The 60,948-nt window shown below is 36.1% G+C and overlaps 2 protein-coding genes across 2 annotated transcripts; one reads left to right on the plus strand and one right to left on the minus strand.

Moving 5' to 3' along the window:
- Nucleotides 1–8,735: 8,735 nt before the first annotated feature.
- Nucleotides 8,736–20,530, minus strand: LOC140165324 (QRFP-like peptide receptor). The gene is made up of 3 exons (XM_072188660.1): nt 20,032–20,530; nt 10,606–11,216; nt 8,736–9,100 (listed from the first exon to the last, which is right to left on the minus strand). The coding sequence occupies exons 1-3, from the start codon at nt 20,270–20,272 to the stop codon at nt 8,870–8,872; spliced, it is 1,083 nt and encodes a 360-aa protein (XP_072044761.1). The 5' UTR covers nt 20,273–20,530; the 3' UTR covers nt 8,736–8,869.
- Nucleotides 20,531–32,370: 11,840 nt separating this feature from the next.
- LOC140169597 (methionine aminopeptidase 1D, mitochondrial-like) lies at nt 32,371–60,587 on the plus strand. The gene is made up of 8 exons (XM_072192864.1): nt 32,371–32,524; nt 37,349–37,543; nt 37,847–38,028; nt 40,060–40,251; nt 47,015–47,178; nt 52,042–52,139; nt 55,211–55,337; nt 56,700–60,587. The coding sequence occupies exons 1-8, from the start codon at nt 32,467–32,469 to the stop codon at nt 56,866–56,868; spliced, it is 1,185 nt and encodes a 394-aa protein (XP_072048965.1). The 5' UTR covers nt 32,371–32,466; the 3' UTR covers nt 56,869–60,587.
- Nucleotides 60,588–60,948: the final 361 nt, after the last annotated feature.

A 60,948-nucleotide genomic window follows, 5' to 3' on the forward strand; every position in this document is an offset into this window, starting at 1 on the left:
TAAAGTCAAGGCCATGTCCGCTTTTAAAAGTTTCACTGCAGGCCTGCCTTTTATTTTTTATTTCTTGTGCAACAATAAAACCTTTAGAGCGAGGACATTCAACGGCCCTTTGCAACAACGGCCAAAACCTCCTTTCAATATAGTGTTTGGCCTTTAGTCTAGAAACAAAAGACCTATGGAAATATAAATGTACCTATTTACTTTTTTTACAAGATCAACGTATTAATAATAAGCAGTAAATGGTCATAAAAAAGTTAATTTAATTAGTAACAGTAAAATATTAGTACACCTATGCCTATGTTATTGAATGCAACATATCTTGGCATAATTATACTGGCTCACTTCAATACTGAATAACTCTGATTTTGGAATCTATCAGTTTATTGATCGCGAAAGCCCGAGTAAAAAAATTCACTTTGGAAGCTAACAAACAGAGGGAGTACGGCGACTATCAATTGCACACAAATTAATCAAATTAATACAAATCAGAGTTTAAAAATGCTTAAATGTAATAGCAAGAGTATGCACAATGGGCAAGTGGACTACGGAGAAGTCTAAGATAATATCAGGTGTAAACATCTGCTCCCACCAACTCGTTTTGAATCTCATGGCAGGAACCTTTGTAATGCAAATTCTGTTTCCCAATTTAAAAATCAGAACATCTCGTTTTTGTAACAGCCACGCATGGCGATTTTGTTCCGCCATGAATTTAGGTATTAAAAACTTTGGAAACCATAGCACACTCTATGTAGGCTAAAAAATTAAAATATGGAAAAATTTGGTAATTTTCAAAAATTAAGAAATACATAACTCATTAATTCAAAAAGTGACACCAATCCTACATTCAATCATTGTTTGATAATAAACAAGCATTCCCATATTTTTTTATCACTGCTACAGCCCTAGCTACAATCACTTTCGCACTACTTTTCAGATTCACTGTAAAATATGCCCTAGCATTTCCGTTGATACCCTACATACAAATTATGCACCCCGTTCGCCAAAAAATCAAGTTTTCACAATTCTTTTATTCTTTCCTGACCACAGCTTACATTCATCTACGTATAATAAATTACCTGCAAATTTGCAAATTGCATTTTTGCAAAGCAAATCATACACCGAGACACCTCATTTTATTTTTTAATGTTAGCGATTAACGTCCAAAAATGAGCAAAAAAGCCTAAAATACATTATCAAGGGTCCAAAAAATATTGTACGGCTACAAGCTATCACGTTTATCTAAGCATCGCTGTTGTTTTTGATGATTTCTCCGGAAATATACAGATTTGGAACGCCTAATTTCAATATGTTAATGAGAAGAATATGAGCTTTCACCTGATACCAAAATCGGCATTTTGATGGGGTAAAGTGAGAGATGAGCATGTAAATCATGTTACCTTTAAAAAATATTGACTGATTAATCTTTCATAAATTAGGGAGTTGGTGAAATGTTTCGCAATAAAAACTCGAAGTGTGGTGATGCATTTACATATTTCATTTGTGTAATGAGGTTAATAACTTTTAATGTTTTTAATAATGTTTAATCTCAGTACATTTGTAAAGTATAAACATCCAGCATGTCAAGTCATCTTGGTATCATATCACTCATATAATATTGCTTTACATCAACAATGAGTTAAATATTTCTTAGTCTTTTGCAATTTCATTCCAACATACTGATCTTTGATATGGATACTCACAGTTTTTCAGTCGTCCCATTTTTATAACCGTGCAAACAACATCGCTATCATTAATGAACCGCGAAAGACGGGTGACTAGTATTAATAAGTATTCCATTTTCTCACACGGTGATCGCTCCAGTTCGGAAACCTCCCACAACCTGATTGCTTTAAAAAAAATGTTTTATTAAGGCCTGGGGTATGAGCAAACTTTAAGTACAGGTAACTGGAGAGGGGAAGCGACGAGTTACCCCAAATCACAACAGTAGTGACTGGGCCACCGAGTGCGAATATGTATTTATTTTGGAAGGCTCATGTTTGTTTTAAATCTTAGGACGTTTGTCCAAAATTTGATATTTTGGCTGATATTTCAAAAAAGCGACATGCCAGAGACAAATCTTTGGGCACATATTTTGTTATTGTTAATACGGTTATTTTCCACATACCTATACGTAGACTATGCCATAGTCGAATTTTATTATTAGCCATGATGAACCCATTTCGTTGAACTCAAAATTATACTGATGTTTATTGAAATTAAAGTATTCAATAGTAAAATGGGCATAAAGAGTTAAAAATATCAGATGATTAGTGACAACAAAAGTCACTGAATGCAACATTATCTTGCATAATTATAATGGCTCACTTTAATACTGAACAATTCTGATTTTGGAATCTACCAGTTTATTGATAGCGAACCCCGAAAATTCGACTATGGACTTTGAATTGTAAGCAGAACTTTACCCCCTGGACTTTGCTCTCTAAAAACACACTGTCAAGCATACTTGTTTATCAGTCCATTAACCACAAGTACTAAGCATGTATAGTACAAGACGCGCTAGATGTTTGATGAGAGATTAACTTTCGCGTCAACACAAAAGCGCCGCAAATACCACAGACAGTTGTGTACGGTGTAGTTAATGGTAATGGCGCGGGCCCAGAAGATTTAAACCATAGCGAGATATGGGCGACCAATCACAAGGCAGATCCATTTAAAGATGCATTACATCATGGCCAATTTTAGTTTTAGAAATTGGCCTAACTCTCCATAGAGCCCCGTGTTAAAAATCTTAACCGCAAGGCAAAGTCAGTAGTCTACTTGGGAAGGAAGGAGGAAGGTTTTATTTCAAACTCTAATGGTGACCCGCAGGTCAAATTGCTAGAATTGTACATTAAACACAATTAATACACACCTATGACGTCGCGCTATTGTTTTACCGCTCCATTATTTTCCACGAATGGAGCGATGATCACAATAACACGCCATTCGTAAATGCCTTTCTCTTTTCTCTGAAAAGCAAATACTTTTCAGGGAAAAAGTACTGGCATTTACGAATGTAGTGTTAATATCAATTGCACTTTTGAAAAGCAATTATTTGCGAAAAGTGCGGTATTGTTATCATCACTTCATTCATGCAAAACAATGATACGAAAAACAAGAAGAAAATGATTTTCATTAATACAATAAATTGAGGAAGCGGAAAGCAACATTTGCACAGTATTGTTATGGGACCTGAGAGCACATCAGACATATCGAATTACATGCTGAATACGAGGATTGTCCCTATATCTAAAAATAATAATAATTTTGAATTTGTGAAATTCGCGATATAATACAAATTATTAAAATTTCATATTTTTTATATTTGTCCAAATTTAACAGTCCTCGAAGTAAACTTTATAAATCTAATGATATGTAATTAAACTATAGGCCTATGTAGCTGGGATGAAAAGCCGACTCAATTGAAAATTTGACCTTTCATATTGAACTTAAACATTTTTTTCCAAAAAGACCTACATTTTTTAGTGTTTTGAGAAAAAAATCTATATCTTTAATAATGAAGGTCACAATTTTCATATGATTGACGGCTGTTCAACCCAACTTCCTACTATTTACTGCATATCGTTAGATTTATACAATTTACTTTGAGGACTGTTAAATTTCAAAAATATCAATTTTTAATAATTTGCCATAAAATGTGTATAGTATCGCGAATTTAATAAAAATCTAAAATATTTGATATCAGAAGGATGTGTCTGATTTGCTCTCAGGTGCCACAAAAAAATACGTAAAAACGTCGCTATCCGAGCCCTTACAATGCAATCTGTGAAAAGCAAGTCAAGATCAAAACGGGCAGGTTAAATTGTTGGCTAAGTTGTACTTATTATGCAAGATGTATTTTTACCCTCACTTTGGAAAATGCTTATTTAGGCTTTACTTCGTAGGCCCTTATTTATTTATTTGGACCTTTCTTTCTACGCTTACTGTTTTTTATAACATTTTTTTTCTTCTTTATATTTTTATACGTTTTCAGTGGCTTAGGCCCTACGTATAATTTGTCATATTTTGGGCAACATTGCTACATATACGTAATACACATTCTGTATCAATGTATTTAGGCCTATGAATCTGTTTATTTTTAAATCGTTCTCTTCGGGCATGTTTAATAATGATAAAAGCCACAGTATGTCTATTTTCTGTATAATTTTTATTTGTCATTAGTATATCTGATGTTTCATCTGATGGTATTTTGGCATGCTTGAATATTTACATACATCGATCAGTAGGCCTATCCGATACCGTAAAATGGGGTAACTTTGGGCACTTTTCAGAGTTTTTAAACCACTGCTTCCAAACAAAACCAAATATATTTCTAATTATCTCTTTTTTTTTATGACATTAGGGTTCCCTTCTACACCTTGAAGTTGAAAAAGATTTTTGAATAATTTTGAAAGGGTGCCCTAGGGGTTGAAAATAGCCTGACCAAAGTTACCCCGCATTTGGGGCAACTTTGGTCAGAGTATTACATTCCATGAAGAAAAAAAATGAAAAAAATTGATCTTTGCTGTATATGGGCAAGGTTTTGTTTTTGTGACATTTGACCCTTGCAAAATTAAGCAAGCACGCATCCTTGCTCACAAATATCGATTTTTATTTTGTCTGAAAAAATGTAAAAAATGCTAATTTTTGGTCAAAATGCCAATATTTTCGTAACTTTCAACGAAATTGGACATGAGCGACTTTTATTTCTTCCAAATATATTTCTTAACAAATTGAGACCAAATATGACTAAAAACAATATTGCTGTACGGAAATATGACCATTTAAAAAAATATATTTGAACGACCAAAGTTACCCCGCTTACCGACGTTACCCCCATTTAACGGTAATTAAATATTACAATGTTAGGGACGATCCATTTGATTTCGGAAGGGGGACTGGAAGTTGAGGTGGCTTTTATTTCGCGTCGAAGGCGGCGAAGTTTGTTTTGTTTTTTGCCGACAAAGTTCAGGGACATAATAGGTCTAGGTAAAATGTGTTGTAGTACATTTAAAATTTTCGTACCTTTTCGTACCTGATTTTGGTCCTTCTGCTGCGAATCAACGATATATATCCTCGGAATGATTCCATCACAAAATTATCCAAGATAAACAATAGTGTCCATAATTGCATGGTTGTTCCAAAATCGAACACTCGATTCACAGAGAAGAGTATCATTGCTCAGGTATAGCGATAGGTGTAGCTTTCTTGAGGTACACAACTGTAATGACCATTTCATATGAACCTATATGACCTTTTTGCCCATTTTCCTTATTATGCAAAATAGAGACCTAAACGCAAATACTTCAACAGTTAACGCATTAGAAGTGGGCATAAAGAACTATTGATTGTCTAATCACTTGGATGATTTTACGAATCTACGTTTATTCAATTTGTGTAACAAACATTTTAAATCTTCATAATTCAAGAAGGTGGTTACGGATGATTTGAACTAAACACCTGGATCGTGATATGATGGGTATTTCTATAGAAATTTTACATAAAGCTGAGTTGGACTATGTTTGCACTCGCACCTAAAATTTGTAAAGAGCAGCCTATTTCAATAACACTCCATTCGTGAAAAATAATGGAGCGGTAAAACAATAGCGCGACGTCATAGGTGTGTATTAAGTCGGTTAATGGCCGCGGATTAGAACGTGAGTGGATAAGAATGGCTTCGCCGCTCCGCGGCTCAGCCATTCTTATCCACTCACGTTCTAATCCTTGGCCATTATCCTATACCTAAACAGACACAATGCAATTTGCAGGCAGCAGCTTAATCAGCGCCAATATTGCAACATTGAAACAAACAACTAAACAAACATCCAATCAAACCCAACCCCATCCCCCAGTAGGCAATGAGGATAAAGTGCCTTGCCCAAGGACACAACACGTTGGCACGAGCGGGGCTCGAACTCACAACCTATGTATTATGAGTCGGGCGCCTGATCCACTCGGCCACACGCGCTCACATAGAGAGGGAGTAGGGTGACTGAAAAGATCAGATGTGAAAATCTATCAATTGTGCACACATTAATTAAATCAAGTTTTAAGCTTAAATACAATATCCATAGTATGCACAATGGGCAAGTGGACTACGGGGTAGTCTAACCTATACGTTACCATTTCCTTTGGTGATTTACTAATATTATATTTTGTGTGGATACAATTTGACTTATGAAATTAACGCTGATATCTGGACATGCTCCTTTTAAAATTCATGTCTGATCGTCGGCTTTTGCAGGCAACAGGATGCAGATTGGCTCAGGATAGATATCGTATTCCTCTATGTGGGTCTCTTGACGATTATAATTACTTTCAATTTTATTGTTCCTGGCTGAGTTCGGAACAGCTGTAGTGTTCGGTGCCGTATCATCATCTCATAAAAAAGAGCACGACTATAGCGAGTGTGTTTATATTTCCCGCTTGAAAGCTTGCGTGTACGTCTATATTATAACGCTTTGGATACTTTTATTGACAATTATTTTGATTTATACCAAGGATATACCAAAATGTTAACAAACTTGTGTTGTGATTGGCACTTACATGAGGTATCTCTTTGTATAATGACCTGCTATTCAGCAAGCCGGCCAATGTCTGACCTTGTTGTATGGTTGATTGGGTACTATGATCTGTTATAAAGCATACAGTTTACGACTGAGTTGTTTAGGCGTTGGTCAATACATAATCCTACATGGAACACAGTAGTTTGGCGATGGAGTGAAAGACCAATTATTGATTAGGCGCGGGTATTAAAAGCACAGCCCCTTTGCGTGTACAGCAGAAAATTATAAATAATAGAATTTTTGGAATTTTGTGGCTAAAATACTAAATGCATTCTGCATTATGTATGTATTTATTTATATCTATTTATTTGTTTATTTACTGACTTATTTATTTGGTAGATTAGTAAGTAATTAGCAATATTCATTGATTCGTCGGTTTATTATAGATTGTTGATAACTTAAAAACTTGATTGATTGATCGATTGATAACCATTTCACATATTCCTAGTTTCTATGGAATGTATATTTGAATAGCATCGTACATTAGATAAATATCAGTATTGATTTATTATATTCAGCAATATCAAGGATTACTATCAAACTGCCCACAGAATCCTCACGTTCAACTACGTCCACGCCCAAAGAAGAAACCTGTCAATTGTCAACAACGTCTGCGCCGACTGCGCCCACAGTACATGACCATTAAGCCAACTAACTAAACACAGCCAAATTAAAAAGTCGCTACTAGTTCCATCCTCATTTAATCAGAATGTGATGAGTTTATGGAAAAATAATTTATATAATAATTTTCTATACACTTTCCTTCGAAGGTTGATACCAAATTTGATATCAAAAGTTTAATCATCGTGAGCATAGGAACCGTTTTTTGGAAATTCGTGCCACAAGACGTTACTGACTCCAAGATGGACTTCACAAGTCGGTATTAACGATTTTAAGAGATTTGTGTGCAATCAAGCAAAATAAAGTCACTTACTTCAATCCTCGTTCAACCGTTGTGAACCGACATTATTAATATAAGATAGGATCTCTAGTATCAATAAACACACATAAAGAAAAGAATACATTCAAAGTGCTTTATAAAATGAAGATTTGATTGTGATATCCACCAATAGGCTAATTGTTACCTACAAAATTGAAATGTTACTTACGAATACATCATAATACTTGACATTGTGTAATGAAGTGTAACTATAATACGAATGGAAATCAATTGTCAAAAACCCGGACAATATCATTCCCCATATTCACTCAACAATTATTTATTGAGTAAATTAGCTGTTTAGCTATTTGTGTATCAAAATAAAATGTTCAAAATCTTGCTAAAAGCGTCAATTTGTTTTATCTTGGGTAATAACATTGATTCATATAGGACGTACCTTCTGAAACAGAGCTACAAACTACCATTTTATCCAATCATTAAACTCTATAGATATTGTTAAATCGATCGTGTTACCTACGAATACGTTTCCTCACCTATTATAAAGCGTTAGGTGTATGCTATAAATTCTTAATATTCCAGAAAACAGATATCCCACTCTTTCTTATGCAATATATAAATTGATTCATACTCATTTGATAAACAAAATACAGAAACTGACCTAAACTTCATTTTCAAAAAATAAACTAGCATACATTGAATATGATCATATTGTTCGCGTTATTAAAATGAAAACAAATATTTTCTGGTTGCGCTAGCATTTTCCTGACACCCTGTGGTATACAACACACGATAAAAGCATTAATGGAAATGTACCATTTATTTTAGATTGATTAGTATTGTGATAGTGAAAGCATCCTAGTGGTATTCGTAGGTAACAATGGGTATTGATGTCACATTAACTATTATTTTTAGTAATGGCACTTTTGGTTCCTATAAGGTCAACATGCCCTCAATCAATGGGCAAATTAAGGTTAGCAACTATTTTAAACTGTTGCGATTTGGTAGTTCACAGCATCTTGCGAATGGTAGTGAGCTTTGGCAAAAATTGCATTGATCATTTCATAGCGAGCGTGTAGAAGAATTTAAATATCACAGATATACTTTTGTAGGTCATGTGGTTCTTGAGTTATGTTATAAAGAGGGCTGAAACAACGACACTTTTGTGAAACGTACATAACTCATTAACAACAATAAATCAAGCAAATTTTCAAAGTATATGATTTGTAGAATGAACTTTTGCAAAACATTAAAGTGTTATTTTTCAATAATATATTGATTTAGACAATGAAAATGATTTTTTTTTCTTGGTTGCTTCGACCAACAAAAGATCGCGTCGGAAAAATAATATGGAGGCATTTGTACACTTTTGGAGGGATTCAACCATTATACTTCATGAGTTTTTTTAAGAGTTTGCATCGGTGCGTGATTCTTCCGTCATAGTGGATGCTCCCACTCGGTTGCTTGCTATATCACCACATCGACATGATAAAATTGCTTTGAAACCCTCTCGATATTTGGCATTGAATGCCGCATAGATAATGGGGTTTAGCAGGCTAGAACCAATAGCCATTATAAGTTTCACAACATGTTGTATTGATCCCCACAGTGCTGTATCATCCGCACCGGTTACTTCCTGTTAGAAATAAAAGGGAAAGGAATTAACAGTCAGATTTGTCAATATAGTGTCTTTTTTTTCTTGCAAATTTATGAAGTACATAAAAATTATATACCTCATGGGCTCAAAGCATAATATCCCTCCGTAAAGTCTCAGTATGTCATGTGTATCTCAGAACAAAAGATAATTTATTCTATTTAATAAGTAGAGTACTTGAATATACCAGCTTTAAGTCGTGTTCACACGGTCGGATATTAGTGACTTAATACCGGTAATAAGTGATTTATTACCAGTAATAGTGAATAAGTAACTTGTGTCCGACTGTGTGAACACGACTTTACAAACTGTGCTTACACTCAGTACGTTACTGAACAGCTTCTATTGTTATGCATGGTCGCGCTAAAAGTCGATCGATACATCAACTCAATTCAGAGATAAACCTTTTTACTATGAAATTAATATTCTCGGTAAAATATAAAGCAATAATTATTTTTTCTCCAGTAATGTCAGTTCAAAACATGCTTGGACATACCTTTTTTTTAAATAATCCTGGTGTTAAAATTAGGCATGAAATTGTGAAATTTTATTTTTGATTTTTATAGGCCTTAACTTTGCCCGCGAGCTTTTTTCGGAATTAAAAAACGTTGACCCCAAAAAAGCTCGCGGGGCAAGTTGAAGCCTGTTTTACCTAAGTTTAACATCAAGGTTTGAAAAACTATACAGTACCAGCATTGTAGTTTTCTTCTGACATTTACCTAAGAAATGAAAAGTTTTGCTTTTCATTTGACCGAGAAAATTAATTATGAAAGTGAAAAGGTGTAACTAAAAATTTTGCTAATTTCAACACCGAATTCGATCGTTTCAAGCGCCTAATAAAGTGAGTGGGTCTTGTTTAACAATAGCCATCGACTGACTATTAGTCTGATACGCTATCTCTTCCACAACGGATGCAAGCCAATTTGATATTATGCAGTTTCTGTCATGTTGCTAGGAAAATAGACTGCTATAGGCTGATGACAGGTCATCGGTCAGGTTATATGTCACCAATTGAGGTCACATTTAGGCTTCCATTTTGATGTTTGAACAACATATAATAATAATAAGGCATTAACATTTTGACTACTTTGTCCTTTACTAGATACATACTGATATGGCATATGATGGATATAATAACATACCTTGGGATTTAAATTGTGAGTATAATTAGCTCATCCGTTTTAGATGAGAAATCAGTACCACAGGGTTTAAAGTTTCATAGAATTTTCAATTTGCATCGTTTTTTCCAATTCTTATTGCAAATCATTCTCATTATAAATTTCCCCCCTAGTTTATGGCATTGCCATATCATTAACATGATAACAAATTAAAATTAACAGAGAATCAAAATGTTACCTGCCAATTGGGCTAGTACTTTTAAAATATTACAAGTTCGACAGACAGCAAACGTCTGTCAAGCATTGGCAAGTGGGCATGTGTAAAAGTCCAGCCCTAGTAATCAACAACAGATAATTATTGACTCTCACCTCTCTCACGAATATAGCGAAATATGGAGCCCAAGCAACAGCGAATACGAAGACCACCATCAGCAACATCTTCAAGATCTTGGATTTTCCTTTGCTAATCGCACCACCACCTCCTCCACTCACTCCATTCTCCAAATTGGCACTAATTTCTTTCGCTTTCCTCCTTATAAACAGCCATATCAGTAAGTAATTACCCGATATAATCAGCAATGGTAGTAGGTAAGCCAAAACAAATAAAATGGTAGCATAGACTTTTTCGAAGTCTTCAGCAATTCCATGAGACCCACAAGCTAAGTATGTATCATTTGGGTTAAAACCTGAACCAAAGTCAATGATTTCATTGGAGCCAGATTCGTCTTTGATCTCCCCTGAGCCTGACGCGTAATACTCTTTCTCGTACACCGAATACTCGTACAGAGCTGGCGCTGCCAAGATAAGGGATAAAATCCAGATTGCACCGTTCGCTGCAATGATTTCATGTGAGGTGCTGAATTGAGGTTTGCTGTTGATTACGGCAACGCGTCTATCGTGTGCAATGGCTATCATGGTGAGTATCGAGGCAGCTATACAAAAGTTGGGTAAGAACATCACCAGCTTGCATCCTGGATTACCTGTTTCAGAAATAAAAACCTCAAAGTTAGTATTCATTGATACATTAATTGGTGCTTCTTAATAAGTGCTTACTTTGAATTGCGAGATCGTTAAAAAAATTCACACATGCACCGCCACTCAAAAACGAAGCAACGGAATGCTGACATTATGTAAAACAATCAATCATTATTATCATTATTTGCGGGATAGGAAATGAAGTGCAGAAAATAACTAAATCACCTTTAAAGAGGAGTGGTGTAACAAACCAGTTCACATCGAATGCTGGTACAAAAAAAAGGTTACCTGCTTGAAGTAACAAATATCAACTGACAATTCGCCGTAGTAGTAGTGATGTAATAGGATTATTACCATAGCAATAGGTTTACACTATTTTTGAATGTATTGCTCGGCACTATAAATTACTTTGATAATCTATGTGTATTGCATATAGATTATTAAAAAACAGGGATAAAGACTCATAATTCTATAGAATATCTGTAAGATAAATGTCTTTGAAAAGAGCGATATTGTATTCAACAACTCTTCCTATACCTTTGTACAGGAGCCAAGCGTTGTTAAACGGTGATGAATACACACTTTTACTGTAGCGTATACGCGAACGCGAGCGAGACTACGCGTTACGCGAGAGCGCGTAAAATTCGTCATGCCTGGAACCTTTGTGCGTATGCAAGCTTACAAGTTGAATTCAGTATTTTCAGGTAGCGGCTAAACTTGGCCGTTTTATTCTGTAGTTTTATTGCTGATATTAACAGAGAAATCATCGAAGTTTTTGTAAGACTTAGTGACAATGATTACCTGACATTTCCTCGTAAAATAATCGTGAATTATACGATCTTTAGCTTCTTTTCGTTGTTGAAAGGGATTCAATCATGTTTCACCGTTGTTCATCACCGTTTAACAACTCGCGTCCGGCGCGTCTGTGTGGTTTACCATCTACATCGAATAGATTAAAGAAAGGCGATTAACCTTTGTATGATCGATCCAAGCAGTCGACATGGTGTTATTTCAATGGTTAAATTAAGTGCAACCCTTATAACAATATTGGTAATCTTACTAATAAATATTAACTCCAAAGAAGCGGAAGGAAAGAATAGATTTGTCACACAAAATCCATATTATAATGTAATGTAATTCCGTCAGTAACATGACGCTTTAGCTATGTAAAACTATGTGTGTATTTGGCTGTGCGTGCACTAACTAGGTACGGATACCGGTACCCTGAGAATTAAAACGTTGTATTATTCAATGGAAAAACATATTCAATAAGAACAACAAGGGAATAAAATAAGTGTTATTATTGTAATCGTATCTTTAAAAGATGATGCAATGGATATTTATATATAACAGTGTAACTCTCATTGTTTCTTTGACATTATCATTATTACGCTACCGGTATGATGCACTCGTGAGATTATTCAATCCCTCAAGTAAATGCCGAGGCACGACATTTGCTCGCACTCCTAAAGAAAAATATCAAGCGCTAAAAAACTGCTATATTTCTTCTTTGTTTTCTTTTTTACTCATGACAATATCTGAGTAACAGTAGTAAAGCAAAAGATGCGGATAACACAAGGATAATGATTTTTTACTAAATACACCTGCGGGGAAAGTCGTTTTTTACGGTCAGTGTAGTCCTAGAGTGGCCCTAGGGGGAGGAGATTTAACAGTAGTCCTATTTTATAGTCACTATGTAGTTGTAAAGGGGACTTTTATTCTTTACGGGGAGGGTGCTTACTCCCATCACGCCCTCAGCAATTTCATCTTCCAATGGTTACAACGTGCAAAGATTTCAAGTAAATCTTAGTAGTAGTAAGAGTATGAGCGGCGTGAGCCGCGAATATTCTTACAAACTAGTAGCACCCACCAAAAGTAGGAGGTGTGCTCTTATAACCAACTGTCCTGGTCTCAAACTTGTCATCAACTCCAATTTGTTTATCTATAAACCTGTCACCAATTCCAATTCCTTTACCTTTGACAAGAGTTGATCTATATGTAGGGACAAGGCAGATAATTGGGGAAATCATTTCATGGGTCTGAAGGAGCAAGGTAGGGTCATTGTATGTGTCTGGATTTATAGACTGGTTTTGACAGTTTGTTAATGTGTGACAGCCTTGATTTCTTCCTATACATTCATTTCCCATTTTTGCCTGCTTTCTTACCTTCTTCCTTTTTCATTTCTTCATTATTTTCTTTCCTATCTTTCTTTCTTGCTGTTATTCTTTCATTCCTTCTTTTTATGCATTTCTTTCTTTCTTTCCTTTCATCCTTCCTTTCTGTTTTCATTTTTTTTGTTACTTCTTTTTCCTTCCTTTCATTTTTCATTTTTCTTTCTTTCTTTCCTTCCTCCCTTTTTTCTTTCTTTTTTTCTTTCTTTCTTTTTCGTTCTTTCTTTCTTTTTCTTTCCTCAGCTTTAACCATAGCATAGGCCTTCATATTGTGATGTTTCAAACATAAGGCGAATATGGTACTTGTCTGTTGTCAGGTGGTCTCTTAGCAAGAATGATCTGGTTAGTTTTATATGTGAGGTGAAGGTCAGAGTCAGTGGTTGTCTTTGCAAATCCAAAATATTGGGTATTGGTTTTACAGTAGGCCTACCTAGATGTTTACATCAATCTGTCTCAAAAATCTGTTATCGGTCAAGTATGTCACATATCTGTTATCACTTACTACTATTTAATTGAAAGTGTTCTCCTATAGAAAGTTCTCTTCCAAAAAGACAATGCACAGTTCATATTGCATTGTACAATTTTAATATGGGAAATTATAGCACTGCTGGAAAAGGGTACGGTGTGCTACTACTAACAATCAAGTCTAAACTCTATACATTTTCAAACCGCGAAAAACTGGCTACTACGGCATGATTCTATTACACGGAGAATCACGCCCCAACGGTGATTATCAGATAAAATTGCTGCTGAATTAGAATTCAGCAGCAATTTTGAGGTGTGATACTCCGAGTAATCATGCTGTAATAACAATATTACGTTTTTTGCTTGTTTTATTACATTGTCTATTATCAAATAGTATCGAGCAATATTTCAGCTGTTTTCATTAACTATAATTATATTATACAAATGTAAATGTATTGAGTGAATGTTCTTAGTCATCCAATAGTTTTGGGAATAAATCTAACATTTGAACTTACCGTCCAGCTAGCTGGTCAGTTGCCTGATGAAATCTGGTGGTTCCAGACGCAACGTAGTAAAGTTGCAAAAAGTAGGTTCCAGTATTAGATTTATTTCCAAAACTCATTATTATATTAACTCGATTTGTAAGCGTTGTGATTGTATTAAAGATACAAATGCATTTTAACTTTAACCAATTACTTTTAAGTTCTTTCGCAAAGCTGAAAGTTAAAAATAAAGACACCGAACCTTTTTGTCGCCAACTAATTTCGTATTAGTTTCCATGGTGCATGGTGTTCAAGTACGAAGTGGCATTTCCATAGCAGGTTTAAAATGCTTCGCCTTTTGCTAATATCTCTAGACAATGTCTACATAAATGTATTTTGGGCATTTTTTAGGAAAACATTAAATTTAATTGCAGTTCTTATATGCTCTGCATCTTCGTTGCTAAAAATCAAAACAATTACCAAGAACAAAAACCAACGATTTGGTTGACGTGAGGCAAGTAAGGTGGTAGGTGATTTCCTTTTTTCCCAAAAAAATTCCGCAAAAATGAACGCACAGGATGCTCCCGGTATTAGAAATAAGTAATAAGCATTGTAAAGCGTAAACATTTCTAAACCATTTTGTCTGAAGTAATTTTGTGGTTTATTTGAACGTTTTAATGGACAGGTATTGTGTATTAACCAATCCCTCTTGGTACCCGGGGGGCACTCCCAGGTGACGCGTATGTAGGGCTGTTAGACCTCCTTTTTCAGCGGTCCCCATATTTTTGGCGAACACATGCTCTGTCACCCGAAGACCCCTTATTTTTCCATTTGATATTTCACCCAAAGACCCTTATTTTTCAATTTGAACGCTAAATTTCATTTGTCACTGATTTTGTTACTTATTTTGAAAAAACAAAGAAATATGAAGCCATTTAGAACTATAGAAATTCGATGTTCGAGGTTTCTGTGGCGCTGTTTCGGCTTTCACCCGAAGGTTCCATTTAAAAAAGGCATGTTTTCACCCAATGACCCCCATATTTTTTATATTTTGCTCTCACCGAATGCCAAAAATCATGCTCTCACCAATTGACCCCATAATGTTTACATTTTGCTCTCACCGAATGCCCCTTACTGCGAAAGTGCCAGCCCTACACATATCCATTTCATATTGAAGTGCCCCCGGGCCTGGTTGACCATGTTGACTTCCATTTAACGGCGCAAAAAATGATAACAATATTAACAAATTCACTTGAAGGTGATTCACAAGGAATGTCCAAATCTGTCATTTGTACCGTGATATTGTGGAAATTCAGAAATTGTAAAAATCTTTTATGAAATTTGCAATTTGGCAATTGCTCGTCGTGGTCAAGGTATATCAGAACAATTCGCCTATAAACGAATTCAACGAGCCAAGTCAGGGTCAGGATTTGGTCGGCCATTACTGTGTCCCGGCAGCACCAAACTGGTGTTGTGACTGCCTAATTGGGTGGATTAAAGTCGTTAAAAATCGATGGTCTTTTGTGTTGTAAACTGTCATCATTCTTTTGTCTACGCGTAACACGGGTGATAGAATGCAGTTTAAAATACCCTCCAGGGTCGCATCATTTCGCATTTTAGGTGAGATGGAGCCGACGGGGACCAGCTATGGCTGCCATTGAGGTGTAGGAATGCGTGAAATTGGATTCGTTTATACTTGGGAACCAAACCCCATATCTGGGAAGCAATTGACGTGTCGAGTTACAAAAAGTTGGCATGGCAGTAGTGATGTAACCATGGTAACAGGACTAATTACCATAGCGATATGTGAAAACAATGTTTGAATTTATTCGACGTAGAAGTGATGATGATGATTAACTATCATAGCAATAGGTGAATGCAATTTTTGAATATATCGCACTACACTAGTGCGTTCACGCGGTACCTCTGCATTGAGCCTTAGATGTTAAAGAACAGGGATAAGGACCTAGATCGTAATTCTATAGAGTATTCACAACATGCTGATCACTCTCATCTGTAAAGTTAGTATCTAGGAAAAGTGCGGTATTATATTCAATTATACACAGTTGATGAGTGCCAACGGACTGCAGCATCTATTCATCTATTGTTTCCGAATGAGCGCTGACATATTGGAAAATGTTGCAAATCAATATTCATGAGAGTGTAGACACTCAATGGTTATTGTTATACGAGACTGAGACAATACAAACGATCGAATTTGGTGTTGAAATGGGCAAACTTTTGAGTTACACCTTTTCACTGTAAAATTAATTTTCTCGGTCAAATGAAAAGCAATAATTTTCATTTTTTTCAGTAAATGTCAGGAAAGAACTACAATGTTTGGTACTGTATATTTTTTTTCAAATCCTGGTGTTAAACTTAGGTATGATTAGGTTCGATTTTCACAGGCTTCAACTTGCCCCATGAGCTTTTTTATTAATAAGTATTCAGAAAGTCCAAAACAATATAAAATCTTTGAAATAACTCACAAAATTATCAGAAAGACAACAATGCCACACGTTTCCAATATTTACACTTTTTTGTGAGCGTAGCCCGACCCAGTTAACAAGTGTAGCACGACCCCCTTTGCCATGGTAAAAACGTTAGTGCTTCTCTCTCACTGACAAACGTCTGTAATCCTGCAATTTTCTGTGAATCTGTAGAGAACATATCTAAACCTAAATCTGAAATTGGGAGGTTTGTGATTAAATAAAAAGGTATTTTGAAGCTTTTTTCGCCACGGTTTCTGTGCCGAATGTGTGCAAAACTTATTAGCATGCATAGGCGTTCATTTTATATCTCTTGACATGAAAACGCAGTGTTTAGCTTATTATAATTAACCCTTATAATAAGCTAAACACTGCGTTTTCATGTCAAGAGATCTAAAACACATAAGGAATCAATTTCGAGCAAATTTAATGGGATGTGCTCACAAAGGCGAACGTTACCTTTCAGTTTTCTTCATATTTTGTCGATATTTCTGAAAAGAAAATGGTCCCCGATTTTCAACCAGATTTATTTTAAGTTTAGGCTACCTTTACAGATTTTTTTAAATTCTCACCGGATCTCTGAAAGTCCTTTTAACCAAGATTGGTCGGTAGCAGCTATTTTGCTAGGTAGGAAGTTAGGGAGCTATATTTGAAATGAATAATAATAAATTAATGAAAGTCTTGAGGAAATTCATTATTGCTGAAGAGTCCAAAATTGAACCCTATTCGTTAAATTTCACCTTTTAGCATGTTTGTAAAATACAGAATTTACGTATAAAATTTTTGATACAGCCTGTCTCAAAATAAATTGTGCAAGTGAAAAGCGCCCTCTTTGTCAATTACAAAATACTTTTATGACATGATTCTTACATCAACGTCAAGGGTGCAGTCTTAGCTTTCAAATGCCGTTTGTTCTGTTCAATTTGCTTTTTTCAATCTCGAGGTATGTTTACGAGTAATATCACAATTGTGCCACTTTACTAGGGAAGGGGGCTGTACATGTAAATCAATGATAGCATCAAGTCTTGAGTTCCTTCATGAAAGCAAAAGAATGCATCGATTACACAACAATACAATTTTATTTTACTGTTTTTTGCTGTTTTATCATGGTACAGGTATAATGATTTTCTTTTTCCACTTGAAACAGATTCATGTACATGTCAATGATTTTAACATGGTAAATACCATTTTCTTTGTCACTCAAGACAAACAAATATTGCACACGCTGTTGTAAAATTAAAATCATGTCAACAAAATTTTACTGAGCAATTGTTACGTAATCATTTTTAATCCTACAAATGAATGTTCTTTTATTCACTGTACTGTACAGGTATTTGGATATACAGCCTGTCTCAAAAAAAAATTGTGCAAATAAAAAGCGCCCTCTTTGGCAATCAGAAAATACCGTTATGACATGATGCTTACATCAACGTCACGGGCGTAGTCTCAGCTCTCAAATGCCGTTTGTTCTGTTCAATTTGCTTGTTTTAATCTCGAGATGTTTTGTTAACCAGGAAAGGTAAAATCACAATTGTGCCACTTTTACTATAGGAAGAGGGCTGTAAATGTAAATCAATGACAGCATCAAGTTTATCAAGAGTTCCTCCGTGAAATCAAACGAATGCATCAGTTACACAACAATACAAAATTGTTTTTACTGTTTTATCATGATACAGGTACACTTAATCTCTTTTCCCGCTTAAAACAGATTAAAAGATAAATAAATATTTCACATTATGCTTTAAAATTAAATACATGTGCATGTCAATGATTTTATCATGGTAAATACTGTTCTCTTTGTCACTCAAGACATGTTAAAAGACAAACAAATATTGCACATTTATAGGTTAATGAACGCGTGTTACTTGTTGGGAGAGAAATTAGACAAAGTAATGCACACGCGCTGATGTTGATGCGTCTAATTAGACGCATCAACATCAGCTATCATTGATTTACATGTGCAGCCTTCTTTCCTAGTAAAAGTGACACAATTGCGACTTTACCATTTTGTTGTTAACTAAACATATCTCGAGATTGAAACAAGCAAATTGAACAGAGTAACTGGCATTTGAGAGCTAAGTAAGACTGCGCTCTTGACGTTGATGTAAGCACCATGTCATAACAGCATTTTCTAGTTGGCAAAGAGGGCGCTTTTCACTTGCACAATTTTTTTTTGAGGCAGGCTGTACATTCTATTCAATTTTCTAAAAAGTGGCACAAAAGGGTTTCATACATTTGTGTTTTGTGAAGTAAACCAGAATGACGGAAACAAACAGCATTTGAAAGCTAGGAATGCTCACTTGATGTTGATGTAAACATCATGTCACAACAGTATTTTCTAATTGCCAAAGATGGCGCTTTCCACTTGCACATTTTTTTAGACAGGCTGTATGTCAATCTGGCAATCGACCTTTTCATTCCAGTTATATCAGGAGAAGCAATAAGTACCATTCAGTGATGACGGATATTAACGCACGCAGACCAGAAAAAAATTGGATGAACGAATCTTTTGAATTTCCAAACTCATTTTTAATACAAACTGTGTCAAAACGCTTGATGTTTATAGAAAATCTTGCTTCTTCCAAATGCAACATTAGATCCTCTTGAAATGACCATAATGTAACTAACCCCTCTTAAATAATGACCATTATTCAAAAACGGGTAATTGTATTACAAATCAGAAAAATACGTTGGAAGTAGAATTTATTTCTGCACATTTTGACACCTCATTTGCATAATTGACTAAATATTGACGTCACAGCGTACATTTAAAGCAATGTAACCCAAGATTTGAAAGTTGCAGTATTGATTGTATTGATTTTGTATTCAGTGTAATGGAAGGAAATTTGTGTAATGATATCTGAGTGTTTTTGTATTGTAAAAATTTGTATGTAATTGCAAATCTGGACTTCACTACATTAAATTGACCGGTGTTTTATTGTTTTCTGGGCTATCGTATCAAATGAGGAATCAAAATGCGCAGAAATAAATTCTGCTTCCAACGCATCTTACAGATTTGTAATACAATAGCCCCTTTTTGAATAATGGCCATATCTAAGGGGGTTAGTTACTTTTTTTGAGATGTTTATTTGACTATCTATGACTCTACAATAATCAACAAATTTCGCGGATCCTACGTTGCATTTGCAGTCTTGTCCATAATTACTGGAAACCAATGGGTACCAATCATTTTGATACAGCCTGTATACTCACCTAACGTCCACGACTGGCCGATTGTAGAAGCCGCTAATGTCAATGGCATAGATATACCACTATAAACCAAATCAGACACCGCCAAATTACCAATCAATGCATTTGTGGAGTTAGCAAATTTCTTGAATGATCTCATGATGACAATCAATAAGACAAGAAAGTTACCAACAAAGGCTAAAGCACTCATTACTGTCAGGACCGCGAAGGCGCCAGATGGCAGCGTCTTTGTTGTAGCCGTCATAATGTGTCCTCAAAATAAAACTGCTTGTAGATTTATAAAATACAGAAGAAAATGATGCGTCTATATCAATACATTGTTCATCTCAAGATTTGTTTGTTTTGAAGGTGATTTTCCTATTATATATTCTCTGATCATGAAGCCGTCATCTCGAATACCTTCCGTTGATTTCAAAAGTTGTTTTTTAAGAGTAAAGAATGACATGACAATCTTCATTAATGTAACTTGTGAAGTTTAAACAAAAGTGCAATATTATCACATTATCGCGTCATGAAACTGATAGATTTTGAGCAAAAAGTCAATGGTATTCCATCGTTGCACACAAATCTCTGCACTGGCAAGCTGACGTTTTGCAATCTTTATGAATGCCAGAATGAGTTGAAACACATCTGCGCATGACGCTGACGATTGAAAGTCATGCGCCTGTAGGGAAGCGTATTTGAAACGTATATTTTGACCTTCTTGATTATTAGGAATCAGAGACGTCATCTGAATCATGGTGATCATTCTGCACAGAAACTGAACACCATTATTTCACCTTCGCTACCCATTTTGAGTCTAATGACACGATACACGGTAGAATGCAAGTGTCTTCATTACTTTCGCGGAATTCTATTATGGCAAGCTTTTCATTCAAATACTTGTAACAGGGCCATGGAATATCGCCTTCAATATCAAACTGAGGGTCATCACGTACCAGGGAGGTAAATAGCAGGAAATTTTTGCCCATTTCATTTTGCCCATCCAGTCAATTCAACTTGCCCATTGCCTATTACCTAGTTTGCCCCAATATTGTGGGTATCATTATTATCAATAAATTAATAAAATAAATGTATTCACTTTATAAGGGCAATTCGTGATCCACAGCATCATCCCCCACTTTTCTCAAAAATACAAAAAATTTCTTGCAGATTTATTCCTTTAGCAAAAATATCGTGTGGGTGGGGGTGCGTGTGTTTTTAGTAACAGATATTCGTATCTTTTCAAAACATTAGAAAAACGCCACTCAGCCAAAGCAGATAATTATAATTATTTTTCTAATCTGTTGACATGGGTTTATGATACGAAGTTTCACAGACAAAAAAATAAAACATGACTTCAATTCCAAAATTACAAATATTACCCTTCTCCGCTAGCAATAGTAATAGTTATAGTTATTCTGCTTTATAGCTTTTACCTATATATGCTATTTTGATATATTTCCCCGATATTTCCCACCCAAGCCGGTTAATAAATTTATAGTATTTGGCAGTCAAATTGCCAACCTGAATTATGTTGACCTAATTCTGAAATGCACGCATTATCATGGGATAAAATTTCACATATATCATGCTGTCACGATAGATTCATTTATTAATGCACTCATAATTATTACAACATTACATCAACATGATCAATGCATGGTTATAAGTAGTCTCTTTGCAAAAATATGACTTTTTAATAACATAATGTAGGCTAATATGTCAACATAATCAAAACAAGTATCGATTTCATCAAAAAGCTGCATCATTTTCATTAAGGTGCGGGATTGTAACTATCTATCTTATTCTGACAAAATATCTAATTAGCTTTAGCTATTAAGTCATTTAGATGTTTAACCCTAGAACTACGAAGGGGGTGAATCACCCCCCCCCCGAAGATTTTTTATCCGTCATAAAAAAACCGCATGCATTTACGGCCAAATGACTTAAGCTAATCGTAGATCCATCCTTTGCGCTCATTTTAGTGATAATATTTTACCTCAGCGCCTTACCCGGGGTGGGGGGGGGGGGGCTGGGGTGGTTGGGGTAAGGCCTCAATGATTTAAGGCCTCAATGATTTTCATATCGCTCTTGTGGAATTATTCCAAGAGCTACTGACTTTCTACTTGTTAGGTGAAAATAAGGCTAATTAGGATTTGGATATTTTAGATAATTTGGATATTCTTAGACCTAATCAGGATCACTTGGATATTTCAGATTTTAAATACATGAACTTGAATACTTAATAGCATACTAAAGACATTCGTGAAACTAAATTAAACACTGCTCCGAAAAATGTGTTTACCCATCGAAGATATCTTCTGACTGGATAGTATTTTCAACTATTATTTTAATCAACTATTATCAATGACTATCAAAATATCATAGTGTGTGCATCGTTCTTTAACAGTGCTTTCAACTGTTTTTAAACAATGTATTTTGAAAATGTTAGTAGAAAAAACCTTTAGTGTTTTCAGCTATTATTTCAATCAACTATTATCAATCACTATCAGAATATCATAGTTTATGCATCGTTCTTTAACAGTGCTTTCAACTGTTTAACTATGTAATTTAGAAAATTTGTTTTCAACTATTATTTCAATCAACTATTATCAATGACTATCACAATATCATAGTGTGTGCATCGTTCTTTAAAGGTTGTAACTATCTAAATTAACAGATATTTCTCTCTATCCTACAACACATAAATTATCTAAAAATATTTAAAAAAAGTTACAATCCCGCGCCTAACTCATCATTTCACATTTGAAAATGATATATACCTGAACATGATATATATTGGGGCTGTGCAATAATTATGAGCCCAGGTACTAGGTGGAAGTGTAAAATTGGGGGGGTCAGAAATGTTTGGCGAGCTGAGAGTGGGCAAGCGATTTTTGGAACACATTCATGGGCGCCTTTTTAATTAACCGCTCTAAAGGGGCTTGGTAAAACGCTTTAATATGCAAATTTTCCAGCTCGCTGCGCTGGCAACATAATTATATACGAGGGGCAGTCGGTATGTAATAAGAGTTGACTTGTGACGTCATATGTGAATTGTTTTCATGGCATTTCTCAATGATTACATAAACACTGTACCTTTGTCTTTCAAACAACACATGTAAAAAATTATATCACATATATGATTTACATGTGTTGTTTGAAAGACAAAGGTACAGTGTTTATGTAATCATTGAGAAATGCCATGAAAACAATCCACATATGACGTCACAAGTCAACTCTTATTACATACTGACTGCCCCTCGTATATCTATATTTAAGGTTTGCAAATTGGGATCTGCAAAAACCCTGCTGGTTATTTTGGCCGTTTAACACGCAGTTCTGTCGGAGGACATAATGTCATAATTCTTTGATTATTATAACAATATGTCGGACTTTGCTCTGTTGACCTACAAACACAACACATTTAGGTGCAAGTTGGGACATGTGTAAACATTACAAATATGCCAAAAAAATATGCCAATTTCATATTATAAGATCGTACAGGGTGTCCCCAAAGAAGAGGCCCCTCATTGCGTCCTCTTTTTATGTAAAGAAACCTTGAGTCGTTAGCTTTAATAAACCAAAACAATCGGCTCACAACTTTTGAAGATATGCTCTTTGTGGTCCAATTCTTTTTTTTTTTTCTTTTTTTTTCTTACTTTTCTCTTTTTCTGTCTTCTGGTGTGAGGTATGGTGATCGCGCAGGCCACTCCACAGCATGAGCCATCCCAACCACTATGTTTGCTATCCGTGGACAGAGTGAAAAACGGGTACTTTTATTCAAAAGAGCATATCTTCAAAAGTTGTGAGCCGATTGAAATAATTGTTTTGGTTTATTAAAGCTAACGATTAAAGGTGTCTTTACATACCAAAATATATTTAATCAACTTTTCGGAAATAGGAGAAAAAGAGGGCGCAATGAGGGGCCTCTTTTTTTGGGACACCCTGTACATTATGGATTTCAGAGAAGATTCTAAAATAATTCTGAGCATGGCAAAATCATTAAAGGTACATTTGGAGATCCCAAAACTACATTATTCAATTCAACACACATTTCATATTGTTTTGGACTTTCTGAATACTAAACACTGCTTTTTCATGTCAAGAGTCTATAAAATCCATCAGGAACTAATTCGCGCAAATATAATGGGATGTGCTCGCAAAGGCGGACTTTATCTTTCAGTTTTCTACATATTTTGTTAATATTTCTGGAAAAAAAATTTAGTTTAGGCGACTTTTACAGATTTTTAAAAATAATTCTCACCGGATCTCTAAAAATCCTTTTAAAACGCACATGTTCTACTAGGCTACTACCAATATTGGTCGGTAGCAGCTATTTCGCAAGGTAGGAAGTTAGGGAGCTGTATTTAAAGGGAGGTGACCTGATATATTTGGAAAATCGAATTCTTTAAAACTTACGTATAACATAAAATGTCGTCCCTTTAAACCATTCAAATAACTTTTATTTTGTAGCCTAAATTTAAGAATATAAACATGGGTAATTTCAATATTTTGGCTAATATGATAACAGAGATGTGATGATGGAGGTAGAACTTTTTGGATGACCCTCGTACGATAGTATGTTTCCTATTATTGGTGAAAACATCATGTCTTTACATCTAATACTAGTTTTGATCGCAGATGAGAGTATTCACACTATCTATTCTTCAGCAAATTGTGCTTACTAAACTGATGCATTACATCTGTACATAAACTCAACCCAGAAAGTATCGAAACGATTTTTTAAATTTTTTTATTTAATGTAAATTTATATAAAGCGCAGCTTTCTCCTGCGCATTTTGATACCTCTTTTGTTGCTCTACGATATCATTTGGTCGAGTTATGGGCGCTTGAGTGGCTTCAAATCGGTTTTTGAAAGTTGTACTTAGCTCCTATTCAAGCCAAATGCGTTCGTCGTGTACACACACTCACCCACACACACAAAATCAAGACAAAGGACACCGATGTGCTCTTTTTACTTAACCATGAACTTTACTTTATTTTACTCCTTCGACTTCCAACTTCAATACTTGCTACCCTTTACTTATCTCTGACTTATCTCATAAACCCTTTCTGCTGGCATCTCAATACTTGGTGTGCCCACCATCACTGTCTATCACTGCCTAGATTCGGCGGACAAAAGCAATGGTCATTTATTGGTAAGAGTACAACGCATTTGGCATGAGCTAAGTGCAACTTTCAAAATACGACTTGAAGTCACTCAAGCGCCCATAACTCGACCAAATGATATCGTAGAGCAACAAAAGAGGTATCAAAATGCGCAGGTGCCAAGCTGCGCTTTATATACATTAAATAAGTTTTTGCTATATATTTCAGTTCCCGATATATCTGACCATCTAAAATCGTTTCGATACTTTCTGGGTTGAGTTTAGTTCCTGTCCAACATAAATTGTACACGATTTACAGATGAAAATAGATGAATTGATAAATAAACAAATGAATTTAATTTAATATCAATCAATAACTTAATTAACTTCTTATCTCAAAGCAGTTTTTACTGTCTTTGCTGTTTGCTGTGACTTTGATTGTATTTTGGAAGGGTAAAATAATTGCACATACTGATCCCAGAATGTCATTGTCATTTTGTTTGAACTTCTTGCATGAAAATTAAAATAACAAATGGTAGGATTGACAGTTATTTTGTATTTGTCTTGGGCTTTTATGATCCATTCTACATGTTCGATGCCTCTGGCTAAAATGGACCCTTTTTATCATGTTTATATCAATTACTTGAATCACAAGAATTTGTATTACACTTTGTACCGTATTATTGATATACAAGGTTTCTATAATTTTAAGCTCTTACAAGAATTCAAAGAGAAGCCTGTTTACATGGCAAGGGCCCTTTACACCCATTAAAAAATTTCGCTCCACCCAACTCTGCATGAGGATATTAGGCGGCCCAAAACAAAAAGAGATTCCATGTCCCCTGAAAATCAACATAACCATTTATTTATTCCATTTAGTTTAAAGAAAATTAGGGTAAAATGTGATATTTTCAGGTAAACAATAATCAATATGGTGATTATGGTGATATGGAAGCGGAATGGAACGCACGGGTTATACACATTTTGGCAGAAAAGATTCTCCAGACTCTTCTGAGTATTTTGATCAAGACCGGATTTACTATTGGGCCAGATGGGCACAGGCCCAGGGCCAACGAATTGCCCTGTGCATCTTCCTTTTTCGCCCCAAACACAATGTCAGCAAAATTGAACATGGTCCTTCCAAATAGGTTTCAAATAAATAGGAAGGAAGGAAAAGGTACCTTTTTCATGCATCAGCCTGCATTGTTAGCTTTCCTTGTTTGGGAATCCGTACAAACATGACAAATATCGTCAGGTTTTAACAACTTGCTATCAATATACAATCGACCTGCACGCGGTACGCACTAAAGAAAAGTTATAAGTCGTTGAAAACTTTTCGATGGGATTTGTGGATCTTGTCGCTTGGATTAATCAGATAGGCTTTACTTAAATTGTTTTCCAAAGCACAACTGCACAAATGTGAAATTGAAAACAAATAAATGAACTGAACTGAAAACAAATAAGATGAAAGATAACGCAAAATATTAAATATGTAATAATATATTAAGCTGATTATCCCTTTGTTGACTTGAAAAACAGATTATCCCTTTGTTGACTTGAAAAACAAGTCACTTCAAAATGGTCTTGTCCAACCATCCAGATCAAATTTTTTTATCTCGATGGTCCAACAGTTTGCTATTTTGTTGGCTTTATTATTAGTACTGTATTTGCCAGACAATGACACAGCATAACACAATAAAAGTTCCTTTAAAAAGGAATAGGACGAGCAAATGAGGAACTGTGAAGATAAAGGTGTAGTTATGATTTTCATTTGTCATCATTAGGAGAGGAGTGACATTTTGATTGAAATAATTGAATAGGAAGGTTGGTGTTGGACGTTATCTAATTAGAGTAAATGGCGAAAAGACCAAGAATAGCAATCAAATTTGCGAAATGATATTGGAGAATGTATCCAAATGTTTTTTTTTTTTTGATAATTATGCAGCTACTTACGTTGATTGCAATTGTTTGGTTGGGTTTAGGTTTTGTGCAAAATGAAACATGAAATACAGTCTTGAAAAGTACGCAGAAAGGTAAGAAATTTAGTGCTGCATAGTTTGACTGAATTGCTTGATCTTATCACAATCAATTTTTTGGAACTATAACGCGGACACAAAGAAAGCAAATGGAGAATGCGCTGCATGTGAACTTCCTTTAGTTTGGTGAGATAGTTAAATTATATAAGAAACAGTATCACGATGATATGAAAAAATTATAAAAACGTAGGCATTGTTACTTTGAATGTAAAAAATGAAACAAAGAAAGTTGCCATTTATGAGAGAGGTTGTTTATGCTATTTTTTTGTTAAGAATTCTTTGCTATAATGACATTAGATAACAGATAGGCCCTATATTGATTGGAAACATGTAACATACTGTATAAAAGAAGAAATAATTTTATGTTTGGATGGGGATGTAGCATGTATAAAGTTGTAAAATACAGTGGGAGTGCCTCCGGGACAATTATACAGAGTTAAAAATATATATACTAGACCCAAATTGTGGTCATAGACCACAAACCTAGCTGGGGCGTGTTGGTGTTTTAAAAATACTAGACCCAAATTGTGGTCATATACCACAAACCTAGCTGGGGCGTGTTCGTGTTTGGAGGTACCTGATCCCTGGCAAATGTTCCAAAAATGTTCCCCTGGACATGAGATTTGTTATCACCGAGTTTGAGCCCGTACTCCTCATAGATGTCCAGAAAATGCAATTCTAAGATTTGGCCCCAGATGACCTTTAACCTGACCATTGTGATGTGCCCTGAGTAATTTAATTTAATTATTTATCCACCCAGTAATATCCCTCCTATCCCTGACTTTACAATTTCTGTTGATGGTGTTTATAAACTTCTTTCTGGCTTAAATCCACACAAAGCTTCAGGCCCTGATGGTGTCCCCGCCCGGATCTTCAAGGTAGCTGCCGAGGAAATAGCCCCGGCCCTGACAATATTGTTTCAAAAATCCTTAGAGACCGGCGAGATACCATCATCCTGGCTGCGTGCCAATATTTCCCCAATCTTTAAAAAAAAGGTGACCGGACCGACGCTTCTAATTATCGCCCCATATCACTAACATCAGTCTGCAGTAAAGTCTTGGAACACATAATCCACTCCCAAATCATGAATCACTTCGATAAATTTTCCGTTCTTACCGACAAGCAACATGGCTTCCGTACCAAACATTCCTGTGAATCCCAATTACTCCTCACCATCAATGACCTGGCCCTCTCATTAAACAACAAATCCCAAACCGACATGATAATAATGGATTTTCAAAAGCATTCGACACTGTCCCCACAACCGACTCCTTTTAAAACTCAGTAATTATGGCATTAAAAATAACCTCCTCATTTGGATTTCAAATTTCCTCAAGCACCGTGAACAGAGGGTCGTTGTCGGTGGAGAACACTCGACTTGGACAGAAGTGGAATCTGGCGTCCCTCAGGGCACGGTGCTTGGCCCCCTCCTCTTTTTGACGTACATAAACGACCTGCCCCTTACCGTCAAATCATCAACGACATAGACCACTCACTTCTCCAAAAGGATCTTGACTCCTTAGTGAAGTGGCAGGAGGACTGGCAGTTATGTTTTAATGTCAAGAAGTGTTTTACAATGCGTATAACGCATGTCAGAAATCCAAAAATATACAATTACGATCTTGGAGGACACACACTGGAGGAAGTGAAAAACTACCCATATTTGGGTGTTAACATCTCTAATAATTTAAACTGGTCTACTCACATCAATAACATAACTTCATCTGCCAATAGATCTCTAGGTTTCATAAGGAGAAACCTTTATGCGTGACCCAAACCAATCAAACAAACCGCCTACATGTCTCTTGTGAGACCTCTTACCGAGTACTCAAGCTCGGTATGGGACCCCCATCAGAAAGATCTCATTAATAAAATCGAAATGATCCAAAAACGGGCTGCCCGGTTCACAACAAACACATATGACAGAACAACCAGCATTACCAAAGTCATCAAGAACTTAAACTGGGACACTCTACAAAATAGAAGAACTGCCAACAGATTATGTGTTCTCCACAAAGCCAGACAGGGCCTCCTGGCGCTGCTGGTTGAACACCTACTTAAACCAAGCCTGCGTCAATCTCAGCATACTCACTCTGATTCATACCAGATCATCACTTGTGCAAAGGACTGTTATAAATATTCATACTTCCCCAAAACTGTAATAGACTGGAACCAACTACCACAATCAATCATCAACATTCAAGACTCAACCAGCTTCAAAACAGCTGTGCAAGAATTCCTCAAGCAAGACTAATCACCTACGGGCGCACACCAATTCCTGCTCGTATTGTTCCGCACGGAGCGTTGTGCAGTATCCACACAGACACACAGATACAGATACTCTGTTTACGAAATTTAAGTTACTTGTGTGATGACATTTTTGGGAAATCCCCCCTCATTCATCAAGTTGACCAAAACAAACTGAATCATATCTAGGGTCAAGGAATCAGTATGGATTCGCAAGAGAGGAGACAACACCATGAACATAGACGAGGGGACATTCTTTCTGAGCCACATCTTTGATCCTCTGCTCAAGACCAACGTTGGAGACAGGAGTACTTCCGGTAAAACAATAACATCCGGCCGGGATTCCCGCTCCAAGCAGATAGATCAATAACAACATCAATCGCTTTGAGAAAGCCGGAAGGTTTCTGGCGAAACTGTCAGCAGAAAAACGTAAGTTTTTCCTTTGGTCTTGGCAAAGAACTTTAATTAGCTGAATCATATCTAATTTTGGATTGTTTGGGAATCCCCTCTATAGAATATTCACTGTATTGCATCATTGGGGAAATCCCTTAGATTGTGAAATGGATATGACATCATATTGGAATCCCCTCAGGAAGTGATGTAATGTGAAGTGATGTAATGAGGTTAATGTTATAATTATTCTTGGGAATTTCCCAGATTACATCATATATTGTAGTAATTGGCTACATGCTTGGTATATAAGAAAATGTTTACACAATTCAACACAGTTGAATGTTGTTGTGGGCTAGCTAATGTGCTTACAGTCCATTTCCTTCAAAGAAAGGAAATTGCGAACAAATATTTATGTAATGTACTACTAGCCAGTAATGTTGGAGAAGATCTAGTTTACGTCAAAGTGCGTACCTCTTCCAAGAAAGGAATATACTCTTCTGTCGACGTGCTGAAGTCTGTTTTATGAAACAACATATTTGTCAATATAAGTGGAAACAGGAGGACAACTGCATCGCAGTCCTGTTTTCCAGAAGAAATTGTGTGAAAGGTCAAATTAGCACCATTTTAGAGATAGTCAACCGTGCGAGGATTTTATGCAAAGGATATAAAAGTCTTCAGTAAACTTCGCTGAACAGTGATCTTCGCAGGACAGGTGAATCGGGATATACATCAAGAACATTGAGAAATAGAACATTACAATCAACAACAAGAAGAAGGCCGCTGGATAAATAACTTTGCTAAATAGTGTATATGTATGATTGATTGTATGTGTTTATGTTGATGATTCACAAAATTATTGTTAAACCATACTTTTGATTAAAAGACTTATCAGTGTGTTTTGTTTAAACCATACTTTTGATTAAAAGACTTATCAGTGTGTTTTGTTTAAACCATACTTTTGATTAAAAGACTTATCAGTGTGTTTTGTTTAAACCATACTTGTGATTAAAAGACTTATCAGTGTGTTTTGTTGTGCATTTCGAAGTGAATTTAGGAAACGGCGTTTTTTTCTTCTTTTCTGTTTACCTTTCATAATTTGAAATTGAATTTGAAACATAAATTTTCTTCAACAAATTGCGGGCGGAGCAAGAGGTTGGTTAGTTTGTTAATTACCACATTATAACACAATAAATGATAATAATTAAGATAAATTTCGTGCCTTAAATAGACTCTCGTAATGTGTATCTTTCTTAGAATAACTTAACAGTAATTACCATGATTTAACAGTGTTTTGTTCGCAAATAAATAAATTATGCTAGTCTTAAAAGAGGTTTCCTTGAGCATGTTCAGGAAAACTGCACATTTATGCCCTTTTCACAACAGTGTGGCCTTAATGAAAGTCAATTTTGGTCATAAATGGATCTAAAAGAAGAGGCCCAGATGAACTGCACTATCAGGGATTATCAAGCTGTAAAATGTTCCAGGTGGTCATAATTTTATGCCCGATTAACTGGAACATTTTGCGAAAACTTTATATTTTAACTCAAAATCAAGGTGATTATGTTGTTTTGACTTGACTGAGGTAGGTCTCAGAGATGGCTTCCCAACTAGTTTGAGTCTCCACAGCTGTCTGTTGGTGGCCCGATGTCCTGCCGCTGCTACTGATGGTATTCCTGTCTCTGTACAGAAGTGCTTTATGTCCTCGAGCCACTTTTTCTCAGGTCCAGGCTTCCTCTGGGTCTGCTGCCTTCTATGTGACCTTCGAGCAGGATTTTCGGATAACGGGTGTTTTTCATTCTCTTCACATGACCAAAATATTTGAGGTTTTTGGTAATGATCGTTGCAGTCAGTTCTTTGTGGTAACGTAGCCGCTCCCGGATGTTGGGGTTTCGGATTCTGTCTCTTCTTGTGACTCTGTTTGGGTTTGCATTCGTTTGTGGAGTAGGGGCCTATGCTACAGAATGCGTTTCGAATTCCTGCAAGGCTAAGATGGATGATCCCCCTGTAGTTGGAGCAGTTTAAGGTATCCTTTTTCTTATAGATTAGGACAATAACAGCTTGTCCCCAGTCTTGTGGAATTTCACCTGTGTCCCATATTTAGCCCGATTTAATAACTGGAACATTCAACATTTTTGATGGATCTTGAGAATTAAAATTGGGCCAAATTATATGCTTTAGAGCTAAACAATTCCAAAATTTTCCAAAAGAGCTATAATTATCAGTGTTTGAGGCTCAAAGAACTGGAGCATGACCCAAATGTGGGTCTCAAGGAACTGAGGGACCCCCCCCCCCGGCCCCCCCACCCATCCGGGCATGACCCTTTTATTCCGACCTAGGCCTACCAGAAATTTCTTGACCCTCCTTGAAATTGTTTGTCCCCTTCTCCGGGAGAAAATATTATTGTACAGCCTCTATTAGACATTTTGTGGTAAACTAAATTAATCATGACAGTTTTCAAACAAACCTTGAGTAAAAAGTTTTTCGTCAATTTTAATTGGTTGGTTTTCTTGAGCTTTGCGCATGCGTGGGGATTAATTGTACGACAGGCTGTCTGATCGGTTTTCGGTGCCGAATTCTGCAGACTCAACGTTTTAACAACAAAATTTCCCTACATTTCGGGGACAGTTTCTTGCAGGTTGTGTGACTTGTGTCAACATTTTGCCAAATACATGAATATGGCGCAGTGTGGGCGGTATGTTCTTTTTATGCAGAGAGCTGTGAGTAAGGGTAAGGTTGACATTTACTGTCGTGGTTAGCCCCTGTGCCGTACTATTACGCCGACTTTCGTATTCATATTCATATGGAAACAGTTCATGTCAGAAATTAATATTTTGTTCTGGGTCTGATTATTCGGACCAGGTTAGCCCCTGAAAAGTACTACTTAGTACTAGTCCAGTGCCGTACTATTACGCTGACTTTCGTATTCGGCGAGGAGGACGATTTCGACCTCCTGGTTTGTTTACAATTTAGACAAAAAACCGTTCCGCTTGTCCAAACACTCAGGTATCAGAAGGATGGTCCACAATAGCGTGATTCACGTAACCTGAATAGGGATTAAAAAGCTGTCACGTAGAACCGTGTGCTTCTATTGTCCAATTTGCCATCAAGATTTCATATGGAAACAGTTCAGACCCAGTACACGATCATGTCAGAAATTAATATTTTGTTCTGGGTCTGATTATTCGGACTACTACTAGTCTAATTAAAGCGGGCAGCTTTATTTCTATAGATCTGCTGCGCATTCAAATTGCATTTGTATTGCATCGTAATTTCATTTGTGCCCATGCTAATTATGTTTACACAACATGCACTCATGTGTTTTCAAGCAAATTCGCCGATAATAGGTGATCAAAAGCGATCGGAATGTTTACACAAAACTACAGATTGCGATCGCATTCAGCTCATTATAGCTTGTATTAAACTTCATATGAGGAAAATACGGCATAATTTTTCATGGTGCTTGCGGAATGCCATGCAGTAAAATACTAAAACATTGCAGCAAGTCATGATTGACAACTAAAAATTGGTGTGTCGTCGTATCCTCCGCTGTCAGTTTCTTATCCACTCACTAGCTACGTCAGCCTGCGACTCTGCGTCCTCATAAAAGCTTTGTGATTAGGGGCTGAGCCTGTGCAATAATTGAATAATTATGAGCCCTGGGGAGGGTAAAATGGGGGCAAGAAATTTTTGGCGAGCCGAAAGAGGGGGGGCAAGCAATTTTTGGCCAACCGAGAGGGGGGGGCAAGCAATTTTGGCGTACATTCATGGGGCACCTTTTAAATTTTAAAACACCCTAAAAAGGCTTAGGAAAACAGTACGGAAACGCTTTATGCAAATTTTCCTGCTCGCTGTGCTTAGAAAACAGTACGGAAACGCTTTATGCAAATTTTCCTGCTCGCTGTGCTCACAACATATATATAGACCATTTAAGGTTTGAAAATTAGGAACCCCAAAATTTGGCATGTGTAAAGGGGGGGGCAAAGATTTTTTGGCGGGCCAAGAGAGGGGGCAAGTGATTTTTGGCAGGCTGAGAGGGGGGGGCAAGCAATTTTCGGCAGGCCGTTCAGAAATTTTACCCCCCTGGGGGCTCATAATTATTGCACAGCCCCTTACGTAATGTCTTATGGCTATAAAGCCACGATTTTTCCGTGTTAGAAAATTTAAATTCTGTACTACAAATTGGACGATTCCATGAGTTTCCGTTTTACATTATATTAATAAAAGCACCGAAAAGTGTATACAAGCATGTTTTTAAAAATGTGTAATTTGTCTAATTATATACATGTATACATGTACCTTTTTTCTGTAGTCTCCCCTCAATATTCCCATTAAAATTAAGCATCATCACTTGTCTTGTGTGTACAAGTTTACGGTAGCTTTATCGGCCAGAATCTTGCATCGTAGATTCATAGGCCTAGAATAAATACTAGAATGGATTGTTTTTATTGTTTGATTACTGCTAAATTATCACGTTTCTTTGTTTTCTTTTGCAAATCAACACAAAAGTTTTCCGTATCATAGAGAAATCGTGGGTTTAGTTATAATGGCAAATTCCAATAAGTACAATGAAATAATGAGTAGGGCGGGTTCCGGGGCTGGTTTATTCTTCGTCTTACGTAACAGTATTGTTCTCCAAAAAAACCTGGGTTCTCTACCTATGGCGTTCTAGCTGAAATATACAGCAAGATAATGTAAGATAGTAAATGTAAACCTGTATAGCTAGAGTATCTCGAGCTAGGTTAGCCCAGTTTACAAATTTCAGGACTTGTTAAACTGAGAACTCTAGCTTCAATTTGCACCACGATAGTTACGCATTCGAAGCTAGAGTGCTTTGCTATGGTTTTTTCGGTCGGACAGCGGTGCAATTTTTTGCACCGGATGTTATTTATTCTGTTAAGGTGGTATTGGATGCATTTTCTAGAAATTAGGAAATGCTTTGAGCATGTTTTAAACAGATTAATTGAGTAGGGTAAAGTACACTGATCAATATGCCTTGTGTTTGGAGCAAATCGGACATAGGCCTACAGTTTCCATAATACATCAAGTCATCAATTTATATATGTTCTTTGTTCCCATTGTTTTTGTCAATAATCAATATAGTTTTGCTAAAAGGACTGCAAAGGCTCATTAATATATATTTTTTGCCAATATTTTGCTAAAAATCAATACATAAATGGTCACTTTTATTTTGCATACTTTTGTCCTGAAACTTGGTCAAAGTGTTTCTAATATGTTCTAATGTACAGTGAAGCCGCCCTCTAATTTGCATATTTGCATAATTAATAAGCTAATTGCATAAATGCTAATTTGCAAATATGGAAATTAGGGGGCGGCTTCATATATAATACATTAGAACACATTAGGAACACTTTGACCAAGTTTCAAGGCAAAAATATAAGAAAAAATGCCCCCACTACAAAATTAACTAATTAATTAACTTATTAATTAGAAATAAAATTTTAAAAAATTTTTCATTAAAACAAATCATAAAATAAAAGAAAAGTGTGAATGTACATGATGATAAACAAAACTAAAAGGAAATATATCAGGGTCAAATTAAAATAAAAAGAATGATGGGCGTAGTGGTATGGCGAAGCACTCGGCGGGAGTGTTGTTTCTGGATGCCGGACCATAATGCAATTCACAGGTACCAACGTATTGGCTTGCTAATTTTGCTCATTTTTACTTTTACGCTGAAAATATTCTCCTTTTCTCACATAGATGCATCAAGGGGACGATATTTGAAAAATTTTGTATGTAAGTTTGAAGACAATCCATATCCTAACCGATATACCCCCCTTTAATGATATCAAAATGCATTGAATTTGAATGCATTTTGATATCATGAATAGAGTATGACATGAATACAAAATTACAAATTTAGTCCTGCCAGCAAGACTTCAGTCTTTATCATAAACATAATGCCATCTACTGACCTGAAGTCTTGCAGCGGTACATAGGGATGCACTGTACGTTTAAGAAATCCAAACTTCAAGCATCAAGAAATATACCTTGTATTTGTCAGTTTACCTCAGAGATGCTGTAGACCCGCTCTACACAGTGTAGAAACATTAGAAGTAGAATGCTGCTCAATATGATAAATCCAAATCATGAAAATCAAGATATTTTGCAGAGCAATATTTTGACCACTTTTGCACTAAGTAAATTACTCCCATGAAGATTGCAGGATTTGCCAACCCTGGGAATTTTGAACCAACCCAAAAGATGAGATCAATGTAGATCAATTACCTCAACTTTGTGAGTATAGACTAGTACAGTGGGATTAAAATCATCCAAGCACGCCCAAACCCTGGTACAATGGGATTAAAATCATCAGTGCATGCCCAAACTGTCCTTGAGAGAGTTCCTCAGATACATCCTTAGAGCCCAAAATGAGCCCACATATTGTGGTATTTCTTATTTGTGAAATAGATATTTATAGAGAGAACTGTAACTCTAGGTACGACGAGTTACAGTTACTGGAACTAATACAAATTATCAATTTTCATATTTTTACAAAACATCATGCATTTTTTTAGGTCAACCATGAATGACCCTAGCATTTAAGTCTAGGTCCAGGGACACTACAAAACCGGAAAAAAAACTTTAAAATTTCCTGCCCGGGTAATAGGATTCTTGGGTGGGACTCGAATTCCCGGGACTCACTAACACCCTTAATATTAAGTTCATCAACAACAATCATTATTTTATCATCGGAGTGCCTGATTCTGTTAAAGTTGGTATTTGTATGTAATTGAAGTCTAGATTTCCATTTTTGAAAGTTACATGAAAATTGGAGTTGTCATTTTCGTAAAATGGCCATTTTACGTCCAGGATGTGAGGGCGCTTTGCATGAAACTTGCAAAGAGAACTTCCTGCTTCCTGAGAACACAAAAAATGATGCAACGGTCAAACGAAAAGAAATATAATGCCCAAATTTCTTGCGGATGTGCCACATGTGGTTATCTTCAAACTGATATCATCAAAATTTCCTGTGAAAAGAATGTGTGCATGTTTTATACAAAGCGCCCTCACATCCTTTTTTGGACATCAAACGGCCATTTTAAGAAAATGATAACTCCAATTTTACATGCAAACCAACACCAACTTTAACAGAATCAGGCATAAAATAATGATTGTTGATGAAAATATTGATTTTCAGACCCCCCCAACAGAAACTTGGTGGGTACAGTCAACATATAGAACCACATTTTTGAAAGGTCATTTCAGGGTCATCCGAGGTCACCCAGGGGTCATCTGAGTTCAAATTACTAAAATTGTCATATGGGCATGAAACTTGGTGGGTACAGTCAACATATAGAACCAAATTTTTGAATGTTCATTTCGGGGTCATCCGGGGTCACCCAGGGGTCATCTAAGGTCAAATTAACCTTTAGCGTTATAGGATTTGTACACATTTGAATCGCCCCATGGTGGAGGCATCCCATTCGACGCCTTGCGTCGAAAACCGTGACATTTCTAGTTTTTTTTGGTTTTTTAAAATCAAAATGTGTATGGCTATTTTATTTTGTTGTTATTTTTATGCTGTAGGGTCTGGTCATCTATCACAGATAGCATTCAGCAAGAAAACTCAGCAGCATTGCTACAGGTGCCTAGGCAGACAACAGACAGTACCATGGACCGTGTGTACGGTCAGGACTTTCTTCAGTTTCTTCCGCAGTGGGAAAAATAAAGAATTGGAGCAAGACAGACCTACGCCTACATACCCTGTCATACAGGAATTAGGTGAATTGATTAGTGTTCATAGTGTTCATATGTGGGGAGATTAAGGTCATGTCCTCCATAGGGGTAGATGGATGTCAACTGGAATAGCCTAATTTGTGCCACACAGATTTTATACACAGATAGCTACACATACAATGTATTTTGAATTGGTGTTATCACCAATTAAGGGGAATTGTTCTATTGTGGGGCAATTACAAGTATATTCACAAAATACTATTTTGTTAAAATCCATTGCCCTTTGACCTTAAATTTTCCAAGATCATATGGAATCTATATCTCAACAAGATATTGTTCTCTCTTCAGGAAAGGTGAGCCCAAGGAGGATGGTGCCAGCCCATATTAACAAGCCAGAATGGGCTGAAACTGGTCAGGTTGCTAAGAAACCCATCTATGACCAGATATTAGATACTGAGGAGCAGGAAGAAATGAGGGTTGCTGGTAGAATAGCAAGGAAAATACTGGATATAGGTGCATCAGAACTCAAGGTAGGCATACGTATAGACCTTTTTCCCTACTTCCGATCATGCATTATTTCAGGGGGTACTTCCGCCACATTCCAATGCATCATCTCCCGGGGGTGTAGAGTTCTGTTCATTTTGGCTGGACACTTCATCAGAGAAAATTAATCTTCTTTTTGATGCAGTTCATGAATAGTAATTTGGGCTTATGACAACTATGTACCTTTTGCAGAGATGCCAATCCTCCCTATATAATTAGAGGGAGGCTCATAATATTTGTAAATATTTTTGTCCATTTTGGCACCCAAATTTGACAACCTCCCTATTTCTGGCAAGTTATGTGCCATTGAAGTTGCATGTAATTTTGAAAATCTCCCTATTTTTTTTTTGTATCTTACCTATTTTCTGGATGTTAATATTGGCATCTCTGCTTTTGGAAGCAAAAAGAAATCACTTTTTTAGTCATTACATGTATATTGGCATGGGGTTGTCAGGAAAGGAAAGAAAGTTTCCTGTTACAAGCACTTAAACGTACGGCCATACCATGCCACAGGGGATTGCCTTGGCTAGCCAAGCTTTCCATCACCATACATGCTTTTGCATGATGACGCAATCGCATTACATGGAATACTTCCGCTTGCAGTTTCTTCCTCTTGTAGCTTTTTGTGGTTTTTGGTCACGTTGGGGTTAGAGAACACCCTGACGAGGGGAAAAACTGGTTGTATAATGCCTAAAAAATTGTTTGATTGGCGTAATCCGACCTACCCTGGAAATAGGCCCAACCCTGTCTTTTGCCCCCCCCCCCCTACCTACCTGCCCTAATTTTATTTTGTGTTACGCCAATCAATTTAAACAGCGCCAAGACTTTTTGGCGGAGGGGAAGCAAAGAAGAAAGGAAGGAAGAAGATGAAGAGAATTGTTATTTTGTCGATTGCGGTTTTGAACCCCGACCCCTTAGGTGCTAGACACGCTCACAGCCATACCTTGCCACAGGGGATTGCCTTTCCGTCACCGAACGTGCTTCTGCATGATGACGCAATTGCATCACATGGAATACTTGCGCTAGCAGTTTTTTGCTCTTGTAGCTTTTTGTCGCTTTTGGTCATGTTAGGGTTAATAAGTGCGGTTTTTAATAGCTTGTCTATTCAAAAGCGTTTTTGTCACCATGGGGTCTCCCTGTTGGTTTTGTTTTGGCTGGGTTTTTTCTCGATGTTCGGGGGGAGTAAGGCAGGTTATATTAATTGCCCCAGCTCAAGCCATATCAGTAATGTCACCCTTGTGAGGTAGTAACTGCGGCGGGGCTATTCCCCTTCTTGATTGGCTGCCTTACGACCTTGCCAGGCTCGGACCAATCAGATCTCTTGTTAGTGAGCGTCTGGTACTTCGCGGTTTTTTCCCTTTCCTCCTCATTCACTTTTTTCGGCTGGAGCGGTCAGGTTCGTTTGAAAATCCCGCCCAACCCACCCAGTTTTGTAGCTGGGGAGGGTTTGGTGGGTCGTGTCTGAACCAGTGGTGTTTGAGGGTAGCTGGCCAGGTCTGTGCGCAGTCCCCGTTCCGGATGTGGGGGTGGGCTGGCAAGATATCTTGCAGCCGTGTGCTCAGCCAGGTACGGCATGTTTTCAGGGGGATCAGGGTCTGGACCGTGTCTTTTTTGGTAGTTTCAATGGTCGTGTCCGGATAATATTTGGAGGTGTGTTGCCCCAAGTAGGATCCACCATCCAAATCATCAAATAATATGTCCAGAATCCATTCCCACCTTTTTGTTCCTTATCAATGGGTAATCTCTGTAGATAGTCCTACTTGTTCGTGCATCAGTGTGGTGCTCTGACCGTTTCAGCTAATTCCGCAAAAAGTAAATGTTAATTGGGTGGTATCATAAATTGGCTGTGTGATGAGTTATTTTTCTCTCTGTGCATGTAGCCTAAGACCCTCCGAGGACAAAGTAGTCATATACTTATTTAGGAAGTCTATCTATACTCAACTGCATTTTCAATCTACATGTAATTATCATCCAATACTTAATGTCCTCTTTTTTTATTGCTTTCTTTTCTTTAATAGGTTGGGGTTACCACAGATTATATTGATGAAGTGGTACATAATGCGTGCATTGAACATAACGTCTATCCATCACCACTCAATTATTATAACTTTCCTAAATCTGTGTGTACATCAATCAACAATGTCATGGTGCATGGTATCCCTGACGACAGGCCACTTCATGATGGGGATATTATCACTCTTGATGTAACTGTAAGTAGTCTTTAAAGTTTGGTTGCAGCATTTTATTTTATAATGTCATGTTTTTAATATTGGTAGCCATGGTAACAGCACGTCGTCACTGATGTAATAAATGTTGTTGAAAGTTTTGTCACGTAATGTTCTACTTCTAGTATTTTATGTCTCTGTTAGTAACTTATTGTTTGTAACGGTTGTTCATCATTACCTTTTAATGCAATGCACATCAAAGTTTTGACAATCTTATGCTTGTATGTCTCTACTAATATAATATACTTTTCCTGCTATCCAAGAACTGCACATGATGGAATGAGAGAAAATCAATATCATTAAATGTGCAATTTAGGTTGCCTAGAGACGCAGTTTAAATCATTGATGAAGATCAATATCAACATTAGTGTTGTTATGTTTATAATAAACTGCAGGTGAAACGTCTTTAACTCAATAATAATAATGATTTCTTCTCATTTTCTTTCCTTCAAATTTATCATGTCTCATGCATCTGGCACGTAATGCAAAACCTGTCCCCCAGACAAGGCTAACGGCAGCTTTGTTTACTAGGATGACCAAACAAACACCAGGGGTATACAGGGAGTATCTCAAAAAATGTTACAATTAAAAAAATGACCAGAAAAAATAGGGATATGAACAATATATTTTGTTGGTGGTGTGTAGCGTGATTTTTTTCTGTGTGATTTAGGCCTAGTCCACACTAGTATATTTTCGTCATCGTGTCGTAATTACCCGATTATGACACGATTATGATACATGAATGATGAGAGCGTCCACACGGTCAGCATCTCGTTATAGTGTCGTAATAAATTCACGCTACTGTGATTACGAAGCCCATTGAGTAAACATAAATACAACGACAAAATGCGTACACACGGGTAATTGTCATCATTAATTACGACACGATCAGGCTAGAAACCGGCCCAATGATGGAAATGTTCATCATTCGCGAATGATGACACGATTGTAGTATGCCGGCGACATTGAGCGGCACACGGTACTAATATTATAATCGATTATGACACGATCGTGTCGACGGGAAAAAACACTCGTGTGGACCGGCCTTAGAGCTTTTGTTGTTAAAGTGACAGTCCATTTACTGCAATATGCCTATTGAGCTGTAGACAATTAATGTGTTATTAATTACACCATGCTAATTATGTAAAAGGAAAAGTGGACCAGCTCAGATTTTCTCTCCTTAAATATTATGTAAAAGTCATTGTGTTGAGTTATTATTATGCTTTCTACTGACAATGTGAGTCAGGTAAATTGAAGGAGCAGTGTTTCACATGATAAGGTCTTTGCCTTTGGCGCAAGAGGTCCTGGATTCAATTCTCTGCATTACCAATAAAAAAAATTATAATTCTACAATCCCTGTGGCTCATCTGGTAAAGGTGGGGCAGTTGACCCATGATAAAAGAACTTGTTACAGTCGGTTCTGATCGGGGTAGTAAGCCTGATTATTGGCTACACTTGCCTGTATGTTTTGTAAAAATGTGGCGACCCCCATTAACCAGCACACTTGTGCCTGGCACACCGACACCGCCTGGCTAATAATTATTTGGTGGAGCAGAGACATTAAAATGAATACACGGGATCGATACACGTGAATTGCTATGCACGATTTTGATATCAGACGAAAATCTTCGGATAGTGGGTTAGAAATTGATGAATATCTCCCATAAATGAATTTTTCTCAAGAAACCAGATGTGGTCTCATACACTTGAAAATACGTGTTGAACAGATATGATAGTCGCTAGAATGCGCTTTGAAAATTGGCCGTGCGCTTTGAACTCAAAATCTGACAATTTTATATTGCGTTGGTCCTGTATTACAGCGTGTAGTACAGCTGCACTCACTGTAGGCAGTATAAAAGTCGATGACCATTGACCTCAATGGGGTATACAAGCTTATTCACGCACAACCAAGATCAATTACACGGCTATTGTGTATAGCCTTAGTTATGTCCCTCGACTAATTATTGGTTTTAAAGAGCTTTAAAGGTTTGAACCAAATGGCTAATCGTGGCTGTGGATTCAACCTACCATGGCGATTCCTGCCATGAAGATATAGGGTCGATGACACTGTGCCTGGCTGATGTTCCATTACCATCTGTGTAATCTCCTAGATTTCTGCTGTTAATGCCTAGATATGATTGGCATAAAAATATGATTTTGGTCAAATTTTAATTTTGTTTTTCTATGCCAAAAAATTATGAAATAATTTAGTAATAAGTGGAAGGTTTTCTGGTTATGCTAGACATAAAAAAGAGACCTTTCTATTTTAAATTTTTTTGGGAGGATTGTAACATTTCTTTGAGATACACTGTATAAATTAGCAAATTCCATACTTTGACATTAACAATAATAAATAAAAATCTCATGGATCGATTCAAACTTCATTTTTGTCTAAAGCCCAAAATCAATTTTGTCCTCCGCTTTCAAATGCAATAACACTAGACTACCATCAATTGATTAACTTAGGTGGTTACACTATTTGCTGTCAAAGTGATGTAATAATCGGATTAACTACCATAGCAATAGATGAATGAATACAATTTTTGAATAGATCGCCCTGCACTACAATGTTCACGCTGTACCTATGCATTGAACCAATAGATGTTAAAGAAATGCTGATCACTCACACCTGTAAGATTAGTATCTTTGAAGTAGGCCTGGCATTTTCGGGTAATTTTGTACCCGGGTACCAGCGCGTTTTTAAGTGGGTAAACCGAATACCAAAATTGCAAAAAAAAAAAAAAAAAAAATTTTTTTAAGGTTTTTTTTCGGTTTTGTAGTGTCGGTGAGTCGGTGGACCTAGACCTAAATGCTAGGATCATTCATGGTTGACCTAAAAAATAAATATTAATGATTTCAAAATGCATTGAATTTGAATGCATTTTGATACCATTAATAGAGTATGACATGAATACAAAATATCAATTTTCATATTAAAAATACAAAACATCTTGAAATTTTTTTTTTTTTTTTTTAGGTCAACTATGAATGATCCTAGCGTTTAGGTCTAGGTCCGAGGACACTACAAACCGAAAAAATAAAAACTTTTTTTTTAATTTGGTACCGGGCAGGGTATTTCCTGCCTGGGTAATGTAATCTCGGGCGGGTACCCGAATACCCGCCCGAAAATGCCAGCCTTACTTTGAAGAGAGTATTGTATTCAATCTATGATTGCAAACATACACAGGTGATTGGTGCAACCTGCTTGTAGTGCAGGGCAATAAATTGTATTCATCTATTGCCATGGTGTTGACTGCCGAAGCTCGGTCTAGACAGGTGTACTTAATACTTAATAATATACATGTAGTGCTTCAGTTGGGTTTCCCCCTTTGCTCACACCAAAGATCAAATATTCATCAGGATTACCAGTACAATGTATGTATTTTCACCATAATTTCCAAGCCACCACCACAAAATTTTATTTATGTTTTTATTCACTGATACATGTATTATTAGTATTCATTATTGTGGAAACCCATTTATAGTGACAATGTAGTTTAAGTTTCTAGTTGTTTTATTGTGTATTTTGAATGTCAACTTTTCTCGGCTTGGACTTATTTTGTGCTTTATAAATGTGGTTTTTCATTTCATTCATTTCATTTCATTTCAATTTGATTTAAATATTGAATGCTTATTACTTTTTTTTATGTCAGCTTGGGTCAGTCACACATGGAAAATGCAATCTTTATTGCTTTTTGTTTGCCTGATGTAGAGACCTAGATATTAACCAATATTTCTATAAAGGAAAATTGGCATGACTATTATATGAGTGGCCATTTGGAATTTATTAAGCAAAGTCCCGGGGGAGGCACTCCCTATCTAAAGTGGCAGGGATGTGCCTCGGCCATGTTAAAATTAGAGGGCATTCAGGTCAAATGTACAATTACAAAAATATGGGGTCATTCAATACACAACCTGAATAAATTGGGGTCATTCAGTATGAACTTTGGAAAGAAGGATGGTCATTGGGGTAACAAATTGTAAAATAGGAGTCATTAGGTACAGGATTGCCAAAAGAGTATCATTACAAAATGTAAGTACACATAAATAAGTGCCAAACTGCGAAAAAACAACTTGGCCACCTTGGAAATTTGAGAAATCTAATTATTTCTGGAGGAGAACACAAATACCACCTAAATTTTGGAATTAGAAAGGGGGGTCATTGGGTAGCAGGAAATAGAAAAGGAGGCTTATTGAGTACATGAATTTTTTTTTTTTTGGTCATTGGGTAAAAGGTAGTGACCATAACACAAAAAAGGGGGTCATTGGGTACATGCCGGTTTGAAAAAGGGGTCTTTCCCGAGGCACATGATGCATATCTGTTATGGAAGTGCCCCGAGCAAAGTAAAACATGTTTGGTGTCTGACCTTTTTTTACAACACAGAGTTGCCCATTGTATTATAAGGCCTAACAAAAATAATGTTTTGATTCCTGTAACATGCTGGGAAAAAAACTCTTTTTTCTCCAACCAACTCTTTTTTTCCCAGCATGTTTTGCACAGTTACATGAAACACAACATTATTTTTGTAAGGCCTAATTATTGTGTAACTTGAAGAAGAGGAGGCACTTTGCTTGATTGGACTAATTGCCATACAGTCAATCTATTTATATCATATTGCAAATATAATGCCTTTTTTTCTCATTGGTATGTCGTAGAACTTACCACAGTCTATGCATGCAAGAGTCAAATTACACGCACAGTGAGTGGAAAGTGACCAAGCACACAGGCAACGCACACTGGAATACCAAAGTCGATCTAGTTCAGAAATTTAACTTTTGCTTCTCCTAAATGATGATTGATCACCAAAGTTCTGTGTTATTCCCAAAGCTAACATCTTATATCTGTAAATACAAACCGAACCAGGTCAATACCCCATTTCTTTGCCAAGTTCTGACCTTGTAAAGAGTGAAAAATGAGAAAAATTATGACTTTTGACTCCTTCCTCCATAGAAAGTATTTCACACATGTTGTGTTTAAATCCAAATTTGCTACTCTTGAACTTTTGAGTATTTTTATCTAGCTAAAAGTACTGAATGTAAACATAACAAATTATCATTTATCGAGCAAACCAGATTGTTACCTCAAGATTTAAGAAAGATACGGCAGTTTTGGCACAGTATGAACGCGTTTTTTGGAGTGTCTGGTACCGTGCTAAGTAGGCGCTGGAAAAAGTCTAAGAGGCAAATGAGAAGGTATTTGCAATATGAAATGTTAATATCTGAAACATTTTTACCAAAAAGGTTATACATGAAATAAAAAAATAAAATAAAAATAGAATCCCTAGGGATGCTATTATTATCCTTTAAGTCAAATTTTCCTTAGTGAAACATTCCTTTAAATGTCAGGCTGAATTTATGAAAAACTTATTTTAAGAATATCACCTGGGAATATCAACATCTATCCAGCATACGGTCAGAGTATTATGAAAGTATTGTTGGTTTAAAATGTGACTACCCATTTGCACAATGAAATTTGATAACAACAACCTTGTTGAATCAAATGATAGCTGTTGGAACCATGGTACCATGTCCACCAAAAATATGCCCACAAAAGTCAACAAATTTCTAAAAAATCAAAAGTCCACCTTTTTTTGTGTGAATGAAATTGTTCAAAATGTTTTTGTGTGCATGAAATTGTTCACCCCCAAAATAAATCCTGATATGTCTATACAGCTACAAGAATGTTTGAACAGTATTTTTTGTGGTACCTGAGAGCACAGCACCAAATTGCAGTCTGCTGAAATTCGCGATATAAAATACAAATTTTATGAAGATAAACATTTTTTCCCAAACAGACCTAATTTTGGGAAAAAAATATTTATCTTCAATATGAAAGATCAAAATTTTCAAATGATGGACGACTTTTCCTTCGAGCTACATACACCTTAATAGGTACATATCGTTAGATTGATTAAGTTTACTCTGAAAACTATTAAATGTCAAAAGTTATCAATTTTTAATTTTGTGTCATAAAATTTGTATTATATCATAAATTTAAAAAAAATCAAAATTATTTGATTTCAGAAATACTTCACCTCATATTCAGAATTGATATGTTTATGTCCCACAAAAATACTGTGCAAATGTTGTTATCAGATCCCTAATTAATGAAAGATTAATTTAGGATTGACCTATTTGTCTCTTCTGGCAAGAAAACTTATTTCCCAACACAATGTCTCAGATTTCCCAAGACAAAGTCTTGGAATGGAATCGGTAGCATCATCACACTATTGTTTGATGAGATCATTTATTAAAGTCATAATGTACGATCTTATAATATGAATTTGGTAATTTTTTTTCAAACCTGATTTTTTGGCATATTTGTAATGTTTACACCTGTCACAACTTGCACCTAAATGGAATCAGCCAAATTTGTTGTGTTTGTAGGTAAACAGAGCAAAGTTCGACATAAAGTCATAATTCAAGAAATTATGACTTTATGTCCGCCCATAGAACTGCATGTTAAACTGCCAAAATAACAAGCAGTGTTTTTCACGTTATTTCAGCATTTTGAGTATATAATGACAAATTATATAAATTTAAAGGAAATCGTACATTAAGCCTTTAATTAAAGATAAATAGCACCATCAATCAGTGTTCAACTTTGCTTAAAAATGAATACAGATCAAGAACCAATGCTGACACAGCAGGACAGATGAAAGTACTCTTGGATAAACCCAATAATTTTGGTATTATATCAAATGTTATATTTCATCCTCCGATATGATTTTGTTTGTTTCTTTAATAGATTTGTAAAAATGGCTTCCATGCTGATTTGTCGCAAACATACCAAATAGGAGAAGTTGATGCTGCTGGGAAACGCCTTGTAGAAGTGGCTAAAAAATGCCGTGATGAAGCCATCATGCAATGTGGCCCTAACATACCCATTAGTATTATTGGAAACACAATAGAGTGAGTATGCATTTGATGACAATCAAATTCTAACACCAGGATAAATTTATTATATTAACTTTTTCCTTGGATATCTACTGGAACGAACCATAAAAAGAAGATGTTAGAATTACATAATACTCCTTTATATAATCCCTTGTGACCCTGACATCAATTTACTTGAACTTTCCACAGACTATGTTTCTTTCAGTCATGACTTTTTATAATACTCGCTTCTTATTTATTACATTTGGTAAAAAGCACTGTAGGCAATACCCATTAGTATTGATAAAGTACTACATTAACAAGAAGAGGCTTACACAAAACATGTAAACATTAATCAAATAGTGAAAACAAAGCAAAACAGACAAAACATACACAGAAGGGAAGCAAGCAAAATGCTAAGGTCAAACAGTCTCAATGACCCCTTTTTAGGGCCTTTAATTTTGACGCAGACTTATTTAAAACGTAGCACTTCAAAATGTCAAATTAATGATAGGCAATATTTAATATAGTTGCCACGATATTTATTGCCTTGAATTTCAAAATTATTAAATTGAACATATTTCTTTTTATCCTTCAATGCACATTGTGAAAGTTGCTTTATTACAAAGTCAAGTTTCAAATCTGGACCAGTCACACATTCAGATCAATGGCAATGTTTTTTATGGTCAGCCTATGGGTCCACCCAGAATAGCTGTTTTTTTGTAGTTTCACAATTTTAGGAAATTAAATTTGTCATACTTGTATCAAAAGATGCAATTGGTTCAGCTGAGGATTAGTGGTGGCACCAGGAAATTGAGGGGAGGTGGGGAATGGAATTGAGAGGCAAAAATTTCCCAAAATTAGGTGATCTTGGCCCAAAAGAATGCAACTATGGCTGCAAATAGGGCAAATTTGGCCCAATATATCGGATTTTCAGTGATATTTGTTTTGTCCTGCCCGTGGCGCCACCACTGCGGGTTACTTTGCAAATCATCAGAAACCTGCAGCATAAATTAATATTATCAGTTGATGAAATACTAACACCGATATTGCCTCAGGTACTAACAATTATTAATCATTTCCTTAATTCTATTAAACCCCTGATTCCCGGGCCTGATTCTTCCATTTCACATACTGTGTACATGATATGCCTGAACCAATTATGTTTTCCCTGTTTCACAGTGGTCAGAAGTCCTTTCTTTGGTTTATGCATGGAATACATGCTTTAAAACTAGCTCATTTATTTTATGGGGGTAGTTAAATATTTGATTAGAATCGTTTATCATATTAGTAGTCACAGACTCACTGAAACTTACTAGAATTCCCAGCCTGACTGGCTAATGTAAATAAAATTGTATGGGATTAGCCTCATTTGGCAATTTTCTGCTTTTCATCATGAGTGAAAAGGTTAAGAACTAGGCTAGCTAATGGCAGTGTTTATTGAACATAAAGACATGCTGAGACGAGGCGTGTCCAGCAAATATTATCATCGTTCAGGGAAGAAATTAATGCATTCAAGACGAAAACATTTGTTGCTGTTTTGTCAATTTATATATAGCTGTGCCTACTCATACAACCGTCTTCATAATATTGCAAATTCTGCACATGTCCTTGAAGATCTTTCATTTATTACAAAAATTTGAGATGTTGCTGTTGTTGTTTCAAAACCAATAAATTGGAAGTTGATTCATTAAAAAATTAAGAGAGTTTTTCTTTTGTCAAAACCAGTTTGAATCCAACTTACTTTCCTATCACTTTCTTCTGACAAGGTTTAAGATCAGTGAATCAATCCAGACTTTATCAAAGAGGGGCGTTGTGAGTGATCCAACAGCTGACGACTGGGGGAAGTTATTTCACTTCGGTCACGTTGTTGATCTTCTTCTAGAAGACTTCAACAAGATCAACAACGTGACTTAGGTTGAAATAACTCTCATTACTCCAGTCGCCCCCTCAGCTGTTGGATCATCACAACAACACCAAGCTTTGATAAAGTCAGTGGCTCACTGACAAAACTGTCAGCAAGAAAACTAGTAAGTTTTCTTCAAACTGGTTTTGACAAAAGAAAAACTCTCTTAATTCGTTCATTACCAAACCTGATGAATTTGTTTCAAGATTTGATTCATTAAAGTTTATATGTTTATAATTGAACAACACTTTTCTTCAAGCTAGCGACAAATAGAGTCCACCAAGCAGGCATCAATATGATGGTTAAAGCCATATTATAACATTTGCTGAGGAGAACGCCCTCAAAAAATTTTTGAATTCTGGTTTTTATACGATTGTAATGTACATGTACTTTAGTCAATAAAGATACTCTACAAAAATCAAGAATTTAGGTGCTGTAGTTTTGTCAAAATCCGGGATTTTGAATAAAACGATGGAACCGGCATTTTATTATTACGATAGAAATATTAGTCGAACACGTATGCATAGTACGTACACGGCGTGCGGGATACACAGACACACACACCACAAGGATCGTGCCGTATTACAACCGCGGGAGTAACATGCATGGGCACTAGTAGTAAATTCCAATTTTCTATGCTTTACCTCACTTGTTCGGCTCAAAATTAAAAGGGGACATATTTGACAGTAAAAGCTAACATTTTATGGAAAATAAATACCGGTACTAATCTATTTTTACAGAAATGTTATAATATGGCTTTAATTAGAGAATAAATGATAGGAATTTTTTACTATCCTCTACCGTGTGATAGACGACAGGCAGGTCCAATATTTTGAGTAGTGGATGCCGGCGCAGTAAAAATATTTTGACATGCCTGTCGTCTATCATATGTAGAGGATAGTAAAAAACACAAATTCAATCGTTTATTCTCATTCTTAGTCAGTTAAATATTATTTTAATAACTGTAAACTATTTTTAAGCCAAAACTAAGTTACCATCATAAATACTCCCCTTATTATAAAATTATAATTTCCCAATTTTGGCTTTCACTCTCATTTCATCATTTTAATACTTGCCCCCTCCCAAAAAATATAACTGACTTTAGCACCCAGGGTGCTAAAATGTGGTATTAATTATTGACTAGCACAAAAATGGCATTTTAGGTGTAGAAATTTGTTAATTCACATGTAACAGAATTTTTTGATAGGGGACATACACATGCAACATCTATAATAAATTACTGAGTTTGGCGACATGGTAAGGCTAAAAACTTCTACGTTTTACATTATTTCGGAAAACGGATTTTTGCGTTGCCTAGAGTAAAGTTGTCCGCACCCCAATAAAACGTCCAATTTTGTTTTTGTTTACGTTAAGGGTGTCAAATTATGTTAATTAGTTTCAAAGCCACTACCAGAGCACCTGCATACTAAAACTTTTCAGGCCAACACAATACACTAATGTTGACCAGAGAAGATCCTGTCATCGGTGTGAGGATATTATGCCTGTAGTCTCAACTATTACATGACACAGTAGAAGTATGCCTGTAGTCTCAAACACAGTAGAAACTCAATTAACATCTACTGTTTATTCAACTAATTTATCAACATTAGCATGTATTCTGTGTTTTTATGGAGAACCTATAGTCAACAGTAGAGTGTTTGTTTATTCAATTAGTTTGTAAGTGAAACTTTTGAAGGACAAATTAATCAGGGTTGCCACACCTGTGGTTAGGTAGCCCAAATGGGTGACTTTTGAACAATTTCACTGAGACTTAAGGACAAATTAATCAGGGTTGCCACACCTGTGGTTAGGTAGCCCAAATGGGTGACTTTTGAACAATTTCACTGAGACTTCCCATAGGAACAGATCATGGGGTGACTGTCAACATTTACTCAAAAGGCTGAAATGTCCTTTGTCAACATCTCATAAAATGTCCTGATCCAATTGCCTATTTGCCTTATCAAACCACTGAATTTTATTTACCATGAATAGGCCTAATCTGCTTTGTGGTAGTGCTATGTTATCAGCATAATGTATGAGCATAACTTTATATGAAATAGAGTGTAAGGAAATGTGAATAAAATTGTTTCAGCTGCACAGTGGTGTAGCCAGGACTTTTTCAGAGAGGGGGGGGGCAAGGCAAATTTCATGGGGGGTTGTCCCGGGGTTGTCTCAAATGGGCTAAAGAGTATGACAAATTTATCCAAAATGGGCTAACAAATAAAAAGTACAACAAATGCATAGAAATCTAAAATATCAGATCAGCCAGCAGGCCACAGGGGGCCTCCAAAATGGGCTAACAAATAAAAAGTACAACAAATGCATAGAAATCTAAAATATCAGATCAGCCAGCAGGCCACAGGGGGCCAAGAGGGATGTGAATAAAATTGTTTTCATCTGCTCAGTGATGTAGCCAGGACTTTTGCAGGAGGCGGGGGCAGCATGAAAATGATAAAAAATGAGCTAAAAGGTACAACAAATTTGTCCAAAATGGGCTAAAAAGTACTGTAGAAACAAATGCATAAAAATCTTAAATATCAGAGCGGCCAGCATCCCACAGGGCAAGACTTCTCACGGTGGATATGATATGGTGGCAAGAAGACTTGCTTTGATCAATGATCTAATTTCAAGCCATTGATTTATAAGGAAAAGATACTAAATATTATAAGTTCTAAATGATAATCTCCTCTCATACCATTAATCACATTAAATAAAACATTTACATGTACACAAAATATACAAAATTTACCAACCGCGAAAGACCCTGACCGCGAAAGACGGGTGACCGCTAGTAACAGTAATTTCTAAGATTAATGTCCAACAAGGATTGGTCGTGAAAAAGGTATACATTATTTTGAGCGGCACATGTATTATATGTAATAAGTATCCCCAGGGTTTTACCTTAATGGTTGCAAGGTAAATGACCATTTGAAATGTTGAAATGTTACATAGATAACAGTAATCTCTGTTTAATTCTTAATTTTTCACTCTAGGGAGATTTGTGTTGAAGAAGGTATGACAGTATGCCATGGATTTGATGGGCATGGGATTGGGAGGCACTTCCATTGCAAACCACATATATGGCATTATCGTAAGTCTTATAGTAATAAGTATGCCATGGATTTGATGGGCATGGGATAGGGAGGCACTTCCATTGCAAACCACATATATGGCATTATCGTAAGTCTTATAGTAATAATGTATACTCATCGGTTGAATTGTATACATGTACATTGCATATGCAGAAGCAAAGCAACCATGCCCTTGCATGACTTCATTTTGTCATTGAGGCAACGAAAAAAAACCACCTGTTTTATGGTCGGTCAGATTTTTCAAGTAGGTAGGTCGGTTGGGTTTTTTTTTTTAATTGATTTTCCTGGAGACTTTACAATTATCCTAAAATAGCACCAAAAGGTTGACAAATCTGGGCAAAATTTGATGATTTGAAAACATTCTGAATGAGGGCTTCATTTTCATTACCATATCATAGAATCCATTTTTGTGACAATGAAACCACATACTCATTTCATTTTTCTACCTCACCAAATACTGAATTGAAATGTGTGTGATGTGATTTTGTCAATCACTGACATGTGATGGCTGGTTGGATGGCTTCCAAGAGATGATGATATCTTAAACTTCCCACAATGCATTTCTGCAATTTCAATTTTTTGTACTGATTTGCTAGCCAGTGCAACAGAGCACATCCAGATCTTGCCAAATGTGTTTATTTCTTGACTATTTACCCATGTTTTGCCAGTCTATTCTCAACATGAAAACAAAGGGAACCTGTACAAAGTAATAGGACTGTCATTTGATGTAATGAGGTGATGCATCATGTTGCAAAGGATTCTGGGAAGGGTAAGATATCTTATCTGATGGGTTCCCTTGTATTTTTTATGCTTAATAAGCATGATGTAGAAATATTGAATAAAACTGAATAAAAACTTCCCTTTGTTCGCTTCTCAGTAATACAAATCAGGTTAAAAGCTGACCTTCAGCGTGCTTTTATCAGATTATATGTACTGCTATGCTGTGAGATGCAAGTCTAAGTGATAACTTTTTCCAAGCTTGAGTGACAACTTTAAAAGTTTACCCGTAATGTAACATTTCCATAAAAATTGATTTATTTTTCCACAAAATGTTAGTTTTTCCTGTCAGTCTCCTCTTTTAATTTGAGTTAATGTAAAAATTTAGCTGAACTTGCTACAAAGTTAGTTGACGTGTCAAATTAAGGGATCTAAAATGAGCGTTTATTATGTTTAGACAGTATTTTTGTGGGACATGAGAGCACCTCAGACCTATCGAATTGCATTCTGAATACTGAAACATGTCTTTCTGATATCAAATAATTTTCATTTTTGTAAATCACAATATAATACAAATTTTATGACAAATTATAAAATTTGATATTTTTCAAATTTTTGATATATAACAGTCCTCGAAAATTATATAAATCTAATGATATCTTCTTAAAGTGTATGTAGCAGGGAGGAAAAGCCGACGGTCAATTGAAAATTTTGACCTTTTCATATTGAAGATATGGATATTTTTCCCCAAAAGACCTATTTCTTTTTGGTGTTTTGGGGAAAAAAATCCATATCTTCAATACGAAAGGTCAAAATTTTCAATTGATCGTCGGCTTTTCATCCCATCTACATACACTTTAAGTATAAATCATCAGATTTATAAAGTTTACTTCAAGTACTGTTAAATATCAAAATTTCAATTTTAATGATTTGCCATAAAATGTGTATTAAATTGCGAATTTCAAAAATCAAAATTATATGATATCAGAAGGACATTCTTCGTATTCAGAATGCAATTCGATATGTCTGATGTGCTCTAATGTCCCAAAATAAATACTGTCCAAACGTTCATACCCCAGCCCTTAAAGCTCTGTCAAAGTTCTGTGTTTTCAACCTATTTGCAGATACTTAGGGGGTGAGGTCATGATACTCTTTGAGAAAAGCAATATATGACTAGTGACCCTTCTGCATTTTACTGAAACTGATAAAAAAGTGATTTCTTATCTGAACTCAAATTAGGTCCAAAACATAGCTTAGGGTTGAAAGCTAATTCTGGCAAAATTTGAGGTCAATAGGGGGTGTAGTTTTGCTTCTACATTTTTTTGAAAATGCATTTTCGGTAAAATATGAAATAGGAGAAAATCTACTTTAAAGTTATAATGTTGAAAAATGAATATTAATTAGCTAATGCTATAATATTATGATTAGAAATTATTATTTTTACTGACATATCACTTGAATGTTATATACGCAACAATTTGTTCAGCTTCATTGATATATTTTGGCCAGTAATTAATTTCTATTAGTTGATTACTTTACAATACAATACATAAGAATACATAAGAAATATATTGTATTGTGTTCTATAGGTTATAAAGGCTCATTCTGACAGTTTGTTGCGTCATCTGTTGAAAGTTTTTCACCCGCAACTTTTGAACGCAATGTGCGATTTGTATCAAATAAAAAGTAAAAGAAAGCTGAATGTTTAAGTAATATCATAAGAGAAATTCTAGAAATTGCTTTTTTAGCACCCAATCCTGGTATTCCACCTTAAAAGTACATTACAATCATGTAAAAATCACAATTTTGACAAACCTTGAGGGTATCCTCCTCAATCAATGTTACAATATAGCTAAAACTTACTGGAGGCTCAGAAGAAAGAAGATTTTTTCTTATTTTTCTTGCGTGCAGTTTGGAACCACAAGACACTCGACCAGACATAGCATGCAACATATGGTGTACATAAGCCTTGGCCATCCAGTTGCTTTGTGTAACCTTTTGTGGCTTTTGGGTTAGGTTTAATGAACACCTCAGTGAAGGAAAAGAAGTGGTTTGTTAACCCTAACTTCCTGGATGCTTTCAGGCGGAGGGGAAGGAAAGAATGAAGGAAGTAAGAGAAATTTTCCAGGCGTAGTTTTGAACCACCGACTAGACGTGACTGGGCATAACGACTGTGTTTTGCAATCAGAAGCTCAGTTTTTATTATAATTTACAATAAAGCATGGAACTTGGAGAAAGTTGTCGCTCATATGATAAGTGTGTGAATCCCAAAGGAGGAGAGAGCAAAAGAAAGCAGCATTGTTTTGCCTTGTGTATCTCATAAAAGCCATCTTTGTGTTTTTTGTAATATCAGGAAATAATTACCCAGAGGTGATGAAACCTGGTATGACATTCACAGTAGAACCAGTCATCATGGAACGTCCTGATATCACTTGTAGAGCAGATGATGATTGGACAATGTTTGCACAATACCATACAAGGTTAGTTTGACGGTCATCATGGAAACAAAGGAATAATACTAATGGCAAAGCCCAATGGGAGATGCATGGGGTATATTTGTGGTTATTTAATCTGTAAGTCATGCTGATGTGCCATGTCATGGCTTTCATATGTCATGGCAATCACGTCTGAATTGGCAATCACGTCTTTGAGCTTTGCTCTTGTGATTGTCCTACCATCCTTTCTCGACTTTTTGTTACTGTATATAATTATGATATGATGGTGAAATAAACTTGAACTTGAACTTGTCATGGTCAACACCTTTAACTTGACAATTAAGGCATTATAATACAATGAATGCAAAATTAAATTAGATTTTAAGCTTTTAGGAACACTTGTTCATATGTCCACTTAAAATAAAAATATCTAAAATATATTTTATTTTAAGTGGACATATGAACATCTAAAATTTTGTCGACTTAACAAGGGGTAACCTTATTGGTTTTAGGACACAGATTTTCTTAAACTTACTTAGGACACAGATTTTCTTCAAACTTACTTACACTGTCAAATATTGTCCCCTTTATACAGCCATGTAAAAAAATGAGTTAATTTTCAGTGCAAATGTGAATAATTAGCATAATTAGCTAGCCAATATGTTGGTATGTGCAAATTGCATTGTGGTCCCGATAATTGGAAATGGCGAAACATGCCAAGGAAAAGTTATGGCATAGAAGAAACAGTGAGTTTATGTCAATATAGTTCATTTACATGTTATAGAAAGGGTGCACATTGCAGTAACATCGGCGCATTTATCATAAAGGTGTTACCAACTGCAATTAGTCGTAAAGCTTACTGCCACAGAATTTTCTTGTATGTATGATTTTGTCAAGTGAAATTCCTGGACCTATACCCACAATGCACTGATAGCATGGGAACGGTGCCAGCGTGGTAACCACAAATCACATTTCTGGATGGTAATAAGAGAAATAGGATCTATTATATGATACCAAAATCTCATCAACAATGAGGTAAAGCAGGTGGATGAGGCTATCGATCAGCCTTTGAAATTAAAATATCATATATACATGTAACAGAAAGTTCCATGTAAAGTTCGAATATAAGTTTATACATATTATTTTGAATCTTGGGTCCTGATTCATCAGTGGTGTTCATTAATAATTATAAGTGCTTGCAACATAAAAACAAAACTTTTTGACCATTTTACGCCTTTTGATAGCTGTTTTTTTACACCTTTTTTTCTTTAATAAATGTTTTGCCGCCCCTCGCTTTGGCTGGCACCCCTCAGAACCACCCCAAATACGCACATGTGATTGATTGATTGATTTGTTTCAATTATTATATTATTTATTATATAATTTGTATTAATTTCATACTTGCAGATCAGCCCAATTTGAACACACAATTCTCATCACACAGAATGGTTTTGAGGTATTGACCATTGGAGAAAATGAAAACTTGACCATTGAAGAGCAACCACCACTAGATGGAGGAGACGATATCATTAAGGGACAGTCATCAGGGAGGAGCTCTAATTGGACTTTCAAATGATTTCAAAATTGCATGTAAATGCAGTTGCAGGATTATTTCAATTATCTGGGAACTTTTCCCATTTCAAAAGCAAGACCCAAACTCATTATAGAGGCCGTCAGCCTTTTCCGCGGGATCCGCCATCTTGTGGGTACTGCCATTCTGCATGTCATGCATTAGACATTACGCCCCCGATTACGCGGAAATCGCAGCGCCTAACGCACCTCTTCAGTCAAGCGTCAACGCGGTGATCTTAGCAACAAGGCACTCCGTACCCACAAGATGGTGGTGTTGACGTCACAATGACTACCTCTATTAGCTAGCTTTGATACAAATGTACATATTTTTGGATAAAGGTCAATGGCAAAAATACTTTCCGAACCAAATACTTTCAAATACAATTTTGATACTGAGAATCTGCTGGGTGAAATTGCATTGATTTTTCTTTATATCAAGCATTTAAATGTCATCTTGCAACTGTCTGTTTAGAAATGAGTTCTGGTCATACAAAGGCAACAGCATGCGGGCACCCATATTTTCACATGTTCCATTTCATGCATCTATACCTACCAAGTATATATTCACAAGGATAAAAGAGCACAATGTCTGATTGTTGGGTACTCACATATATGGTATGGGTATGTGTGGTGAAGGGTCCCTTTTTCAGGCTCTTCGGCAGTTCCGAAGGCACACATTTAGGGATCATGCTCCAGTTCTGTAGCATCACCCACAAGAATAGCGCTTCAGCTAAAATTTGGAACAATTTCAAATTTCACAGCTCCACAACCTGGCTGAAGGCCAAAGCTTTTGGCTGTAATGTTGGTGATAATTTGAGTGTAAAAGTGAGTTTTTCTGGTTGACATGATTTATTTAATCATAATTTCTACAACCTATAATTTGACTCAATTTTAGTTCGCTAGACCCAAAGTTGACAATTCAGTTCAGAAGCCCCTATTTTGCTTGAAAATTCTCATTTCTCAGTTCCCAAAGCTCCCCCCCCTGATTCTGGGAAAATGGAAAAAAACATTTTTTTTCTGAAAGGTCAATTGTCTGAGGATACTTTATATTGAAGACCTAAAACCCGAAAGGTTTTTGATCCGAGGGGTCATGTCCCAAAGGTGTTTATTCCAAAAGGTAATTTGTGATGCAATCAAGCAAAAGTCAGGAATATTGATTTTGAGATATAGCCAATAATAGTATTCAACTTCCTTTGTATTTAATTGTTCTGAGCAACATTAAAATGGCCATATTTCTAGAACCATAAGTCTAACTATGATGGGGTTTTCAGCAAAATGAAGCTATGCAAATGGTTCATGTAATGAAATTGAAAACCAAATTTTGATTTTAATCGACATCAGATCCATTAGCTTTATCGCATCACATTATAATGATGCACATTACTCTGAATTGTTATTGTTCTAAGAGAATATTTCTCCAAAAGTTTGTTACTCCAAAATCAGGGTTCGAATTCAGTCAATTTTTTTGCATAGCTGTTTGTGCGATGCAAAACACATGTTTGTATAGCAGTTTCCAAATTTTGCATAGCAGTTATTTTGCTATGCAAAAAAAGAAAAATGCGTAGCATTTTGTGATGCAATATTTGTATTTGCGTATTCTGTCATTGTCATCAAATCTCGGCTATAAAAGCCCCCAGACGATCACATGTCACGCTCGAGGGCAGAGTTTGAGGGCAATTAGCAAATATAATTATATGCACGAAGCAGGATCATAGCATTTGAAAAAAAGGGTAGGCCTATACTTTTACCGTGAGGAATGAGCATTGAAAAATAATGATGCAATTTTGCAAACCTGGTAAAGTCGCTGCACGACCATAAAGAACAGCAAAAATACCACAGATGAAAAAAACCTTCAAAAACGATAAAACCAGATTAGGTCTTCAGTAAACTCTTACTCTTCACCTAATTTTTGTTCAACATTATCTCGACATTATCTCATCCCCGTAAAAATATTGCAAGCTTCCGAAGGTCACTGATCTTATGGTTTTGTGTATAGTTAGTGCGTGCAATAGCGACATTCTCTCGCATAATTGGGGGGAGTAACGCTAGTAAACATAAGCATGACATAAGCAATCAACCACGACAGATTCCGCAATATGGTACCCAACATTGCTTTGTCTTATTTTTGCAACGGAATACAGCATATCTTAGATGTAACGAGAATGAGCAAATACCGACTGAATGATGTTTTTGATTTTCGGGGAATTCCAGATCATCCAGATGTGTTTTGAAGTAAATGCAACGTATCGCCCGGGCGTATCGCAGAATTTGGCTCACAAATACCGATGCATTGGGGGACTTATGAGGCAAATGCGACGTGAAATTTAGCTCGAATTTATGTATAGCACTTTTAGCGATGCATTTTGGAAAAGTGCATAGCAGTTGATGGAAATTGCATCGCAAAATGCGATGCGATACCATCGAATTCGACCGCTGTCCAAAATGTTTTTTATTGAGACAGGAGGGCATTAGTTTAAAAAAGATAAGGGTCATTATTCCAAAATATATTTATTCCGATGGACATTAGCCTGAAAATGTCATAAGGGTAATTATTCCGCAAGCAAAAACTCTTCTAAACTATATTTAAAGAGAAACAACCCCTCAGAACAAAATGACTATTTGGATCATAGACCATTTGGAATAAAGTACTTTTGAGGCAAAACCCTTAGAAACAACAACCATGCCGAACAAAAACACTTTGGAATATTATGGACCTGCACTTGTTTAGGATATCTCTGGATTGAATAGATTTGAATAATTATTACTTGTTAAAATCAATTCACCTGTAAATTGCAATGCATTGTAGAAATTTGAAATGTGTGTTCCTGAGTGCAGGAAGTATTGTATTGCAATAGTAATTTGGTAAAAGAAGTTAGTGTTCTAAAACAAATTTGTCAGATTTAAGTGTGGGCCTACTCCCTATTCCAGAAAAAATACAGCACATTTTCTAATCTTTTTCATAACCAATTATCAAAAGTAACATAAAATATTCAAATATTCGAATTTTGTGACTACAATTATATGAAAACATGCAAAATGGCATGTTTTTGGTCTATTTCCCCTCAAATTAGCCACATTTTAAAGCTTAACTTTTATTGGCAGTTAGAACTAAATAAAGGATTAGAATTTAGCTATATTTCATTGGCAAAACTGGATGGACAATATTTTTTAATCCAAAAAATTAGTACTGTATTTTTCTGGAATAGGGAGTAGTGGCCTTGTGGCCAGTGTCTAAGCCAGCTACCCATCATTTTGGATGAGCACTTTGCTCCTGGGACAGGCAAGATGAATGTCTCTGGTAGATGCTAAATTCTAAAAATAATACTTCAATAAGTTCTGTGAGCTCAAATAATTTCAATAGGACACATGGTTATGTCATAATGCTCTAGAGGTAAAGCATGTATAAGACAATGTAATTCTGTAGCAGCATAAAGCTTTTCTAAAAGCTTTTATGTAAGAAGGGGCTATTCCCGCTGAAATTCATACACCCCTATAGCAGACATGATTAAGGTCTTCCATAGGGGTGAATTTCAACTGGAATAGCCCAATGCACACTGGATCAAGTTTTTTTTCCTTACTGTATTTTCACCATATCATTTAAATAAGCAAAACATTTTTTTTTTTAAAGGAAAGAATGCAGGAACTCATGTATAAAAACACCTGAAGTGAGGAATTGGTTTGAAATTTGCCACCAAACAAGGATAAACATTGCAGTGAAATGTTTTTGCACATGCTTGCGTATTTTGGGGGCTTTAGCGCCTAGCCCCGGGTCAAAGTAGAAGGCGGCAAAATGAAGGGGCGGCGGAAGAAGGCGGCAAAAACAGGGCGGCAAAATCAAGGAGGCGGCAAAACGAATTAGCAAAGAAAAAGGGCGCAAAAATTGAAAAAGCATAAAAAATTTGAAAAAGGTTGCTTTTAGGGCGCTAGCACCTAAAATCCTTTTTTTTTTTTTTTTTTCGGCTCTTCACTTTTCAAACGACCGTGAAAAAAATTAGGTCAACCTTTTCGGGCTGTTAAGGAAGGGGCGGCAAAATTGTTTCTTCTTCAGCCCCCCGGGGTTGGGGCGGCCACGGTACGCCACTGT

Source organism: Amphiura filiformis, chromosome 1, assembly GCF_039555335.1.
Source record: "Amphiura filiformis chromosome 1, Afil_fr2py, whole genome shotgun sequence".
Classification (NCBI taxonomy): Eukaryota; Metazoa; Echinodermata; class Ophiuroidea; order Amphilepidida; family Amphiuridae; genus Amphiura; species Amphiura filiformis.

Coding starts and splice junctions, on each gene's coding strand:
- LOC140169597 (XM_072192864.1), top strand. CDS start 32,467: ATGAATATGGCGCAGTGTGGGCGGTATGTTCTTTTTATGCAGAGAGCT. Junction 32,525..37,348: donor GCAGAGAGCTGTGAGTAAGG/GTAAGGTTGACA, acceptor TTTATGCTGTAG/GGTCTGGTCATCTATCACAG. Junction 55,338..56,699: donor TTTGCACAATACCATACAAG/GTTAGTTTGACG, acceptor TCATACTTGCAG/ATCAGCCCAATTTGAACACA.
- LOC140165324 (XM_072188660.1), bottom strand. CDS start 20,272: ATGACGGCTACAACAAAGACGCTGCCATCTGGCGCCTTCGCGGTCCTG. Junction 11,217..20,031: donor CGGCCAGTCGTGGACGTTAG/GTGAGTATACAG, acceptor TTTCTGAAACAG/GTAATCCAGGATGCAAGCTG. Junction 9,101..10,605: donor TCGCTATATTCGTGAGAGAG/GTGAGAGTCAAT, acceptor TATTTCTAACAG/GAAGTAACCGGTGCGGATGA.